Here is a 72089-nt window from a genome sequence, read left to right as displayed (position 1 = left end):
ATGAATGACCAATATTTTATAAGTACAGCCCTTTCTTTCAACACATAGAGATTGATTCATGAATGTGCAATAATCTTACAGAGTGCAGGTCTAATCTACTATTTATTAACATGTTAAGTGCTTTATTCAAAATATTGAATGTATTACTATCTTCAAGGAGGAGATGTTTACTAGACAAAGTATTATAAGTATTAGAACAAATATCTGTTGTAAGAATTATCAAGAGCATCAGGAAAATTTACTCACAGAGTTTGGCCTTATTAGCTCACCTACGGTTTGTTTGCAGTGTAGAATCTGAATGCACTGTACATTAGGTACTCAGAAAATGCTGCTCAAGTTCCATGATAAAGTGACTAATCCTCTTTGACACAGAACTATCATCTACTGTTACTAACGCAACCTAAACCTGACAAAGAAACATGGTGGGATGAAACCCACAAATGGAACACACAGCTAGAGGGATTTAAATTATTTAAGAGAAACAGACCAAACAAAACAGGAGGTGGAGTTACTCTCTATATAAGAAATAACTACATAGAACACAGTCAAACTAGAGTCTTGGACTTTAAGAGATCTAATTTCAATAAACTTAGAGCTTGGTAAGGATTCCATGGATGAGAATCCTCAAGAAGAAAACAACTCAAGAAGCTTGGGAAATTTTGAAAAGTGAGAAATAAAAGCATAGTCTAGCACAATACTAACAAAGAGGAAAAATAACAGCTCTCAAAAGAAACCAGCATGGCTGCATAGAGAAGTCTCTGATAAATTGAAAGATAAAAAGGACAAGTATAAAAAATGGAAAGAGGGGCACATAACTAAGGCAGAATATCAGCAAATAGCCCATGCCTGCAAAGATGAAGTGAGGAAAGCTAAGGCTCAAAATGAACTAAGGCTTGTCAAAAATAACCAAAAAGGTTTCTTTCAACATGTAAAAAACAAGAAAAAAGTTAGGGAAATGATTGGTCCATTAGTGGGGGAAAGTGGGAAGAAGGTGACAAGCAACAGGGAGAAAGCAGAACTATTTAACTCGTCTTTTGCATCTGTCTTTACACAAAGGGAAAAAAACAGTCCAATCTATCAAAAACAGTGCCATAAAAACAGATTAGAAACACAAGTTATGATAGGCAAGAAAATGGTAAGTGAGCACTTGTCCAACCTAGATGAGTTCAAATCACCAGGACCAGATGGATTACACCCCAAGGTTCTCAAGGAACTGGCAGATGTGATCTCAGAACCACTGAACTATATTTTTCAAAGATCCTGGAGCACTGGGGAACTACCAGAGGACTAGAAAAGAGCATCTTCAAAAAAGGGAAAAAATAGATCCAGGAAAATACAGACCTATCAGCCTGACCTCAATACCTGGGAAGATTTTGGAAAAGATAATCAAACAAGGAATCAACGAACACCTAGAGGCAAACAAAGTCATTACTAAAAGTCAACATGGGTTTGTCAAAAACAGATCATGCCAGACAAATCTTATTGCATTCTTTGACCAAGTGACAAAATTAGTGGACCAGAGGAATGCTGTGGATCTAATTTACTTGGACTTCAATAAGGCATTTGATAAAGTAGATCACAACCTACTACTTGATAAGATAGAAAAATGTGGGTTAGACAGCACCACCACCAGATGGATTCATAGGTGGCTGACAGGCTGTACTCAGTGTGTGGTCTTCACATGCATCTACATGGAGGGAAGTGTTGAAGAGTACTGTTCTGGGCCCAGTGATCTTCAACATCTTCATCAAAGAATTGGATGAGGGGATAGATGGGGAACTCATCAAATTTGCAGATGACACCAAGCTGGCAGAAATAGCCAACACTCCAGAAGATAGGCTTAAGATACAGGAGGATCTGGACATACTTGAACACTGGGCACTATCTAACAAAATAAAATTCAATGGTGAAAAAGTAAGTTGCTACATTTAGGCAAGGAAAACCAAATGTACAGGTATAATATAGGTGGTGCCTTGCTCAATAGTAGTATGTGAGACGGATCTCGGAATCCTAGTGGACAATCACATAAATATGAGGCAGTAGTGTGCTGCAGCTGCCAAAAAAGCCAACACAGTGCTAAGCTGCATTAACAGAGGAATAGAATCAAGATCACGTGAAGTATTAATACCACTTTACAATGCCTTGGTAAGGCCAAACCTGGAATACTCCATCCAGTTTCGGTCACCACGATGTAAAAAAGATGTCGAGACTCTAGAAAGAGTACAGAGAAGAGCAACAAAGATGATTAGGGGACTGGAAGCTAAAACGTATAAGGGACGGTTGCTGGAATTTGGCTATGTCTAGTTTAATGAAGAGAAGGATGAGGGGCGATATGATAGGAGTGTTCCAATATCTCAGGGGCTGCCACAAAGAAGTGAGAGTCAAGCTATTCCCCAAAGCACCTGAAGGCAGGACAAGAAGCAACAAATAGAAACTAATCAAGGAGAGAAAAAACCTAGAACTAAGGAGAAACTTACTGACAGTTAGAACAATTAACCAGTGGAACAGAAGTGGTGAATGCTCCAACACTGGATGTTTTTCAGAAGAGACTGGCCAGCCATTTTTCTGAAATGGTATAGAGTTTCCTGCCTGAGCAGGGGGTTGGACTATATGACCTCCAAGGTCCCTTCCAACTATTATTATTATTATTATTATTATTATTATTATTATTATTATTATTATTATTATTATTATTATTATTATTATTATTATTATTATATAAATTTTGCCCTCCATTAAGTTTTTTAATGATGAGGCTGTCTAATCTTTTCTCCTATTTTCTATGCTTCAGATATTTTCTCTAGCTGGAAGGTACAAATAAAGGCTTCCTGCTCCCTCCACAAGTCTAATATGGTCATTACAAAGCTCATATTACAAACAAGAAATATAAAAATATCTAGATACAAATGTAAGAAATAAGTAAATGGGGAATGAACCTTTATATTTTGAATTAGCTTTTTTAAAAAAATAATAATAAAGGATGAATGTAGAAGGGGGGAATGGTTTCAAGCTAAGGGTGCAAATCCCACATACGTTCAAAACTGCTTTGAAGATGTGAACATTCACCTCATTCGAGGAAGAATTCTGGAGAAGTAAAAAAAAAGAAAAACATGGGATCTTTGGATCAAATTTAATAACAGCACCTATGTATGACAAACTTTACCTACTTAAGTAATTGTTAAGAGCAGCAGCAACAGAAACCATTGTTCTGAAAGCCAAATTTCCTGAGCATAATTAAGACCCACATTGTAGGCAGAACTAGGAGAGTGGCTGAGACTTTTGCTTTAGGGGTTTTTCTTCTTTTCCTTATAAGCAGTTGTTTAGTGACCATTCAAAGGTACAATGGATTTCCTTGGAGCATTGATATGCCCAGATTCAAAGTTCTGGTGGCCACCTGTACACTGCAGTCTTGTGACTGCACTTTGGGTGCTCAGTAATCAGCCTGCATTTATAGCCATTTGCAGCATTTCATGGTCACATTAGTGTTTTATGATGGTTTCCCCCCAAATTAGCATTTACATTCAGTTTTCAGCAAAACTGGCCCACTGCAAACCATTGGTTTGCTAAAGGGCTGTTGCAAAAAAGGCCATAAAATTGGGTTGGTTATGTGGGTTTTTGTAACTGCCTATAATTTATTTATATTTTATCTATAAAATATAAATTGGACTATATGACGCCCTTCCAGCATTATTATTATTATTATTATTATTATTATTATTATTATTATTATTATTGTTGTTGTTGTTGTTGTTGTTGTTATTATTATTATTATTATTATTATTATTATTATTATTATTATTATTATTATTATTTCTCTGCATTTGGAAACTTTAAATTAATATACAATCTTATTCCTGTGTATCTTTTAAAATAACTACAGATCTTCGGAAAATGATCAAGGACTAGGGACTTAGTGAATAGATGACCACTTTCTCCTACAACAAAGGAAAGCTTTTAAATTAGTCCTTGCATTTTTTTTTCTATTAAAAAAGCAATGTAATTAAGTGAACTACTGAGAAGTCAACTTTCATTCTATAGCATTTGTTGGGACAACAGTGTTATGAAACATCATTCCTAGTAGCATTACTAGAGATCAAAGAAAAATGATATCCCAATAGAATATACAAGATTTGTGTATTTGAAATAAAATTAAGTACCTGCCATGGTTTTAAATTATGAAATATTAATTGCTCTCTTCCCATTAAATGTCTATATCTGGACCTGGACTTTAATAAAATATGCAAAGAATGAGCCACAATATAGACTGCATTGTAAACATTGTAACTATGGCCACTCATGTTCATATCAAATAATATATTTGGCAAACTCTCTAGCTTTTCATCCCTGGTGCACAATAAGTTGTTATCTTTATTTATATGGGAAATGTGTAATCGGCAGTCAAATGCCTGTTCCCAAAAATTCTGAATGAAATTGTCTTCTTTTACCCTGAATGGCCTTACAGTCTGAAGAAATTCTTGGAATCCAGGTGGTTCTTTTGAGCGAACTGCGAATGAACGAGCACCATGGAAACTCTGCATATCCCAAAGTCTCTGAATTGACAGTGATTCATAATTCCAATGAGATGTAACAATCCACACTTTGCTCAAAGTAGGTAGTGAAGTCCAAGATGCTAGAGTGATGATCATTCTCAGATTTTGCATGGATGGAGGGACTCCATAGACCAAACACACTTTGACTTTATCATCAGTAAAGAGGTGGGCATATCTTAACTCCACTAAAATTAGGTGCATATATTCTTCCAGATATGCCTTCTTTGGTGTTCTAAATATGAAAGCATAACAAATGTTGTTTTGGGAAAGCAATGGTCCAATTTTCTGCAAAAACATGTCACCATAGTCATTATCCACAGCCAAGATCCCAATCCAATTCCATCCAAAATGTTGAAGTAATTGAATAATACCAATGTACTGATACGTTTCATTTGGGACCATCTGGTACAAGAATGGAAATATTTTTTTGTTTCCATGTATTGGGGTAAATGTTCCATAGGCAAGCTGAAAGGCAATACATAGGACATAATCATAACCATTATGTAAAAATTTAAAATGGGTTCATCTTCATTATAACAAAGGCAGAAAGTTGGCACTCAAGGTTTGTTGAAAATGATGCAGCCAGTTCATATACCTGCAATCTTACATCACCTAAAAGGGTTGCTTATGTGTTTCTGAGCCCATTTTAACGCGGTGGCTCAGTGGGTTAGGACGCTGAGCTTGTCAATCAGAAGGTCGGCAGTTTGGCGGGTCGAATCCCGAGTGCTGCGTAACAGAGTGAGCGCCTGTTACTCGTCCCAGCTTCTGCCAACCTAGCAGTTCGAAAGCACGTAAAAATACAAGTAGAAAAATAGGGACCACTACGGTGGGAAGGTAACAGCGTTCCGTGCGCCTTTGGCGTCTAGTCATGCCGGCCACATGACCACGGAGACGTCCTCGGACAAGCGCTGGCTCTTCGGCTTTGAAACGGAGATGAGCACCGGCCCCTAGAGTCGGAAACGACTAGCACGCATGTGCGGGGGAACCTTTACCTTTACCTTTAAAAGGGTTGCTTATGTGTTTCTGAGCCCATTTTAACTGAATGTGAAAACAATTTTAAAAAATAGCACAAGAGCAAAATTCAGGCATTTATGATCTGCAAACGTCTTCTAGTTTGATCACCTGAAGGGAAGCAAGCAGCATATTGCAAAGTACACAGAGTATTTTTTGTGGTGGCCCAACCACTTTGAAACTCAATTCCAATCAAGCAGCAGGTAGAAGAGATTCTTTTCTGTAGTGGCACAGAAGGGCCTACCTGAGCAATCTTATAGTTGGCAAGAACATTGGCCATAATCGATGAGGTCTCTGTCAAACGTCCTCCAATGGTAGCAATAAATGTTTCCATTAAATCACAGGTAAAGTTAGGAACAAACTTCTGTTGTGTAGAAAGTAAGTTCAGGATTGCCTTATAGGTTATCCTCTCAACAAAGTAGTTGTTCAGAATGTGGAGACCCAAAGTGATGTTCAGTAAGAGCTCAGGATTTCTGTTGATCTCTTTGATAGCAAATACCAAAGCAAGGATGTACTGATATGACTTAGGCGCAGAACTGCAAACAAACAAACAAACAAACAAAACAAAAACAAAAAAACTCTATCTACTTAATTAAATAACATAAAAAGCGTCTACCAACCTTCTTCTATTTTTACATACTAAAAGCTATAAAGTATTAGGCCATGAAGTTAAAAAATATAGAATAAGCTTTACTATTCACTAAGAAGAGGCCACCTCAAGCTGTAGATACTGAAAACCAGCAAGAAGAGTTGGAGGAGACCCTGAACCAGTTCACATCATTAAACACCCTAACTTCTTCAAAAGGGTTGCTATGTTTTGTCCCAATGCTAGTGTCCAAAAAAAAAGCTCAATGACTTTTCAGATGGATGTCAAAAGGAACTGGGAAAAAGAAAAACTTGTCCCTGTCTTGAGACAAGGAAATATTTTGGACCATTGAAAAAAAAAAGGAAGGTTTGTTTTTTTCACTACCTGAAATTTTCTTTTGAAATAAACAGGTCTTGGCTTATTGGGAGAGAGTGTGGTTTGAATTTGCATTTTCAAATGTTACTCTTTTTTCAAATATGTGGACTTATTGCATCTCCTTTCACCGAGTCAGACAATATTAAGTATTTGACATTAACTTACTTCACTCATTGTTGGGAATACAAACAACTTCACACATTTTTGTGAATAAAAATCATAATTTTGATTTGTTCAGTTATCTATAATTGACAGATTGACAACTTATCCTAAACTATCGCAAATGGTTTATGGACCACAAAGTCTGCATTCAGAAAATATCAAAGTCAAAATCAGAATACAGGGTACAGAATAAAAGTGTCGGAAGGGACCTTGAAGGTCTTCTAGTCTAACCCCTTGCTCAAGTAAGAAATCCTATAACATTCTATTGAAAAGGGTACAAGACAGGGGTGTCCGTTGTCACCTTTGTTGTTTGTTTTAACATTGGAAATATTATTGATTAAGATACGAGACTCAAATAAAATTAAGGGAATTAAAATAAGAGATCAAGATTATAGATTGAGAGCGTTTGTGGATGACTTGGTTATTACATTAAGTCAACCGACTTAATCAGTTGTAGATTTGATGGAGATAATAATGTCATATTTTAATATTAATATTAATTGTATTATTTTTATTGTTATTGGGCTGCATTATTTAATTCCTTTTTAACTTTTGTATACTGTATTTTTATTTTATTTGCCCTGTACACCGCCCTGAGTCCTTCGGGAGAAGGGCGGTATAGAAATTAAATTATTATTATTATTATTATTATTATTATTATTATTATTATTATTATTATTATTATTATTATTATTATTATTATTATTTGGAAAAGTTCCTGGATTTAAGATAAATACGCAAAAAACTAAAATATTGTCTAAAAATATGACCATAGAACAAAAGGTTGTTTTAGAAGAGCTAACGGGATTTGAAATAGTAAAAAAGATTAAATATTTGGGGGTATATCTTTCAGCTTCAAATGTAAAATTATATAAAAATAATTATGAATTGTTATGGTTAAAAATACAAAAAGACTTAGATAGTTGGAAAAAACTACAATTATCCTTATTGGGAAGAATCGCAGCAGTAAAAATGAATGTTTTGCCAAAATTTTTATTCTTGTTTCAAATGATACCTCTACTTAAAATAGATTCAAATTTGGAGGAATGGCAGAAAGGTATTAATAAATTTGTTTGGGCAGGGAAAAGACCAAGAGTAAAATTTAAGATAATGCAAGATGTACGTGAAAGAGGTGGTCTTAAAATGCCCAATTTTAAATTATATTATGAGGCTGCTGCTTTATCATCAATTAGTGATTGGTTTAATTTAACACAAGGGAGATTATTGAATATTGAGGGTTATGATTTGTTATTTGGTTGGCATGCATATTTATTGTATGACAAGAAGGTGGATAATGTTTTTAAGACACATATATTAAGGTATGCTCTGTTGCGAGTTTGGAAAAAATATCGACATAAGTTAAATTATAAAATACCAATTTGGGCAATACCTAAACATGCAATAGAAAATATAAATGTGGGGTTTAAACATGATGTGCTTACATATAAAGAAATTCTTAGGATAGAAAGGAATGTATGGCAATTAAAGCCATATAATATTTTAAAAGAAGGGAAGATAGTACAAACTTGGTTCCAGTATGGGCAGTTACAAGCAAGATGGAAAGAAGATCAGAAAGTTGGTATTTCGATAACTGATGGAAATTTGGTAAAACAAATTAGAGATCAAGGTCAAGCACATATAAGAAGGATATATAATGCACTGATAGAAATTGACTCAGAAATGGAACTTGTTAAAGATTGTATGATAACGTGGGCCCAGAATTTTCAGGAGGTTATAACAATGGATACTTGGGAAAAGATATGGGTGCAGAAATGTAAAATTTACACAGGCTCAAAATTTAAGAGAGAATTTTTATAAAATGTTTTACAGATGGCATTTAGATCCTAAAAAATTAGCAAGTATGTATCCGAATTGCCAGCCCAAATGTTGGAGGTGTGGTTGTGAGGATGCAACGTATTATCATATATGGTGGACTTGTAAAAAAGTTAAAGCTTTTTGGTTTAAAGTTTGGTGGAACATGCAAAAGATATTTAAGAAAAAGATAAGGTTTTCTCCATGGTTATTTCTGTTGGGTATAATTACAGACAGTACTGTCATAGATACTAAATTGATGTTGAATTTAATTACGGCAGCAAGACTTTTAGTAGCACAATATTGGAAGAAGGAGGAACTGCCTACTATAGAAAAGTAGACTTTGAAAGTTTCAAACCTGGCGGAAATGGCAAAGATTTCAGCATATTTGAAAGAACAATCGCAACAGAGATATATTGTGGAATGGAGAAGATGGATCGAATATATTCAGAATAAATATGGGACTAAAAAGTTTTATTTAGCATTTGAATAAGTATTAGTTTTATATGATGTATTATTAGTTATTCATTATTAGTTAGTAATTTAGTTATGTTTAAGGGGAGTTAAAGCGCGATAGAATTTAATATTTTTTTTAGTTAGTTAGCATATTTTAGCTTAATCTTGTAAAGTTAATACCCTGTATTCAGCTCTGGGAAGTCGGGGGGGGGAGGGTAAGGGAGGGTAAGGGGGAGGGGAGGGGGAGGGAGGGAGTTTATGTTATTAAAAATGTATTTTAAAACTTTTCAATAAAAAAAAAGAAATCCTATAACATTCTGTACAAATAACTGTCCAAACCCTTTTTGAAAACCTTCAGTAATGGAACATCTACAACATCTGGGGTCAAGCCATTCCACAGATTTTTTTTGTTCTTACCATCAGGTATTTTATGCTTAGTTCTAGATGGTTACCACTTGATAATTTTCCATCTATTATTTCTTGTACTTCCCTCAGGTGCTTTGAAAAATAGTTTGACCTCATCTTCTGTGTTACAACCCCTCAAAAATTGGAAGACTGTTTTCATGTCATCCCTAGTTCTTAGACATAACCAGTTGCTGCAATTGTTCATCATATATTTTAGCCCTCAGCCCTCTAATCATTTTTGCTGCTCTGTTCTGCACTCAATTCAGAATAATTCAGAAGAATTATATACTGCTCAAAAAAATAAAGGGAACACAAGATAAGACATCCTACTATTAAATACAGTACATTGTGTTGTTTAAGTGTCCCCTTTATTTTTTTGAGCAGTATATATTGATTTGGTGCAATGTGTGAGGCCACAGGACTTTTCTACTTCATACATTTCAAAGGGAGAGAAAACTAATTAACAGAAAATTCCTAATGACATTATAGTTATGAAAATTTTTAAAGGCATATCACTTTATAGTCCTGTTGCTTAGCTCTCCCCCGCCCCAATCATTTCCTCCAATTGCCCATGCGCTGAAGAGAAAAAAAAATAGAATTCTTACATCACTTCATTGATCAACATCTGAGAGGGCTCTTCTGTGAAGAATAGGCTATTGTGAAAGAAGAAAGCTTGAGAGAGAATTGCCCCAATAATAACATTTCCTGGCTGAGCAAAGTGATGGTCTATAAGAAGTGGGTCATCAGCTATGTTGCAATTCATAGCATATAATTTACATGTAATACAGAACAAGAACAGAAGCATCATTGTGGTCATCCCCATCCTATTATTGAGAATTTCTTTTCTGAGAAATAAGAAATTCTGTTCTTATACAGAAAAATATCCTATCTCTACACTATTAAACTCCAAGACATCATTTTTCCTTATTCTTATATAGATGGCCTCTAAAATGGTTGTGGGAATATTTGTGTCAAACAGATTCCCTTTATTTAATCATGAGTTTTCAGTTTGTTCTTTGTCTTTGCCTCCAGCTGCTTTCAAGCTACTTTGTGATCTTCATTTCCTTTTTGGGGAGAAAACTAATTGGTATGATTTTCTTCATTGTCATTAAATTAAATTAATAAAATTCTGAATGGACAACTGTGTCCTTCAAGCCATAGAGCTCCCGTTTTTTCATTTCTCTTCCATAATCTCTCCACCTTTGAAGATAAATTCTGTTATCTAAAAGAGATCAAGCAAGAGGCCATCTATGTCAAAATTGAACAGCCCTCTCTCAACAGAAGGAGGAGGGATACGACATCATCTATCTCTAGTCTACAAACAGTCCTTTCAACAGTTCCAAGAAGGCTCCACACCCATTTGCACTACTCAGGTGACCCTGATGACACAGATAAACCTCCAGGCTGCATCAATGACTCTCTAAAAGAATGTAAATGACCAGCTGCCTGCAAGGAGTATAGATTCTTTCATTCCCCGCCATCCAGTCAGAGCTGAAGAAGCTTCTTGGATGAGAAGCAAAAAATATCTTCAAAGAAAAAACAAGAAGGTCCAGTTGTGTCATGAAAAAGCATCTTTGGGGCAGTACGAGGGAACAGAATTTCTCATTAAGTGAAGCTCACCTTTTCAAAGTACACCCTCTCGTTTGTGAGGATTAGAATGAAAAAAAATATGAAGGGGAGGGAGAGAAAAAACAGAAGTATAGAAACTATTGGAGAATGGACCAGAAATAAAATAGCTTAGATTATCATATGAGGATCAAAATAAAACAGCTTGAAAAAGTAGCTCTGTTACACAGTACAACAAATGATATTTTGAATATAGGTAAAAGCACTCTTATTATTAGGCTCCCTTTCTGAAAACTGAATTTAATATCATCAGTAATGCTAAAGAAGAAATTGGATGTGAGGGCGATCTGGCTGCGACATCTGTCACCCCATTGATCGCCAGGGTTGATTCGGCTGATCTGGCTGCTAGGCGGGTGTCCCCTTCCTCCCTCACCGCTCCATGTGCGTCCCTCCCGAAGCTGTGCGCTCGGTGGAAGAGGACGACCATCCCAGATAGAAGGAGTGTACCGATCTTCGGTCAAGGGTATACGATAGCTGCGCTCCCCTGCTAAAGAAGAAATCTATAATTTTAACAACAATCTGGAAAATAATACAGTTGTCTCCAGCTTTCAGTATTATGCACATCTCTCTTGAGAAATGGGCTAGAGCTGCGTATTTAATTTACTTTGGCTATAATTTACTTTAATCACTGATGACATGAAAAAGTGTCATCATCCTTTGTTACATCACATTTCCTGAGAAATATACAAGTCTGCGTTCAGACACAATAAAGAGATAACATACAATTAGTATCTGTCATTTTATTTTTACAAATTTTATTGATTTTCTAATATTACATTCACATATTTGAAAAGCAACATGGTGGCTGAGTAGTAGTAATTCAATTATATACAGATATCATTAGTACAGATTTCAGATTGCTACCATAAACATTTCCTCTCTTTTTCCCTTCGTATATACTGTCTATTTGTAAATTTAAAGACAAGTTTTATCCTATCAATCACATAGAAAATAATTTTCTTACATATATCCGTAGTTTTTAGTTTACACATATTCTACTTGTTTTAACATACAATCTTTTAGACAATCAATGACCTAACAGATTTTTCAGTTTTAATTTCCACTAACATTTAGACTTAACGTTTGATATTTATCATTCCCAAGATTTTTTAATATACTCCCAATTCTTCTATCACCATTCCTCACAAAATCTAATATTCAAAATACACATCCCGTCTACTTAACTTCTCACCCTCTATGTCAACAAATTAAGGATGCAATATGATACCCTTCCTTTTTGCTAGTTTTCAGTTTTTTTAAGTAGTAATCAAAATTTCTTTTTATTTCACTATTTAATACTTCCTCTCTCTTCTTCTTTGTATCTGCTATCTCTTGCTTAAACTAATAATTTTTGTTTTTAATGTTCCATATAGCCCTATTTATTACTTTCAACAATAGATTTTTAGCTTATCTACATTATTCACCTTTAAGGTAAAGGTAAAGTTTCCCCCGCACATGCGTGCTAGTCGTTTCCAACTCTAGGGGCCGGTGCTCATCTCTGTTTTAAAGCTGAAGAGCCAGCGCTTGTCCAAGGACGTCTCTGTGGTCATGTGGCCGGCATGACTAGATGCCAAAGGCGAACGGAACGCTGTTACCTTCCCACCGTAGTGGTCCCTATTTTTCTTTTTTTTTAATTGAAAAGTTTTACAATACATTTTATCTTTAACAATCCCTCCCCCTCCCCCCACCCAACCCTTCCTAACCCTCCATAACCCTCCCCCCCTTCCCCCCTCCCCCCGACTTCCCAGAGCTAAATACAAGGTATAAAAGTAGAAACAATCATAAACAACCATATGTTAACAACAATAAACTATTAAATCTATCGCACTCTAGCTCATATGAAATGACTACAAGCAATACTAATATCACATAAAAAAAAACTTATACAAATGCTAAATGAAACTTTTTGGTCCCATATTTGTTCTAGATATAATCAATCCACTTTTTCCACTCCATAATATAACATTGTTGCGAATGGTCTTTCAAATAAGCCGAAATCTTTGCCATTTCCGCCAGGTCAGAAACTTTTAGAGTCCATTCTTCTATAGTCGGCAGTTCCTCCTTCTTCCAATATTGACCTACTAAAAGTCTTGCTGCCGTAATTAAGTTCAGCATCAACTTGGTGTCCACAACAGTAGTATCTGTAATTATGCCCAATAAGAACAATTGCGGACAAAACTTTATCCTTTGCTTAAATATCTTCTGCATATTCCACCAGATTTTAATCCAAAAAGTTTTAACCTTTTTACAGGTCCACCATATATGAAAATACGTTGCGTCTTCGCCACCACATCTCCAACATTTAGGTTGGTAGTTCGGATACATACTTGCAAGCTTTTTAGGATCTAAATGCCATCTATAAAACATTTTGTAAAAGTTCTCTCTTAAATTTTGAGCTTGTGTAAATTTTACGTTCCTCACCCAAATCTTTTCCCAAGTGTCCATTGTGATAACTTCTTGAATATTCTGAGCCCACTTTATCATACAATCTTTAACAAGTTCTGTTTCTGAGTCAATTTCTATCAATGCAAGATATATCCGTTTGATATGTGCTGGACCCTGATTTCTAATTTGCTTTACCAAATTTTCATCAGTCATTGAGAAACCAATTTTCTGGTCTTCTTTCCACCTGGCCCATAATTGACCATATTGAAACCAAGTTTGAACAATCTTCTCATCTCGTAAAAAATTATACGGCTTCAAACACCATACGTTCCTCTCCAAACTTAAGATCTCCTTGTATGTAGTCACATCATGTTTGAAGCCAATATTTATGTTTTCTATTGCATGTTTCGGAATTGCCCATAAAGGTATCTTGTAGTTTAGCTTATGTCTATACTTTTTCCAAACTCTCAGCAATGCCTGTCTTAAAATATGCACTTTAAACACATTATCTACCTTCTTATCATACAATAAATATGCATGCCAGCCAAATAACAAGTCGTGGCCCTCAAGATTTAATAATCTCCCTTGTGTTAAATTAATCCAATCACTTATCGCTGACAACGCAGCAGCTTCATAATATAATTTAAAGTTGGGCATTTTAAGACCACCTCTTTCACGCGTATCCTGCATAATCTTAAATTTAACTCGTGGCCTTTTCCCTGCCCATACAAATTTATTGATACCCTTTTGCCATTCCTCCAAATTTGAATCTTTTTTAAGAATAGGTATCATTTGAAATAAAAATAGAAATTTAGGTAAAACATTCATTTTCACTGCTGCAATTCTTCCCAGTAGAGACAACTGCAATTTTTCCCAGCTCTCCAATTCTTTTTGAATTTTTCCCCATAACTTTTCATAATTATTTTTATATAACTTTGCATTTGAGGGTGACAAATACACCCCCAAATATTTAACCCTTTTAACAATCTCAAATCCAGTTAACCCTTCTAGAAGGGCTTTTTGCGATACTGTCATATTTTTGGCTAATATTTTAGTTTTTTGTATATTGACCTTAAATCCAGAAACCTTCCCATATTGCATTATTATCTCCATCAGGTCCACAACAGAATTTTTTGGCTGGGTCACCGTAACAACCAGATCGTCTGCAAACGCCCTCAGTCTATAATCCTGATCTCTAATTTGAATTCCCTTAATTTTTTCCGAATTTTGTATTTTAATCAATAATATCTCCAATGTTAAGATAAATAATAAAGGTGACAACGGACACCCTTGTCTTGTGCCCTTTCCAATATTACATACTTCAGTCAAACTATTATTTACTATTATTCGGGCTGTTTGTTTTTGATATAATGCCCTAATTGGTTGTAAGAATTTATCCCCAAAATTCATTTTATCTAAAACTTTCATCAAAAATTGCCAATCCAATTGATCAAAGGCTTTTTCGGCATCTAAAAAGATCAGCGCCGCAGGGATCTGGTTGTTCCTTTCCAAAAATTCCAACAAGTCTACTATATGCCTCACATTGTTTTTCATTTGTCTACCACTGATAAACCCAGTTTGGTCCCCATGAATTATCTGTTGCAGAACCCTCATCAATCTGTTAGCTAAAACCTTAGCAAATATCTTGTAGTCCGTATTCAAAAGTGATATTGGTCTATAATTTCTTACTTGAGTGACGTCCTGATCTTCCTTCGGAATCAAATAAATAAAGGCAGTTCTCCAAGACGGAGGCACCCTTCCTCCCCTTTGAATTGTCTGAAACAATTCCCTTAGTGGCTTTATCATCTCCAATTGTAGGTTTTTGTAGTACACCACAGTCAGTCCATCCGTGCCTGGCGCTTTATCTATCTTCAATTGTTTAATTGCTAAAAGGATTTCTTCTTCTGTTATCAGTTGATTAATCTCTTCATTTTGTTCTTGTGTAAGAACCGGGATGTTAGCATTCCTGAAATATACATCAATATCTGCTTCATTAATCTTATCTTTGGCATATAATTTAGAATAAAAGTCCAGAAAGGCTTCCTTGCTAAGATCCTGTTGATACACAACCTTACCCTTATGTTCTATTTTATCTATGTTAGAAGCTCTTTGCTTCTTCCTTAACCTATAAGCTAACCATCTGCCTGGTTTATTGGCATTGCAAAAAGTATTGTGCCTAGCAAACCGTAAATTAGTTGCCACCTGATCAGCCATCAACTTATCAAATTGTCCTCTTAACAGATTAATAACCTCTTTGATCTTCACATCCGATGGATTCCGAATTAGGGCCTTTTCTTTTTCTCTAATTTCATTCTCCAATTGCTTCCTCCTAAATTCCAAGTTACGTCTGTATTAGTTATTCATATATATTAACACCCCTCTCATATAAGCTTTGCTAGCATCCCAGACCATGTCCATAGAAGTGCCCTTATTCATGTTAGTTTCAAAAAAGTCCTTCATCTGTTTTTTACATTCTTCCACATTTCTCTGATTCCTAAACAAGTTCTCATTTAAGCACCAAGAGCGCCTATCTCTGTTATCCTTGTCAATCTCTAACCAAACTGGACTATGATCAGACATAGTTCTTGGACAAATCTTTATCTTTTTAATCCTGGAAAAAAATCATTAGTCAATAATATAAAATCAATCCTGGAAAAAGATTGATGTCTATCAGAAAAAAAAGTATAATCCTTTTCTTGTAGATGTATTTCTCTCCAAATGTCTCGCAACTCCAAATCATCCTTCATTTCAAAAAAAGATTTAGGCAATCTAGCGTGGCTCGGAATATGACTAAAAGAGCCACCCTTGTCCAGTTGTACGTCCAAGACTCCGTTCCAATCTCCCATAAAAATAAAAGATTTATAATCCAACTGAGTAATCTTACTGTGTAATAAACTATAAAAGTCAGCTTGTTGTTGATTAGGAGCGTACAGTCCAACCAAAAGCATTTTTTTGCCTTCTAACAGCAAATCTATTATAACAAATCTTCCTTGTTTATCTGCTTCTATTAGCTCCGCTGTCACAGTATTCTTGACATAAATAACCACTCCATTTTTCTTATTCATTGCTGAAGCACTAAATTGTGTACCCAATCTAGAGTTCAATAGGTACTTTTGGTCCATAACCCTAATATGTGTTTCTTGCAAGCAAATAACATCAATCTTAAATTGTTTTAAGTATTGAAAAACTTTCTTTCTCTTCTGTGGTGAGTTTAAGCCATTGACATTCCAAGTTAGAAACTTAGTCACCATCCTTAGCGGCCTGAAGCTTCTGGAGCACGTCTGTCAAGAGTCCCTTAATTTCCTTAGGCCGCGCCCCTCCCACAGCTTCGCTATAGGTACGCTTTGGCGGTTCCATAACTTTCTGCTGGTCTTGCTCTTGCTCTTGTCTCGCTCGTCTCAAGGCAGCACGCGTCATCCTCTGCTCTCTGGCATCTTCCGATGAAGCTGTAATTTGATCCCCTCCAGTAGCTTTCTCATCTGTCTGTGTTCCTTCAGCATCTTGAGGCTTTCCCTCGCCATTTTTCTTTGCAGATTCCAAAGGTGGTAAAGAGGTTGCTTTTAAAACATTGCTATAAAAATCACGTGCCTGGATCACTGTGACCAAACGGTGTCTTATGCCTTCATGCATCACCACCATGCCCACTGGTATCTCCCATCTAAACTTGATGTCGCGTTTCTTAAGTTCCTGTGCCAGAAAAGCAAAATCTTTCCTTTTCCTTAAAATTCTTGGAGGAATCTCTTTTAAAACCAAAACTTCTTGCTCAGCAACCACAAGCTTAGTATCATAAGAAACTTGGATAACTTCATTCCTGATTGCTCTCTTTGTGAAATAAACCACCACATCTCTAGGTAGCTTCCTCTGTCTTGCAATCCATGAATTCACACGAAAGATTTTGTCTATATTTCCCTCAATTTCAGCTGCTGGCTGTCCCAGTACCACTTCCAAAGCCTCAGAGACTATCGGCTTTAAATCTTCTTTAGGATTCTCTTTTAAACCTCTGATTCTGATAGCAAACTCCATCTGGTGGTACTGGACCAGAGTCAAATCACCGTCCATTTTATCCATCACACTTTCATTCTCTAACACTTTTGCTTCTAATCTGGAATTCTTCTGGCTAAGATCTTCCATTTTTTCGTCCAAGCATTGAATACATGAAGCCACACCTTGAAGTGCAGGCAAAATGTCTGCCCTCATTGCTGTAAACCTCTCTTCCAGCTTTTCCATCTTCTCCTCCAGCTTTTCCATCTTTTCATCTATAATATCTGCTATTTGTTGTGAGTGCTTTTCCAAAGCATCCTGTAAATCTTTAACCGTCAGTGCCGGAGCAGGTGCAGGAGGCAATAAGGCTTGCAGCGAGGACTGTTGCACCGGGGAAGCCCCCGCACTCTGGAGAACTTTAGAAGTTTTAGCCGCCATCTTCCCCCACGGAGCAAACCCAGGCTTCGGGGGGGCTCGATCCTTCAGCCGCCTGAACTAAAAGCTCAGGCGGCCCCGGAGAGCTCAACCCCTACCTGGGGCCTCACCCCTCCTCTTCTCCCGAGGAGGGGGCTTCCGAACCGCTGAAACAGCTGATCGGCGCTGTTTTCAGCACTTCTACGAAGCCGCAGAGCTGTCTTCAGCGTCGCGTCGCCACCGGAAGCCAGTGGTCTCTATTTTTCTACTTGCATTTTTACATGCTTTAGAACTGCTAGGTTGGCAGAAGCTGGGATGAGTACCTTTACATGACCTTTATGCACAAATCAATATTCAAATTAGCTATTAGTATTTATACTGCTAAATTTTAATGACCAGAAAGACTGCAGCCAGGAAGCTTGGAGCTGATGGGATTAGAAAGGACATAGCCATCAGCCACAGCCCCAGGTTAGCAGGACATGACCTTTAGGACATAATAGGATTAACCCACCACTAAGAGAATAACAAAAGGGCACACTGAACCTCAGGTCAAAGTTCATGCCACAGGAACAACTCCAAACACAAAAGCCCAAGAAAGTATTAAAACCAACCACTCTCAGCAACATGTGGTCAGCTTCTCCAGAGTTACATGTCTTGTGGTTCTGCTCTTCAATAAACTAGAACCTTCTTTCTAAAGAAGTCTCCATTTTGTTTATTCCCGGCTTGGACTGGACCCTGATGAAGATTTTTCAAAATTAGAAAGAACTCCAGCTGGGGGGCACCTCTATTACTTTTATAGAACAGATTATATGCTGAGAAATGGGGGAATGGCAATTATTGTACCAATCTATAAAGAGGACAGTAAAAATGACCCATGTAATTATAAGACCATCAATCTATTGCGTGTTATCAGCAAGTTATATGCTAAACATGTGGATTTCAAACTTGAACACTGAATATCAGAGGGCATAATTAAAGATGAAGACACTGCATTCAGGGAAGGGATATCAACAATTGATCGTATCTTGGTGCTTTATCACCTTGTACAAAGATATATGCATAAAAAGAAATCTCTCTTTGTGGCCTTCTTCTACTTTAAACAAGCATTTGATTCAATACCCAGAACTGCCCTGTGGGAAAAATACAACTATTGATAGATACCTCCTCCAACACATACAGAAATTATATTCCAATTAAAACTTCAAATGCCATCAGAATTTGAAATCACAACTACAGAAAATTATTTCATACTGGATTATTCCACTTTGAAAAATGTATAAGAGGATTTAGGATGTCATAGGTCATATATGTGGTTGTATGTGTGTGTTACTTGTGCACTTGAAGACCATTGATTCCTGGCAACTGGACAAATCCCTGCAGTTTTCTTGGCAATATTTCAGAAGTGTTTTGGAATTGCCTCCTTTCTAGGGCTGAGAGTGAACAATTGGTCTCTGATCACTAGATTTGTGTCTTAACCACTATACCAAACTAGCTCTCTTCACTGATGATCTAGATTTTAAAATCAAAGCCCCTCTCTCTTGAAGCATACACATTGGATTCATAAAGAAGCAATATCCTTATACATTTATAATATATAAGTATATTACTTATATATGAGTGCAGGTTTAATCTACTACTTGTTTTAACATGTTAAGTCCTTTTTTCAAAACACTGAATGTAGTTATTATATCCAAGAAAGACATACAAGACATACAAGACAAATTATTCTAAGTGTTATAACAAATATTTGTTGTAAGAATTTTCAGGAGCATCTGAAAAATTAACTCACAAAGTTTGGCCTAATAACTAAATTATATTGTTTTCTGTGTAGAATCTGAATATAACATACAATGGACACTCACAAGGTGCTGGTCACATTTCATGACAAAGTGACCAATTTCATTGAAACAGAAGTATCATCTACTGTTTTTAATCCAGCCTGAAATTTAGAAGATATGTTTACATTCTCTGCATTCTGAATCTCCAAATGAACACCCAGTTCTAAGAAATCTCTTTATATATTTCTAGATAACTATAAGGGACACGGTGGCTCAGTGGGTTAGGACGCTGAGCTTGTCAATCAGAAGGTCGGCAGTTTGGCGGGTCGAATCCCAAGTGCCGCGTAGCAGAGTGAGTGCCTGTTACTCGTCCCAGCTTCTGCCCACCTAGCAGTTCGAAAGCACGTAAAAATGCAAGTAGAAAAATAGGGACCACTACAGTGGGAAGGTAACAGTGTTCCGTGCGCCTTTGGTGTCTAGTCATGCCGGCCACATGACCACGGAGACGTCCTTGGACAAGCGCTGGCTCTTCAGCTTTGAAACAGAGATGAGCACCGGCCCCTAGAGTTGGAAATGACTAGCACGCATGTGTGGGGGAACCTTTACCTTTACCTTATAACTCTTTGGAAAACCAACAATGGCCATACTGGATAATGACTGCGGACCCAATGCATTCTGTAAAATAGAAGGTCAATTCCTCCTACAACAAAACAATAGCATTTCAATTAATGCTTGCATTGTTTTCCCTATTAGGGATCACCATTTTCAGAATGTGTAGAAGATAACCATAATGAAGTGCCCAGAAACTGTAGCATTCCCATGCTTACCATGATACAATGACAACATTCTGGAATTGCCTGATCCTACCATGAAAAGAGGCAATCTATTTCAGTCCTCTGAAAGGCCATGGTAAGTGAAAGGAGGGTGTTTGGTCTGATGAGATGAGAATCAGACCTAATACCTGAGGAGATTGGAAAAAACTGTGGGAACCCAAGGGGCAGGAAGTGTTGCATGGGGCATTTCAGGGGGTGGGGAGGCTTGGGCGGGACAGGACAGACAAGCCTGGGCATATGTAAGGTCTCCAAGGGCCTTCCTGTTCTCTGCAGTATGCCATGCTCTGCTATACCATACTGGCAGAATGGTTAGAATCAGTGCTTTTTTTGTAAAAGAAAAAGGTGCCGGAACTGACTCATGTCATACAACCCGCCTTGCCTACCCTACAAGGTTCCATCCAAAAAAGGTGCCGGAACTCTGTTCTGAGCATTCTATGACAAAAAAAGCTCTGGTTAGAATGCAGTATTGCAGGCTAATTCTGCCAATCACCAGCAGTTCAGTTTCGACCAGCTTGAGGTTGAAATTTCAGGGTGATTTCATTATTGAATGATGATTATAAGTTGTTCAAAATTGAGTCCAGTTGATAGACTGGAAATAATTTTGCAATTATTTATTCATGAGGATAATGAAGATTACTGGCTAAAAGACAATTTAAGGACAGTGCTAAAATTATACTGGATATTTTGCAATACAGGAGCAACATAATGAAAAACAGGCTGTTTTGGTTTTATTAGATGCACAGAAGGTCTTTGACAAGGCCTTTAAGATTACAAGATGTTCACAGTGGTTGTAGTTGATAGACTGAACATGATTTTGCTAGAATTTATTTCTGAGGATCAATGTGAATTTTTACCTAAGAGATATTTAAAGGACAACGCTATAATACTGCAGCAAAATAATGAAGAAAATAGGCTTCATTAATATTCTCAGAGGCCTTTGACAATTTATTTTTCAATATTTTTTTTCACAAAAAGCACAAAACATTGTTAATGTTGGAGATCTAAGAAAACCCTGTACGTTACAAAAAGGAGCAAGACAGGGATGCCCACCATCTCCTCTCTTTTTTATTTTGTTTCTTGAAATACTGACAGAAGAATAAATTAAGATGAGAGGGTTATGGGAGTAAAGCTTAAAATAGAATTAAACACCTTTGCAGACTTGGTTCTGGTTCTGAAAGATCCTTTAAAGGCAGTTAGAACATTAATGGCCAAATAGAAAGATTTCAACATTAATTTAAAAAAATATAAGGTTGTTAATAAAAGATATGGCAATAGAAAATCAAATAAAATTGATAAATAAAAGAGATATTAAGAGTAGGAAGAAGGTAAAATATCTAGTACTATAATAAATATTAATTGTATATTATCTTTTTATTGTGCCTGAAAGCAGACTTGTATATTTCTCAGGAAATGTGATGTGACAAAAGGTTATGCACTTTTATGGCATCAAAAACCAAAGGAAATTATAGTACTTAAATACCCAGGTTTAATCCATTCCTCAGGAGAAATGTGCATAATACTGAAAGTTGGAAACAACTTATTTTCTGAATTGTTGTGAAAATTACATGTTTCTTCTTTAACATTACTAATGATATTATACTCAATTTTCAGAAAGCCAGCCTAATAATAGGAGTGCTTTTTCCTATCTTCAAAATATCATTTGTTGTACTATGTATAGAGAGCTATCTATTCAAGCCTTTCTATTTTGATCCCCATATGGTATTCCAAGCAATCTTGTTTCTGAAGCTCCAATAGTTCTATACTTTTGTTTTTTTCCCCTCCACTTTCATATTTCTTATTCTAATCATAAATGGGAGGATGTACTTTGTAAGGATTACCACTCTGAAAAATTCTGTTCTTTGTACTGATTCCTTAGATCTACTTAGGAAAAAAACTCCTTTATATATGGAGAGATCATGGAACAGAAATGAAGTAATGGAAGCTCTATTGCCTATGAGATGTGGTTGTCCATCCAGAATTTTATTAAAATGAAGAAAATCATCTGAATTTCTTTTCTTCCAAAAAAAGAGAAAGAAATTAAGATCTGAAAGTAGCTTCTCAAATATAAAACTCTTTTTTTAAAAAAAGGACTTTAGTTCATGATGCATTAAATAATTGAAAAGTGCAGGAAGCAAAGATAATGTTTAAAATAAAGGGAATCTGTTTGACTATTCTTGTTTTGTGGCAACCATTTTAGAGGTCTTCTATATAAGAATAATGAAAAATGATATCATGGGGTGTAATGGTGCCAAGACGAGGTATTTTTTCTGTATAGGAACATGTATGTTTCTAAGGATGGAAAATGTCAATAATAGGATAGGCATGACAATAATGGTGCTCCTTTTGTTCCTGTTCTTTATTACATGCAAATTGTATGCTTTGAATTGTACTGTCCCTGATGACCCACTTCCTATACCCCATCACTTTGCTCAGGCAGGAGATGTTATCATTGGTGCAATTCTATCTCAAGCTTTCTTCTTCCACAACAGCCCTTCCTTCAGAGAAGAACCGTCCCAGATGTTGATCAATGAAGTGATGTAAATAATTCTATTCTTTTTTCTTCCAACTTGGAGTAATTGAGGGAAATGATTGGGGGAAAAGAGTTAAGCAATAGGATTATAAAGTGATAGGCTTTTAAAAATGTTTGTAACTATAATGTCATTAGGAATTTTCTGTTAATTAGTTTTCTCTCTCTTTGATATGTAAGAAATTGTCTGCTAAATAGAAAAGTCCATGTGGCTTCAAATATTGCACCAAATGAATTACAATTCTTCTGAATTGAGTACAGAACAGAGGATCAAAAATGATTAGGGGGCTGGAGGCTGAAGCATATGATGAATGATTGTAAAAACTGAGTATACCTAAAGACTAGGGATAACATGAAAACAGTCTTCCAATATTTGAGGAGTGCCACATACAGTAGAATAGGGATTCAAACTATTCTCCAAAGCACCTGAGGGAAGTACAAGAAGTAACAGATGGAAAGTTTTCAAGGGGAGAACTAAGGATAAATTACCTGACAGTGAGAAATATTATTCAGTGGAATGGCTTCATTCCAGATATTGTGGATGCCTCATAAGTGGAAGTTTTTAAGAAGAGATTGGACAGCCATTTGTCCAACTCCATTATTCTCTATTCCATGTTCTGATTTTCACTCTGATAGTTTCTGAATGCAGCCTTTGTGATCCATAAACCATGTTTAGTAGTTTAGGATAATTTGGTGATTTGTCAATTATTTCTGGCTGAGTAAATCATAGTTACGATTTGTATTCACAATGAGTAAACTAAGTTACTGTCAAATACTTAATATTGTCTGAGCCAGGGAATGGAGACTCAATAATTAGTTCACATATTATATAAAAGAGTAGCTTTTGGAAATAGATTCAAACCACACTCTTATTGAGATATAACCTGTTTGGTTTTTTTTAAGGTGATAAAAATATTTCCTTCTCTTTGCATTGGACCAAATTATTTTGTTGTCTCAAGGGAGTGACAAGTTTTTCTTTCTCCCAGTCCCTTCCAACATATATCTGAACAGACATTGAGCTTTTCTTGGAAACTAGCAATGGGTCAAGCATAGCAATCCTTTTGAAGAAGGATGGAGAACATTGCATGTTTCAAGGTCTCCTTTACCTCTTCCTGCTGGTTTTTAGCAACTGCAGCCTGAGATGGCTTCCTCTTAGTAAATAGTAGAATTGGTGTGTGATCTTCCTTGAATTTCATGGCCTACAACTTTATAGCTTTTAGTACATGAAAACAGAAGTAGATTGGTGGACATTTTTTATGTTATTTCATTAAGTAGATATATTTTCTGTTTTCTTCTTTCTCCTTTTTATATTTTTCAGTTATGCACCTAAATCATATCAGCATATCCTTGCTTTGGTGTTTGCTGTCAAGGAGATCAATAGGAACCCTGAGCTCTTACCAAACATCACTTTGGGTTTCCACATTGTGAACAACTACTTTATTGAGAGGATAACCTATAAGGCAATTCTGAGCTTAGTTTCTCCAAAGCAGAAGTTTCTTCCAAACTTTTCTTGTGATTTAAGAAAAACATTTATTGTTGCCTTTGGTGGACGTTTGACTGTGACCTCCTCCATTATGGCCACTGTTCTTGTCAACTACAAGATTCCACAGGTTGGCCCTTAACATGGCTCCCTAGAAATTCCCTGAATTCTTAAAGTGTGTTTAGAATAATTTTACATTCAATTATGATTAATATGAATAAGCTGGAAGGATGACTAAACATTTATAAATGTAATTTCCTCCAAAATTGTAGATTGGCAAACACCTATTGACACCAAATTCCATCTGGTGATGCCACTACAGAAAAGAATCTCTTCTAATTGCTGCTTGAGTGGTATTGAGTTTCAAAGTAGTTGGGCCACTACAGAAAATATTCTGTCTCTGCTGCATGCTGCTTGCCTCCCTTCAGGTGATCAAACTTGACAATACCCTAAGACCAAAAGCCTGGTTTTTGATCTTGCGTTATGTTTTAGGTATTTTCACATTCAGTTAAAATGGGTTCAGAAACAGATAAGCAACCCTTTTAGCCGATGAAATGTTGCAGAAATATGGACTGAATAATTTCCAGCAATTTCCTTAGAGCCAACTTTCTGCCTTAAATATAATGAAGATTAACCCATTTCATATTTTTATGTAATGGTTATCATTGATTTTCAGCTTGCCTATGGAACATTTTCTCCAGTACATGGTGACAAAGATATATTTTCATTCTTGTACCAGATGGTCCCAAATGAAATCCATCAGTACACTGGTATTATTCAATTACTTCAGCATTTTGGATGGCTTTGGATTGGGATCATAGCTGTGGATGATGACTATGGAGACATGTTTTTGCAGAGAATTGGACCATTGCTTTTCCAAAATAACATTTGTTATGCTTTCATGATTAGAACACCAAAGAAAGCATATGTGGATGAATATACACAGTTGATTTCAGTGGAGTTAAGATATGATCAACTCTTTATGGATGGTAAAGTCAAAGTGTGCTTAATCTATGGAGCACCACCATCCATGCAAAATATGAGAATGATCATTCTTCTAGCATCTTTTTTTTCATGGCCGCCTTTAGGTAAAGTGTGGATTGTTACATCCCATTGGAATTTTGGATCACTGTCCGTTCAGAGACTTTGGGATATGCAGAGTTTCCATGGTGCCCTTTCATTTGCAGTTCACTCAAAAGAGCCACCTGGATTCCAAGAATTTCTTCAGACTGTAAGGCCATCCTGGGCAAAAGAAGATAATTTCATTCAGAATTTTTGGGAACAGGCATTTGGCTGCCCATTACACATTTCCAGTATAAATGAAGATAGCAAGTTATTGTGCACTGGGGATGAAAAGTTAGAGAGCTTGCCAACTACATTATTTGATATGAACATGAGTGGTCACAGTTACAACATTTACAATGCAGTCTATATTGTGGCTCATTCTTTGCATATTTTATTAAAGTCCAGGTCCAGATATAGACACTTAATGGGAAGAGAGCAATTAATATTTCATAATTTAAAACCATGGCAGGTACTCCATTTTATTTTAAATACACAAATGTTGTGTGTAATTGGGCCATCATGTTTCCTTGATCCCTAGTAATGCTACTGGGAATGAGTGTCATTATTTCAGAACACTGTTGTCCCAATGAATGCTGTAGAATGGAACATGACTTCCTGTTCCATGAAAGAAAAAGTTTTCAGCTAGTATTTTGATGAAGAACAATAGTGGGGGGGAAAAATGCAAGCATTGATTTAAAAGCTTCCCTTTATAGCAGGAGAAAGTGGTCATCTATTCCACAGAATTCATTGCGATCACAGTCCTTTTTGTTTTGTCAAAGATCTCTGTTTATTTTGAAAGATAGGGAGGAATTTGTTAAAATTGTGATTTATGTTTGGTGTAGGGCCCATTTGGTAATAGCTGTCAAGGCTCAAAGCCAGCCAATTATTCTCTCTCAGCCCTAAAAAGGAGGCAGTTAGAAATCTCTGAAATCTTGCTAAGAAAATTGCAGTAACCACAGGACATTTCCATGCAGTCATCAGGAATCAACACTGACTCAAATGTGCACACCTACAATATGAAAAAACATGCACACACAAAAATACAAATATCACCTATGAACCCTTAAATCTCCATTTGCATTTTTTAAAGCAAGATAGTCCACTTTGAAAAGTAGTTACGATTTCAAATTCTTGCTCTACCTTTCTTTTTCACATAATACAGTTACACTCTGTCTTGAAAAGCATTGTATTCAATAATACAATGGGAGACACTATCAGTTTTGATGAAAACAGAGAATTGATTACAGGCTTTTATGTTGTCAACTGGATTATTTTGCCCAATAATTCCTTTTCTCGAGTCAAGGTTGGAACATTGGCACCTCGGGCTCTACCAGGCAGAGAATTAACTCTTAATGACAATCAAATTGTATGGCACAGAAGCTTTAACCAGGTGAGAAGAAGCTGCAGATTCTCAGCTAATAAGAAAAGTAAAACACTGTTTGGAGCAATTGTCAAATACACAGCACTAATTGAAGAAAACGATGTCTTTGTGTTTTGGGGCTTTTCAAGCTGATGAGGTATAACATTTTCTATATATGCAATTGAACACTGCTGTGTCTGTGGCAGGTTTATGGCAAATGCTTCCATTTGTGCCTGGGAAACAAAGATTGTCAAGTTAGGTACAGGTAGTTATTGACTTATGGATAGTCATTTTATTTTATTTTATTGAAGATAAAACAGACTGAAAAAAGTTACTTGTGATCCATCCTCAAAGTTACAACTGCTGGCTCTGCTGCAGTCATGTGATCAGTCGTTTGGCAAACCAGTTTATTTTTACAATCAGTTGCATGACCATGATTTTTTTTACTAATTACACATTTGGCACAATTTATTTGCTTATTGACCATGTGAGTCAATTATGAACCATGTCATTTGTTTCAAAACTACGGTGTCTCATGTTACAACCAGTGTATAACCAGTTGTAAAATGAAATCTGGTCACATAGCGTATGACCTATGACGTCAGTGACTGGTCATAAGTCAACAACAACCTGTGGTACCCAATTCATGCAACCTATTGGAATATTCTGACCCAAACAGAATTTTGACATTTATGACATTTTCTCATATTTAGAAATAGCATTAGGAGCAATAAAAAAAGTTCAAATCCTGTGAAAACAAAACTTTTTGCCAACTCCTCCCCATTAACTGAAGTATTCCATTTTATATTTTCTTTTTCTTCATCATCATAGGTGTGGGTTTCTTGTTTGGGAAAGCTGTATTGATGCAGGTATTGAATCATTTTATTCCTCATATACAGTATATTTCTCTTAAGGTGCTGCCTGTCTCTCTTTGTAATGACCACTGTGATCCAGGCTCCAGCAAAAAGAAGAAGGAAGGAGAGAAATTTTGCTGCTATGATTGTGCACCTTGTCCAGAAGGGCAGATCTCTGACAAAATAGGTGGGACAAAAAGAGGTTAGGACTTTGGCTGACTGACTAGTGAATATCCAGCTTGTGGCCCGTATTTATTTATTTTATTTATTTATTTATTAATGGGATTTATATCCCGCCCTATCTCCCGAGGGACTCAGGGCGGCTAACAACATCAAAACTTAAAGGTCTCTGTACAGTAAATTAAAAAATAAAATTTGAAATAAATTAAAATAAATTAAAGAATAAAGTTAGAATTGTAAATATAATTAAAATCCCTGTCAGTCTAGGTCAGCCAGGTGGAAAAGGAGTGTTTTGAGGCCGCGGCGAAAGGACTGGAGATCTTGGGCCATCCGAAGCTCAGGGGGGAGCTGGTTCCACAGGGCTGGCGCTCCCACAGAGAAGGCTCTTCCCCTGGGGGTCGCAAGCCGACATTGTCTAGCCGACGGTACCCTGAGGAGGCCTTCTCTGTGTGAGCGTACTGGGCAATGGGAATTCGTTCCCGGCAGCAGATGGTCCTGCAAGTATCCCGGGCCTAAGCCATGTAGGGCTTTAAAGGTAAGAACCAGCACCTTAAATCTCACCCGGAGGGCAACCGGTAGCCAATGCAGCTCACGCAGGAGGGGTGTAATATGGGAGTATCGGGGTGCTCCCATCACTACCCATACAGCAAAAAACAAAACAAAACAACCCCACATGATAATTGCTTCTCTCATGCTTTATGTATAACTTTTATTGTTTTATCAATGTATAAAATACAAAAAATAAAAAAAGGACATTAAGGGAAGAAAAAGAAAAGGAGAAAGAAAATATGAGGTATAAGGGAAGAAAGAAAACTTCTGACTTATTTTTAGCACAGTACAAGATAACATTACAACTTTTTACTTTTACACATTAGTATATAGCTAGTATATAGCTAAAGGGACGCGGTGGCTCAGTGGGTTAGGACGCTGAGCTTGTCGATCAGAAGGTCGGCAGTTTGGCGGGTTGAATCCCGAGTGCCACGTAGCAGAGTGAGCGCCTGTTACTCGTCCCAGCTTCTGCCAACCTAGCAGTTCGAAAGCACGTAAAAATGCAAGTAGAAAAATAGGGACCACTCCGGTGGGAAGGTAACAGCGTTCCGTGCGCCTTTGGCGTTTAGTCATGCCGGCCACATGACCACGGAGACGTCCTCGGACAAGCGCTGGCTCTTCGGCTTTGAAACGGAGATGAGCACCGGCCCCTAGAGTCGGAAACGACTAGCACACATGTGCGGGGGAACATTTACCTTTACCTAGTATATAGCTAGGCATTTTAATATCAACAAATCTATCCAATCTGGAAAACCAAAGTCAAAGTTTTATTTTTTTCATCACAAGGACAAAATCCAGATGTAATATCCAAATTAAAAACATCAATATGTTTTCCTCTTTGAATAGAACAATCAAATTCATCATTACTGCTTTATCTTCCTTGCTGTTGAAATAATATGTATTTCTAATTGCACTTAATAATCTTTATAAACCATTTATATTAACAAAATTCACTGTATTCTTTCAGATTCTTTAACCTTAAAAGGAATTTTTTTCATCCATTTTAAAACACTAAGCTTTTCTTTAAAGATATTTCTAAAATTAAGGCATTCTAATACATTTTTTAAACGCCCTCTTAGCATACATACTTTAAAGTTCATTTGCAGACCAATAACATTCCAACTAACTCCAATTAGCTCATTAAATTTAGATCACTCTCTCCAAGTTACCATACTTTTTTCTTCTTGTATACATCCTTTTTAAAGGTCTAAATTTTTTAAAGCTAATATATCTTTTTTTTAACTTTCTCTTAACATATTTTCAAATAGACTTTCAATAATATTTTATAAATTTAGGAATTACGTAAGCCTTATTTATGAAGGAAAAATACATTTTCAAACTTTAGATTGGGACTTTCTTAATTACAAATATGACACCAATGAAAATCATCTTAATTCCAATTGACTCATTAAGTTTAAGTCACTCCTCTCAGCTTGTCTTCATGGAATAAAATCTTTTTCTTCTCTGAAATCTTTGCCGAGTGGGTTATAAGCTTTTCTTTTTCTCAAGGAATTTCCAACCTTGTTAATATCCATGAGGAAAAAAATCCCAAACTTATCCTTTTAAAAGTTACAAATTTTCTTGGAGTTTTTCTTTCAATTGTGTTGGGAAGCTTCTATTTAAACCATCATAATAAAAATTTGTGTCAGGTTTATATTCCAAAATTACAGTTGACTCCTCTCCATTATCAACTACTTGTAAAATTGCCTCAGTTGTTTGGTAACTTTTTACCCATACTTGCATCTCTGAAGTAGTTTGAATAGTCATTTTAACATCCTTAAAGCAGAGTCATTCTACAAACTGATGGATTTTAAAGATTTTTCAAATACATGTCTAATAATTTGCTCCTTCATCTTCTTAACTCCCTCTTTAGTCAAAGAGTAGCTTTTCTGTAAGACACTTAAGAATTGCTGACCAATCAGAAATCATAAAATAGGAAAGTTTTACTTTTAGCCACCTACAACAAGGAAGATCAAGCTACAAATTACTAAAAATAATAAACTAAAAGCACAAGTTTTTGCCCCTATATTATTCTATCATTTTTTTTAGCTTGCCTTAGCAGCCTTCTTCCCAGTGGTGAGATCCAAATACCTGAACAACCGGTTCTCTTATTGGATGCAGGTCTGGGCCTCCAGGCCTGAATGGACTTCTGGAAGTAGCATCCGCACAGTTCCAATCAGCTGTTCTAGGCCTGGGAAGCCTCCTCCAGGCCTCCGGGACCTACAACAGGCTTCCAGAAGCAGTGTGTATTCAGCCATTTCTCCAAACTTATCAAAATTTAGCTATCGGTTCTGCTGAACTGGTGCGAACTGGCTGAATCCCACCACTGCTTCTTCCTTGTTGTTTAACAAGAAGAAACCTACAAAATGATGCAGACCTTCAAAAAGGAATAATAGGCTGTAGCTAAAGAGAGCCTCTTTTAGTTTAATAAAGACCAATAGTCCTTGAAACTAATTAAAAAATCAAAGGCACAACTTACTGTTTGAAAAATAAACTCCAAAACAGCTGCTTCTTCAACCACGAAATGATTTCAGCCCCACCCCTCCCCAGCTTTTGGCACACAAACTGCTTTCAAGCTTAGCTCCTGAAGATACTTGCAGACCTGTAGCTGTATTGGAGGATTTTGAGGGATAATTCTAGGACATTCCTTAATCCAGGAGAGTCATATAAACTAAAGGAATGCCGGTTCCTTCTGCTGATAGTTGAAGAAGCTACATTCCAGGGGGAAACCCCTCAGGGATCCTTCCCTGGGTCTGTAGTCAGTTCACCATCTTTTCACTGGAAGTCTGTATAATTAAAATTAAGGTTTTAAATGAATTCAATAAACTGGGTCATATATGTATTTTTCTAATGTTGAAAGACTAGTCTCTAAGCAAAGCATATAGAATGGGGAATTTATTTCCACTGTTCAGCTATTACTTTCCATGTATTGATTATGTAGTTCCAAAAGATATCTGCAACTAAAATATGAAATTCTATGTCAAGCTCATGCTAATATGCAGTTTATGACAAAAAATAACTTTCAGTGAAGCATTACTATTGTTACATCTCCAAAAAGTTGATAATGTAGTGTGTCTTTTTTCAATAAAAATACAATTCTATCCAACAAAAAACTCTTATCTATTATATATGTTAACATCGTTATTAAACCATTAGTGCCAATTATTATAAAATTTATTTCTGCAAACTTTGATGCCTCTGAACTTGCAAATGTTGTTAGTCCAAACTGGAATAGTAGTAACATCTATAAAGAGTCTATTAATAACCTCCTCATTTTACAGAATACACTTATCTTCAATTCTTATCTCAGTTAACCCTTACCCCTCCCTATGTATAATGAGAAATCTCATCTTTAAACTATGAGATTCTTGTATGTTTTTATACTCAAATGAAAATTCCAATCCTAACTTGACAAAATAGGTGACAGGTATGAATATCAAGATCAATAATGCCCTACATAAGTTATATATTCTATATTAATAACAGTTTTGGTATATTTTAAATATTTCTTTTTCCTTTTTCCAGATACAGATGCTTGCATGAAATGTCCAGAAAATCAATATTCCAACAATATGCAAAATCAATGTATTCCCAAAGTGCTTACCTATCTCTCTTATAATGAACCTTTGGGAATCCTCTTTATTACACTGGCTATTGTTTTCTCTTTGTTTACAGTCCTTGTTCTTGGAGTCTTTTGGATGCATCGAGAAACTCCAATTGTTAGAGCTAATAACCAAAGCCTGACTTGTATCCTCCTCTTTTCCCTTCTTCTCTGCTTCCTCTGCTCCTTCTTCTTCATGGGAAAACCTGAAAAGATGACTTGCCTTTTACGGCAAACAACTTTTGGCATTATCTTCTCAGTGGCCCTTTCGTCTGTATTGGCAAAAACCATGACTGTGATTCTGGCATTTATGGCAATCAAACCAGGCTCTGGAATGAGGAAATGGGTAGGGAAAGGACTGGCCAATTTTATTGTCCTTTTGGGTTCTTTCATCCAAGTGGGGATTTGCACTCTTTGGCTAAGTACTTTTCCCCCTTTCCCAGATACAGACCTGCACTCACTGAAGGGAGAAATCATAATGGAATGCAATGAAGGTTCTGTGATAATGTTTTACTGTGTCCTGGGTTACATGGGCTTCCTGGCTAGTGTGAGCTTTACCATTGCTTTCCAAGCCAGGAAGCTGCCCAGCAATTTCAATGAGGCCAAATTCATCACTTTCAGCATGCTGGTCTTTTGCAGTGTTTGGCTTTCATTTGTTCCAACCTACCTGAGCACCAAAGGAAAATACATAGTAGCTGTGGAGATCTTTTCTATCTTATCCTCCAGTGCTGGTTTAATGGGATGTATATTTTTCCCCAAATGCTATATCATTCTGTTGAGACCTGAGATGAACAAGAAGGAACATTTAGTAAGGAAAGAAAAGTAACTATTTCTGTGTTTCATTGTAATGCATAATTATTTAGAATCTTTAGCTCATGCCATTTCATAAAGTGTTTTACAGCTGCTCTTGAATTAAAATATTTTATTACGTATATTTTAGTCTTTTTTCAAGTAAGATAGATTTTTGAGAAAATATATGCAGTATGATTCACGTTTTCTTCATAAAACATACTTTGTAGAATAACATATAGTCATTTTAAAGTGGACATTCTAAACATCGAAGGATGAAATAAGTCATTCAAAATAACTCAAATCATTATATAAATCCTTATGAATGTGGATTACTTATATCCATATAATTCTCTTAGATTTCACATGGATTTACTGTACTGTATATTAGAATTACCCAGTATCTATAAATTTGTTAAATAAGTAAGCAAGCAAGCAATACATTAATCTCAATGTAGTGAATTCTATGATCTTCTTTAAGCAATCCAAAAGAGCTATGTGACTTTTATAGATGCATTTGTAATCTTTAACTTTTTTGGCCTACTGTTAATTCCCAGAGGAATAGTTCTTACAAATGGCAATAGCATTTAGGGTTTATATGCCACTTCACCATGCTTTACAGCCCTCTCTAAGCAGTTTACAGAGTCAACATATTGCCCCCAACAATCTGGGTCCTCATTTTACTGACCTTGGAAGGATGGAAGGCTGAGTCAACCCTGAGCCAGTGAGAATTGAACTGCCAAATTGCAGTGCCACCACCAGATAGCAAGCAAAGCCATGATATTGCAGTTAATTTGAAATTGGTAAACTATCATTATTTTTAAAATTTACACAGCTACCCACATTACTGGATTCTGGATTGCTTACCCATGTATAAGCTGACCCTTTGAAAATGTGACACCAGTGACTCTTGATATTGTTTCTATGTTTAATTTTAACAATTGGCTTATCTGTAGGTAATCATTGAATAGTGATGGTTAATGGTATTCTAGCTGAAAATCCAATTGTCAGCTTATCCACAGATAGGTTTATTTGTGAATACATATGAAATACATGGATGTTTTTTAAAACGATGAAGGAAAATAAATACAATATATACATGTGAATAGGTCAAACCCATTTTTGTGTATTTTCAGCTTATTTGTAAATATATGTAGTTTAAAACAATTTAAAACTATAAACAAGACAGCTCAAATTAAAAACAATTAAAACCAAGCACGTCCATTCCTTCCCTAACACATTAACCACAGGGATGAAATCAAAACCAGGTTTTAAGAGCTCTTTGGAACCCAGGAAGAGAATATCATCTGTATCTCTGGGTGGATACTGTTGCAGAGAGTGGGGTCTGTGCAGAAAAGATACATTTCCTGGGCGTTTCCTGTAAGTTAACAATATACATTTGAAGCACACCAAGTTGAACATACTTGGTGGATGGAAACAGAGAGAAAGACAGTAACCAGGTCCTATGTCATGAAGGACATCAAAGGTAAGAGCCACCCTAAATTGTGCCTGGAAGCCAAGGAGAAGCTTATGCAGCTCATGTAGCTGCATCAATATGTATCAATAATAATTTCAGACAAATATCCCAGTTTTGGGTACAGAACTGCCAAAATACATTCTCTTTTATTTCAGGCCATAAGACCTACAAGTAGATTTGAATATAGACTGTAGTACAAGCTTCACTTATGAAGGTGAAGAATACACTGTGCATAGGGTTTGTAGTTTAATGTTGACTAAACCCAGCCATTTGTGCACTAGAGAGGTAGAGCAAGAGAAGCCATGCAGATAATCTTGCTGACAGTTAAGATTCTGGACGATTGCCCATAATTTGCATCCTAAATGCTCTTCTTTCTTGGACTATATAGGACATACCCTTCTTCCTTAAAAAAGATTAAGGAATCTTAATTTTAATCTTTACATACCATACATATTAGAATTCCCTCTACCCAATTTCACTGATATGGTCAAGCCAAAAGGCAAGCCTTTTCTTCTAGGGAGCTGTTATGTGGCCAAGATATACCACTAGGATCAGGCCAGCTACAAACTCATAAATTTCCATGCATTCTCACTCTGTTGTTTTCTCTTATGAAGCACAAAACAAAAAAAAATGGATTTTTTTTTCACAGTAATATGTGGATCTGTGGACAAGGATATAAGCTTTATTCTTGACATTTCAAGTAGCCTGAATATGGGAAGACAAGATGACATTTCTTCCCTTTCAGAATCCTATTTACAGTATTGAAAGTGATTCATATTAACTTTATCCACAATAATTATCTCCTTCCAAAATTTAAGTTTATTAAAATTTATTTTTATTGCTTTTAAAATAACAGAAAAACAGAACAAAGGACAAAAATAATGATAAAATTACATATTCAAAGAAAAAAGCACAAGTGCTTTAAAAAGTGTCAAAAATGCAATAGAAAAATTAAAAGGAAAGTATAACAGTAAACTGTTTCAATTCTATATATACCTTCTGCAAATATTATGCAAACCTGTGTGTTTGTGTGTATAACTAGCATGTTTTTCCTCATGCATTTTGCATAATAAATTAGTTCCATATTTTATTGTACTTGTCCATATAAAGTCTTCATACAGTATATACACGATCCACTCATAAGTGGCATATGTATAGGTCTTTGATCCATTGAGTGAATGGGGTCATATATTTATTATTATAATATAAACAGCAACATGAAACCACAGCTTCCAGTAGTTTACTTGGTATTGGTCTTTATTCACATTGAGTTTTTCCCAGGATCTAGGATGCCTTCATTGTTGTAGTATATATATATATGAGGATCCAAGAAGTATGACTTTATGTAATTGACAGCTATTTTTTATTTTATTTTGTAATTGACAGTCAATTATGATTATTTTAGAAAGTTTTTTTGAATAGTAAACTTTTAATAAAATTTAAGTAATTTAAAAGTTAATTGTCCAACAAAAAAATAATAAAGCAAAGATTTGATTCAACCCAAATGTTTAAAGCTATGTCAGAAGTCTTTTCAATTAATTAATTCAATGAATAGAAATGAACACATGATAAATGTAACCAGCATAATTGAAAGGAAACATGAATAATATCTTTCTATAGAATTTTGAATGAAATTGTGTTGTTAAATAATAAAAAAGTAAATGTGAACTAATACATGAAGACTATTTCCTTCTAATGAGCAAATCCTTGCTGTTTAATATAGGCTGAAACAGAATTATATAGCACTTAGGGAAAAAGATACAGCCCAATAATCCAGCACTAGAAGCCAGGATGGAAAAGACCTCTACAGCCACCATGTATTTTCCCTTGGTGCTCAAGTAAGAGGGAATAAAAGAAAACCACACACTGCAAAATACCAACATGCTGAAGGTGATAAATTTGGCTTCATTGAAAATGTCAGGCAGTTTCTTAGCAAAATATGCCGCAGTGAAGCTAACAATGGCTAGAAAACTCAAATAACCCAGAACAGAATAAAACATGATATCTGATCCTTCCTTGTACTCCACCACAATTTCTTCAGCCAAAGCATGAAAGTCAAAATTTAGGAAAGGAGGAAATATCCATAACCATACAAAACAAATCCCAGCTTGAATCAGGGAACAGCCAAGAAGAATAAAGTTTGCCAGTCTTTTTCCTACCCATTTTTTCAATTTGGAACCTGGCTTGGTGGCCATGAAAGCAAGAACCACAATGGCAGTTTTGGCCAATATACAAGAAATAGCTACTGAAAAAAAATGATAGAAAAAGTGGTTTGTCGCAAACAGCAGATCAGAGTCTGTGGTTTGCCAATGAACAAGAATAAGGAGTGAAAACACAGCAGGAGGGATATAAGGAGATAATAGGTTAGATCCCGATTGTTGGCTTTGACAATGGGAGTGTTCCGATGTATTGTGAATATCCAAAACACCCAAACTGTGATGACGGATTACATCAGAGCCAAAAAGATTAATGTGATCCCCAAGGGTTCCGTGAAAGAGAGGAAGTTAATTCTTTTAGGAAGACATTGATCCTTGTTTGGATAGTGATCTTCTGGGCATTGGAAACAATCATCTGTATCTGAAAGATAGGATATGTGATATGTCAATATCTAGAGGAAGAAACATTTTGCCCTACTATTGCCATGAAATATGTGCTTAAGTAGGCAACTTTAACCAAATTTGATTTTTAAAAATTATCCTAAAACTTCCACACCTGGAATACTGCATCCAGTTTTGGTCACCACGATGTAAAAAAGATGTTGAGACTCTAGAAAGAGTACAGAGAAGAGCAGCAAAGATGATTAGGGGGCTGGAGGCTAAAACATATAGGGAACGGTTGCTGGAATTGGGTATGTGTAGTTTAATGAAGAGAAGGGTGAGGGGTGACATGTTAGCAGTGTTCCAATATCTCAGGGGCTGCCACAAAGAAGAGGGAGTCAAGCTATTCTCCAAAGCACCTGAAAGCAGGACAAGAAGCAATGGATGGAAACTAGTCAAGGAGAGAAACAACCTAGAACTAAGGAGAAATTTCCTGACAGTTAGAACAACTAACCAGTGGAACAACCTGCCTCCAGAAGTGGAAGTTTTTAAGAAGAGACTGGGCAGCCATTTGTCTGAAATGGTATAGGTTTTCCTGCCTGAGCAGGGGGTTGGACTACATGACCTCCAAGGTCCCTTCCAACTACTACTACTTCTTCTTCTTCTTCTTCTTCTTCTTCTTCTTCTTCTTCTTCTTCTTCTTCTTCTTCTTCTTCTTCTTCTTCTTCTTCTTCTTCTTCTTCTTCTTCTTCTTATTCTTATTATTATTATTATTATTATTATTATTATTATTATTATTATTATTATTATTATTATTATTATTTTACGTAAAATGTAGCGTGTGGGCATCTTTGAATTGGATGTGAGCCCAGATTTCTCACAAGATATTAGAAAACGAAAATGTGAAACTAATTTCTGACTGAGTATTAACAAGACTGAATGGCTGCAAGTGTGTGGCCCACCCACATCTGGATTATATTCTAACTTTGACCTTAGGTGGCATGGGAATCTTTCTGGATGAGCAGATGTGAGCGGTGGCCAGGAAAGGCTTTGGACAAATTCATCTGGTATGTCAATTGGCCTTTTTCCTAGACAGGTTGCCCTTAAGATGCTCACTTATGGCCTAGTGACCTTGTGCATGGAGTCTGCAAGGTGATGTAGGACTTTGAAGACCATCTGGAAACTTCAATTGGTCCAAAATGAGGTGGTGCAAATGAGGTGGTAATGGAGATGCCAATATAACACTTCTGCTTCATGGGCTGCAGTAGCTATGGTACAATTCAAAGTGCTGTTTTTTTTATAAAGTCCTACATAGCATATGGGGTTGGTTATTTGAGGGGCACCTTCTCACAATACATCTTCCCAGCCAATTCAGTCTTGCGGCATTGGCATACTCTGGGTTTCTTCAATTAAAAAATTCCAGGTTCTATCAGGACTCTGGAAGCAATATCTACCCCCTAAAATGTAATTCCCCCTGAGATTCAATGGGCCCCACTCTGCTATTGTTTAGAAGAGTCATGAAGTCCTGGAACTTCACCCAGGCCTTAAGTGAAGGTAAGTACAGCCCACCACTTTATCACATTTGATGTTTTATTCTTTATGTTTTATTAATTTGATTGTAATTTGTTTTGAGCCACTTGGAGTCACTGAGATTTCTCTAAATGATAAATATACTGTTACTAACAAAAAGAATAGTAAGCTATTCTTAAGTACATATAATCTATGTTGTATTAATTTAACTGAGTGAGCTTCTGTGTGATTTAATTTATAATTCATCTTTAACAGAAAGAAAAGTAGCAAGGGAGGGAGGGTCCTTTTAGTATAAACTCTTTCTCACATGCAAGCAGAAATTTTTCCTTTTTCAAATTCCACAAAATAAACTTATTTTAAAATATTTTAATAAACAATTTTCTAAATGATTTGAAGGATTTTTGAACAATTACTTTTGCACACTACAAAGCATAATAAGTTCCTCTTTTTCTCCAATCTACATATGAAATTAAACACAAAAATACTCATACCTTAAATACCTTCAAAATCAAATTGTATCATGTCTCGCATCTGATTTTTTTTCTTTTTTTGAACTAGTGCTTAACCCAGACTATAATGATTTAACTATCCACACCCACTTTCACATAATAAAACACATGCTATATACTGTCTAAAAGCTATTTGAATTATATCTAATCCTACCCATCTGATCTGAAATCTTTCCATCTTCACATGGAACACAATCATAGCAGCAAAATGGCTTCCCCTCTTTTTTCCTTCTGCTGTAACCCTGATGGCAATTCTCATTGCAGAGAGAAAGCGGTTGCACCTGCCCACAAAAGAAAGAATTTAGATGACAACTCCTATTGGATAAGCACTATGTCATTAACTCTGCAATATTTTCTAATGTCATCTGAGGTCATGTCTGAATAACAGATAGGTGTACTTTCCTGAAATGCAGCATAATTAAAATAATTATAATAAATATTATACAAATAAAATAAATAAAAACAAGTGATATTGCTTCCAACTTCCACAAGAGCCAGAACAACTGGCTCTACTAGTTGGCTTGAAGCCTGATGGGGAATTTCATATGGAGGTAGCTAATTGACTAATAGCAGTTCCCACCCCCCACCCCCATATTTTCTTCTTGCTTGTCCCAATTTTTAGTTATAATTGGCATTTTATAGTAATTTTTATATACTTAATTCATATGTTTATGATTTTCATTTTAATGTTGTAAGCTGTACAGAGTCACCTTGAGGTGAGATGGGTGGTAAACAAAGAAATAAGGAAGCATTTTAAAAGGAACAAAATGGACTTGAACAAATGAAAATATATGGACAAATAAAAAGGGAATTTAAGATTTGGAGTCTTTTCAAAACAGACTTTTCAAACTATCATCTGGGAATAAAATTATTTTCAAGTGATGTGTTTTAGTGTTGGTGAAATAAGCAGATTGAGAAGCTTAGTGTCAGTGATAGTAAATCATTTTGAGGTGCTACTGACTGAAATTATTGAAAGACGACAAGGCAAGACTGTCAAAGGCCATTGTAAGAGAATTCCTCAGCTAACTTGACATTTCTGAAGTCAAACTGCATCATACCTGATTAAATGAACTATGCCATGTGATGGTATCTGTTTTAATGATGAGTTCTTTATCCCGGGGATCCATCTTTCCTACTCTCACTCTTGCAAAGGATTGATTTGGGAAAATAACCCAGTTTAGAATATCATAGCCAGCTGTTAATTCACCATTTTCATTGAAAGATACAATATCCCCAGCACTATTATTAAAAGTGATGCTCCTCAAGAAGGGGTGAATCTATAGAGATGAAGACATATTTCTAAAATCACTGTTTCCCCTACATTATACTTGTTTTTTTATCTCTGCTTAGGGATTCATTCATACAAGCTTAACAACTATAGTTTTGCAGATTTATAATGTACTGAAATCCTTGCCTGGGAAGGCAGAGGTAGCTGAACACATGGTCAATACTGTCATCTCCACCATTAGTCAAGAAACGGAATATTAATTTTATATTGGCATCTGCTATTGTAGTCTGACAATAGTAGGCTCCTAAAAACATATGGGCTAAGCCTAACATAAAACATATTTCTTACCAAAATTCTTTCATAGTGCCTTCTGAATATAAGTTACTTGGAGAATCTGTATCTAACAGTAGGGATAGTCCTGTTCAAAGGGATTAGATCTAGAACCCATTTATTTAAAGGAAAAGAAATAGTCTATATTATGTTTTTTCTTCATTTTACAAAGTTAAATTAAAGGATGGAGTCAGGAGAGATCTATTAAAAAAACTATTCAAGATTAATAGAGGAAATAGTGATTGCAAAAGGAGATTGATATATCTTGGTATGGAAATATATTAGCATTTGCCTTTGGCAATGAATATACTAAAATATGTTATGCAAGTTTGTAATAAATACTGGAGATGAAAAAAAATACATTACCTGCCAAGGTTTCAGATTCAGAAATACAGCTCTTGTTTCTGGCTTGGGTTTGTAGATCTCATGCAAAGCATATGCTAAGACATAAACAGCATTGTAAATTCTGTAGCTCTGGGAACTCATGCTCATTTCAAAAAGAACCCCTGGCAAATGGCCCAGTTTCTCTTTCCCAGTGCATTCTTTTCCATTGTTACCAGAAAGTGAACAGCCAAATGCCTGTTGCCAGAATATCGGGATAAATTTATCATTATTATCTGAATGAGGATCTAGTCCCTGCAGAAAATGAGTGAATCCCAGCAGTTCCGTGGAGTGAATTGCAAAAGATAAGGCACCATGGAAGAACATCATATCAAAACTTTTCTGCAATATGTCTGACGAGAAATCCCAATGGGCTGTCATAATCCAGATTTTATTTACTGATTTAGTTTCATTGTCTTCCAATAAGTCATACATATACATCAACCATTTAATACATGTTATAGTTCTATGGTTTGCATGTAGAACAAATACATTAACTTCAGATGAGGTTAATAACATGGATTCAGGTGAGGTGTGCATCAATAAGTCATAGTAGTTTAAATAATGAGATAATGTTGGTATATTTGCAATAATGGCTGAGCAGATGCCATGCTGAGCGAACAGTGGAGTTAAGGTCTGCACAAACCTTTCTCCATCATCATCATCAGTTGCAATGATCCCAACCCACGTCCACTGGAAGTGCAAAAGAAGCTGTACAATTCCTGAATATTGAACTGTATCACTCGGCATAATTCGATACAAGAAAGGGAAACATTTGCTAGCATTCATCACTGGAGCAAATACAGAATAGGCAATCTTCAAAAAAAAAAGACAAACATAAATTTTCTCAAATATTATCCATGATTTTATTTCTTTTTTTGGTGATTATTGTAACATGATTAGCCACTCCACTGAATAAACCATTTAGAATAAACTCTGAAAATCTTTCATCTTCTTTGAGTGGAGATATACAAGATATTTCAAAGGATGTTCATTTCTGAAAGACTTTTTTTAGTATTCTCATGAGTTACCCAGTCTTTGCTCTCTGGCAAAAATATATCATATGGTAAAATAATCAAATATCTTCAATCCATTTACATTTAATGACATTGCATAGAAGACATCTTTTTTTCATACAGACATACATTTCTCCCATGAAAGTATTGAGGCAGTAACATTTGGGAGAACAATAGAAAAATGACAACTAGAGGATGCAAGGCTGCATGTGGTCCTCAAGACCAGCTAAGAAAATGTCATGTTTATTATGTCAGAATGGAAAATTCTTTAAATATATAAGGACATCATCACAATAATTGTATTTAACATATTTGATTTAAATGTAAACTATATACATGCGAATTTTAGTTTTATTTTGGCTTTTTTTAAGAGTGCATATTCTGTCAAATCACCCAAAGTTCAAATGAAGCAAATGATCTGAAAATTGTCTTGTAAAAATAAAAAGATAGAATGTGGAAATGCTTTATAAAGCAGTCACTGTGTCTACCTGAGGAATTTTATGGAGTTCCGTGAGGGTAGCCATGTAGAAGGAGGTGGAAGAGTCTAATCCCCCAACTCCGTAAAATATAGCATGTGGGCATCTCTGAATTGGATGTGAGCCCAGATTTCTCACAAGATTTTAGAAAAAAAGTGTGAAACTAATTTCTGATTGAGTCTTAACAAGACTGAATGGCTGCAAGTGTGTGGGCCACCCACATCTGGGGTTGTTCTATCTTTGACCTTAGGTGGCATGGTACTTTCCTGTTCAAGGTTGATAAATAATCTGGGAATCTTTCTGGATGAGCAGATGTCAGCTGTGGCCAGGAAGGCCTTTGCTATGCCAATTGGCCTCTTTCATGGACTGGGTGCCCTTAAGAGGCTCACTTATGCCCTAGTGACCTTATGGATGGAGTCTGCAAGGAGATGTACAGTCCACCTGGAAGCTTCAATTGGTCCAAAATGAGGTGGTACAAGCAGTAATAGACATGCCCATATAATACGTCTGCTTCAGCACTTCAAATTGTACAACAGCTTATACTTCATGGGTTGCAGTACCTATGGTGCAATTCAAAGTGCTGTTTTTTTTAATAAAGCCCTACGTAGCATATGGAGTTGACTATTTGAGGTGCACCTTTTCACATTTCATCTGCCCTACCAATTTAGTCTTGCACGATTGGCATACTCTGGGTTTCTTCAATTAAAAAAGTCCAGGTTCTATTAGGATTCTGGAAGCAGCATCTATCCCCTGAATTGTAATTCCTCCTGAGATTCAATGGGCTACTCTGCTGTTCTTTAGAAGAGTCATGAAGTTCTGGCACTTCACCCAGGCCTTAAGGTAAGCACAGCCCCTCATTTTATCACATTTGACATTTTTATCCTTTATGTTTTATTGTTTTGATTATAATTTGTTAGTTTTGAGTCATTTGGAGTCATTGAGCCTTCTCTAAATGATTAAAAAATTATACTGTTACTAACAAAAAGAATAGTAAACTATTGTTAAGTACATATAACCTATGTTGTATTATTTAACTGAGTGAGCTTCTCTTTTTTTAAAATACAAGTTTTATTGATTTTTTAGTTTTACATCCAGGTATTTATGAAGCAATATGGTGGTTGGGTAGTTAAAAGTAAGTGATAGTAAATAACAAAGTCATTAGTAGATAGTTCAAGTTATATCAACAAGAATTCCCTCTCCGTTTCCCTTAATTATGATAACATAATCAAATTAATACATTTCTAATTATAACATAATCAGTTAGAACAATTTTCAATATATTTTCACATATACATATCCATGTCCTGTTTTTGAGTTTTACCCAATTGGAATAGGATATTCCAAACTAGCCTATAATATATAAAGGAAAACTTAATTTTCGGGTAGCCCACATTTCCCCCGTTTCATTATATAGTAGTTAGCCTGTCTAAAATACATATATTGTTCATTTCAGTGCATTCTTATGTTATACAAATTTATTCTATTGAACATCTTAATAGTTCTTTTGTTGTCTCCTTCCAAATTCTGTAATATAAGTCGATTCTAATAGCTAGCTTTCCTTTCCTTTAAAGGTCTAAAAGTTAAGTATAAAGTCAATATGTATTTTTAAAGATTCCCCTTAGCCCATTAAGAAATTTTTTTAGCTCTATCATTACAACAAATATATTCTCTTTATCATCTTAATAGTTCATCAATTTTTAAAATAGTATCTTTTATTATATCATTGCAAATTCTATAATATAATTCAAAGTTATGTTCTGACAGCTAATCTATTTCATTATATAGTAATTATCATGTCTGAAATACATACATATTCTATTTGTCATCCTTTCAATTCATCTATGGTTAACAAAGTATGTTTTAATGTTTGTAGCTAATTTTCATTCCCTTAAAAATCTAGATCCAAAATATAGACTCAGTTGATATCTTTTAACAGTTCTCCTTGGCCCATTGAGAGAAAAATGTAAGCTTTATTATTGCAAGTCCCAACACTTACAACAGAAAAAGAAGAAAAGTTCATTTTCCCCCTTAAATCTAATTCTAGCTTTCTTCTTGTGCCAGGCAGGATTCAATATCATTGCCTTTAGCTTCTCAAATGTGCCTCCCTTTGTAGTCATTAAATTTTCATTCCAGTAAATCCAATCTCCATGTTTGGTGTAGTGCAGTTGTCATTAATTCAATCTGGTCTTCTTCTTCTTTCAAGTCCATCTGGCTTAGGTAAGAGGTCATGTCTGGTGTTGTAGTTATTGCTTGGTTGGCTGAAGTCTTGGTGTACTGTATTTGAAGGCCTTTGGCATCCTCCATCTTAGTATTGCTTTCTTCAGCTTCTGTTGCTTGTTGGATTGTAGATTTTATAGTTGAAATCAAAGTTTGGGCATCAAGGCTCTCAGTAGATTGTACTTGTACCTATTTTGTTGTTGATTTACTCATCCTCTGTTCGTTTTTGGGTTGTCAGTTTGTCAATTGAAGTAAGAGTCTCATTAGGTAAGTTTGTGCTGTCAGATTTGTCTTTAAGTCTGGCTTTTATTTCTGCAGTCATTGCCAAAATTGTATCAAGTATGAGTTTATAGTCAAGTGGTGGAATATATTCTTCCATTTCTTTAGTATTTTACAGATAGGCCTTTAGTGGAGGCTATTTTAATAAAAGTCAATAAATGTCCACCTCCACTATTCCTAAAGGTTGTTTTCAGTGCCAGATGTTCCCAATTTCTATCTTTTAAGATAATGTCAAGGACAAATCTGTTAGAGCCAGGAGGGGCACGGGTCCAATAAACACGTGGTGGAGCTCAGCCTCCCCATAATCCTGTCCACCTCTTCCGGAGTCACAGGGTCGAACTCCTCCCAGATGACATCAACAAGACCACCCATGTTCTCACCGTCAGACTCTGCCCAGTCGGAGGCCAAACCGGTCCGGATCCAAGCGATTTTGTCCGACAGATGCTGGCTAAACTCCTCGGCACGACCCTGCAAGGGGTCCTCCCTCACCTCCTGATTCAGGAGGGAGCGGGTCACCCTAAACAGGGCGGCCGGGTGATTATCTGTGGACGCGATGAGGGCAGCAAAGTAGTTTGACCTCGCTGTCCTCATTGCTGCGAGATAAGACCTAGTGAAGGACCTTAGTCGCAATCGGTCGGATTCAGACTGGCTGGACCTCCAACAGCTCTCTAGGCCCCGTCTCCGACGCTTCATCTTCCGGAGCTCCGCGGAAAACCATGGGTACAACTTGGGGCCGCATGGGTACAACTTGGTCGAGTGCCTCAGTGGCTGCCTTTTCCCAGGCTTCCACTAGGGCCTCGGCCGAGCTGTGAACTAAGGCGGCAGGTGGGGACCCAAGGGCCGCCTGGAACCGCTCAGGGTCCATTAGGCGCCTGGGGCGGAACCATCTAGTTGGTTCAACAGCCCCACGACGGGGATTGGCAAAATGGAAGACCAGCTGCAGGAGATGATGATCGGTCCATGACAGGAGCGTAACAATTGGAGAGCCCCCACGCAGATCATCCAACCACCGGCCAGATAGAAAAATCAAATCGAGCGTGTGACCCCCCCATGAGTCGAGCCCTGGATTACTTGCGTCAGGTCCATGGCTGTCATGGAAGCCATGAACTCCCGAGCTAACTCAGATGATCCCCCCAGGGATGGCAGATTGAAGTCACCCAGAATTATAAATCTGGGAAACTCAATCACCAACCCCGAGAGGATATCGAGAAGCTCAGGCAGGGCTGCTGCTATGCGACTAGGCGAAAGGTACACAAGCAGCAAGCCCAACTGAGCCTAGGGCCACATCTCATGAGGAGAGACTCACACCCGTCTATTTGGACAACGGTGGCCTCCCGCGGACATAAGGTCTCCCTCACGACTACCGCCACACCCCCGCCCCTACCCTGAGCCCCAGGCCGGTGCAGCACCCGGAAACCCGGTGGGCAAATATCAACCAGGGGGACACCTCCCTCTGGGCCCAACCAGGTCTCCGTGATGCAAGCCAGGTCCGCACGCTCCTCCTCAACCAAATCACGGATGAGCGGGGCCTTATTAACTACGGACCTGGCATTGATATACACAAGCCTGAGCTCAGGTGGCTGCTCATCCCTGTTCCCGGGACCACGGGACGAAACCAGAGGGTCAGAGCGCATCACCGCTTGAAGACAGCGGGGACGCACTCCCAGGTATTGATACGGCCCTCTGTTTGAGCATCTGCTGCCATTCCCTAACGACGTGGGAATAGGTACTCCCACACCCCGCTACGGGGCCCCAGAGGCAACCCTCCCAAGCCCCGTCCGACCGTGATCTATTCCAGGCCTGGCCTGAACAGCGAATGGTGGACACCCTCCAAAATCCAACCAAGAACGCAAACCCTCCCCCCTCCCTAACCCTATAAAATATTTAGATAAGAAACAAATCAGGAGCCTCTTCTTAAATTTATACAAGGGGTTCCTGTCCCTACCCAACCATCTCTCAGGGTCCCAATAATTGGGCCCGTCATCAAGAGGAGAAATAGAAAAACAGGCGGGTCGCACCCAGGAAGGGGGGGTACCCCTGAGAGCGAGTAAATCTGTGCTGGAGTAATGTAAACAAGCCATAATTGTCCATGAGGGTCCAGCAGAGGCAAACCCATAATTAAAAGGAGGCTCTTAAATCAGAGGATAAATAAATGTCCAGACCAACTAACCAACTCCACTGCCACTCGAGTTGGATAACCTCTGAACAGGTCGGCCACCATCCTCTCACGATGGTCGCAGGCCTGCACCAGGAAGCGGAATGGAAAATACATCCAGGGTAAGGCCTGCCCCCATAGAGCTCTCACCTCTAGGGGGCATAGCAGATGGTACCTCCGAGCCACTCTCTCACAGTGGCTCAGCACCTGGGTCCTTCTGAGTCTTACAGGGGACGGAAGTCAGAGGAAATTAGACAGTTACTCGTCAAAATGTAAAAGCCTGCTGGATGGCAAAGTCAGTAGATGTCCTGGCTACGAAGGTTCTAGGCCATATCGAGGGAAATTGGACGATAGGCGGGCGAAACACTGGCTAACGGAGTACCAGGAGTTGTAAGCCCTCCCCGCCAGTCACAATCTCACCATTCCGCCATTCTGCAGGATGCTCTACGAGCCAGATTTACACACACCGTACCAAGCCGCAGCTCCACCGGCTCCGAAAATCAGCTGGTCAAAGCCATTACACACCCAAAACCAGCTGGTTGCGGCCGATTACAGGCCGCAGCTCTTCCGGGATCTTCCGGGTCCAACCAGGCCCCTCCGAAGGTCGCCGGAGCTCACGGAAGCAACTGTAGGCCCCTCCGCCACTCTGGTGTTCCAGCCACTCCAACACACCATTCTTCCATGTGCCGCTCCGAGCCACTGCTCCACCGACTCCAAAAAACCGCTGGTCGGAGCCATTACAGGCCCAAAACCAGCTATCCGGAGCCGTTAAAGCCGCGGCTCTTCTGGGATATTCCGGGCCCAACCAAGGCCCCCTCCAAAAACCACTGGAACTTACAGGGATGAACCTCAGGAACCTCTGCTGCTCCTCAACTTTAAACGCTCCAAAAACGCCCCTTCTCGCGCCGTTCCTCCAGAGCATCCTCCTCACGCTGATCTAAGCTGCGGCTCCCCGGCTCCGAAAATCAGCTGGCCGTTGCAAGCCGAAAACCAGCTGGTTGGAGCCGACCCAAGCCGCGGCTCTTCCGGGGTCCTCTGGGCCAGACCGACAATCTCGCAGTGCCAGTTTTAAGTCTAAAAAGTCAGCTGTCCAATTGTATCTCTCCGGCCACAGTACAGAGGGCAAAACCCCTCTGCTAACTCCCAGGGTCGCCGAAGAAGCTGGAGCCCATCGTGGAGCTCAATCCAGCACGTCCGCCATCTTGGGCATGCGCAGTTATTATTTATGGGCAGATAACTCATGCCTCCTGACAAAATAGCTCTGAAACTCTGAGCCTGGACTTTTATCCAACCAGCCTGTGTATACCCATGTCAACACTCTACTATTTTATCTGTGGCAGTTTCAGCAGTAATGTCCCCTGCATGGAGGGAAAACTCAGGTATGTCCTGTATGGACAATATTCTAGCAGCTGGAGCCGGATCTGGATCCATTAGTGGCAGTGGTAGTCTGCTGAGGCCATCAGCATGGCCCATTTCCTTGCCTGGTTTGTGAATTAATTTAAAATTGTATGCAGATAGGAAAATAGACCATCTCAGCATTTTTGTAGATAGTATGTGGGGGGTTTGTCTGTCTGTTGTGAAAAGTACCAACAGAGGTTTGTGGTCAGTGTATACCGTGAAATCCCTGCCATATAAATAGTCATGGAATTGTTTTATTCTAGCAATGATGGCCAAAGGCCTCTTTGTTAATGTGAGCATAGTTATTTTATTTTTATTTTTATTCCATTTATATCCCGCCCTTCTCTGAAGACTCAGGGCGGCTTTACAAACTTAGCAGTTGTGCTCAGCAGAGGACAAAGTCCTTGAGTAAAATGCTATAGGAACCTGTTTTCCATTTTTTTCTATATGATTTAAAACTGCCCCCACCCCATAAGGAGATGCATCACATGCAAGACATACAGGTTTAGACTCTTTGTAGTGAGTTACAGTGGACTTTTCTGACAATAGTGCTTTTAAGTCCTGGAAACTTTTTTCATGCAAGTTAGTCCATTAACATGGAGCTTTCCTATCTAGAAGCCTGTAGAGGGGCTCTGCTATTGTTGCCTTATGAGGTAGAAATGTGTGATAGAAGTTTAGGAGACCCAAGAATGCTTGTAGCTCTCCTTTTGATTTGGGTCTAGGAGCCATTTTAATGGCCTTCACTTTAGAATAAGCATGGTGAATGCTGTTAGCATCAATTCAGAAACCCAGGAATTCTGTTAAAGAAACCCCAATACTACACTTGTTCTTTTTTAATTGGAGGCCTGCTTCGCGACCTCTCTGCAAAACAGCCCTGAGCCTACTGGCCAACACTTCTGGGGATTCCCCTGCAATAAGAACATCATCAAAACAAGGGCAGATGCCCTGAATACCCTTGAGTGTACGTTCCATGATTCCCTGAAAAATACTCGGTGCAACACTGACTCCAAATTGTAAGCGTTTAACTTTGAAAGCCCCCCTGTGAGTCATGATCATTTGAGCTGCAGCTGTGGCCTCATCAACCGGCAATTGCTGATAGGCCTGTGCTAAATCTAATTTAGCAAAAATAGTACCCCCTTGCAAAGAGGCTAAAATATGGTTAACCACTGGAACCGCGTAAGCATGTTGCTTGAGGGCTTTATTGAGAGTGCATTTATAGTCAGCACAAATGCGAATTTCCCTGTTGGCTTTAAGTCGAGTGACTATAGGAGTTTCTCACTCCCCACCATCAACAGGCTGTAACACACCCTGTTCTACAAGCTTATCAATTTTGGAATCAATTTTATGTTTTAAGGCAAAGGGGAGCCTACGAGGCTTAACCCTGATTGGAACTACATTGGGATCTAACTTAAATGAGATAGGCAGGCCTGTGTACTTTCCAAGTGTTGAATCAAAAACATCCGCATATTCCTTGCACACTGACGCGAGGTGTGCAGTTTGTGTCCGGTTTATGCTAGTAATATGAATACCTAAGGCATTAAACCAATTGAGTCCAATGAGACTCATTCTCTGGCCCCCTACTACTATTACATCCAGGTGCTCCAAAAACCCTTTAAACTTTACCAACAAAGTGGCTTCTCCCTTAGCTTTAACGTGAGCATTTTGAAAATCCATTAGGATTATATCTGAGAGTCTTAGTTTGGCCCAATTGTTACTGCGCCTACACATGAGGTTAAATGTGTCCTGAGAAATGATTGAGACTACAGAGCCAGAGTACAATTACAATTCTATGTAAGATGGAATTGGACTCTGGCTCTGTAGTCTCAATCATTTCTCAGGACACATTTAACTTCAATTCCATCTTACATGGAACTCCTTGTAGCTCTACCATGAGCTTATGTTTGGGTCTGAGGGGGCGTCGAGCCCCGGTGCGGCATATGCTTCTACGGCTTCTGAAAAATCTGGCCACTGTTTGAGTGGCCAGTTTCTCTGGCAGGCTCTGCAAACAACCGTGATGTGGCCTGTCCGTCCGCAAACTCTACATGTGGCTGCTCGAAATCTGCAGTTGGCGTGAAGATGATTGCCACCGCACCCCTTACATCTTGGTAAGAGAACTGCCTTGTAACTGTCCTCTCGTGGCTGGCTGTTGTGGTGTTACATGTTGGGTTGCTTTTGGAGTCAGTTGATTTCAGGTTCTTTTTCCTTGGAAGATTCTCCGGTGTGTTTGGCATCCTCAAGGTGGACCGTTTCTTCGAACTTTGTCGATTTGGCAGGCTGTACTGTTTGAATGGCGCCCCTGGCAGCTTTGTCGGCCATCACCTCATCTTGTGCTTCAGAAAATGTTAAATTTGGCCTAGCAAATAGTCTCTGCTGAAGCGTTCTGTCCCGTAGGCCGCAGATGAGCCGGTCTCGTAGTCGGTCTTCTAAATTTGAAAATTTGCATAGGCGTGTGGCCTGCCTTAGGCCCGCTATGAGCTCCGAAGCTGACTCCCTGGGAAGCTGCACTCTTTGGTCGAACTTGAACCGCCAAGCCATTTCAGACATCTTGGGCTGGAAGTGCCTGGTTAGCTTCTTTTTGAGATCTGCGTAGGAGACTGCTTTTATTGGTGTCAGCGCGAAAATGTTCTTGGCTAAATCAAAGGTTGCTGGGCTGCACACGCAGAGTAGCGTTGCAGCCTTCAGTCCTTCTTCCGCAATCTGATTGGCTCAGAGGTAGTTTTCTACTTGCGATAAATATGATGGCCATTCCTTCACATCAAATTCTCGCAGTTTGCCAACCTTCAGCATTCTTTCTAGCTGGTTCCTCTGTTCTTCTGGATCCTGCTTCAGGCTCAGGGAATGAGTCCACTGAGCACGAGGTCGCTAGCATAGCTTGCTAGCCAACCTTGTGAGGGGGGGGAAATGCCTCTTCCCTCCGATGTGTGCTGCCTTTCCCTCGTAGACTTCAGCTTTTTAATCGGTGAAGCAGGATCCCATCCTCGTCGCCACTGTTAAATAGCGGGTTCTTTGGCGCAGGAATGAAGACGTGGAATGGAGTACCCATTGTTTATTTCATGCAGAAACTGTACTGAGGAAATGGCTGCAACTAGCCACAATATATATAGTTAAGCCCCTAGGCGGCAGCCAATAGGTTTGAATCAACCATTGCCGCCTGGAGCTAGCCAATTGCAGCACAGGAGAGTTGTAGTCTGGGTTGCTAGAGAGCCGTTAGCTGCTCCAGCAACCCACGTGGTATTCCCACAAAAAGCCCAGTACATAACAGTACCCCCTATACTATACCTGTGCATTTGGTTTTTCTTGCCTAAATGTGGAACCTTACTTTTTTCACCATTGAATTTCATTTTGTTAGATAGCTCCCAGTGTTCAAGTCTGTCCAGATCCTTCTGTATCTTAACCCTATCCTCTGGAGGTTTGGCTATTCCTGGCAGCTTGGTGTCAAAATTATCAAGTTTTCTTTTGTTGTTTCCCCTAAAGTTGCCCACAGTAAAATGTAAACATTATACCATTCCCTATGGACAAGTCTTTGAACATTGTAATTAAGTTAGATTATTACAGTTTATCCTTCCTCTACCAAATCCAAATGCATTTTCTCCAGCCAGTGAGCTCCTTCACTAATAACATATGAAAGTTTATATAAAATATTGAGATGCATTTGAAACTAAAAAATAAGCTCCAAAGATAAGCAGGGTCCAATCAGTCTGATGTTTCATTTTATCAGGAGAATCCAGGACTGTTACATCTGATGATAAGGTTCTTCAGAATTTGTTTGGATCAAAAAAATTGTAATGAACTAATTTAAGTTGTCTTTCTCAGCCTAATATATTGAGAATAAGCTACTTATTTGGATCATACATTCTGATTTATATGCTGCAGTTCTACACTCAAAATGTATTGCAAATTTTAAAGGAATGAAGAGAAAATATGCATTTTGATGAAATGTATCTAACATGTATTTAAGAGTAACTGCATATATTCAAAAGAATCCAATTTTTTTAAATTGTGGGTTGATTGAAATATTATTTTGTTATCCTTTTTAAATTTACAGTATAATATAGAGTGGACACTGGCAAAATATGTAGAGTTGAAGAATAGACTGCACTGGATAGTGTCTCAAAGCAATGCATGCCATGGAAAGGCTATTTTTGCTGCAGCTTTTCCTTTGGCAACTGCCCCACTTGGTCCTAACTCATTTCAAGGCACAGGATAACATCTGCTCTATGAGTGATCCCTTCCAGTTCCCATATGAGTATTCCAAACCAGGGGATATAATAATAGGAGGGATTGCTGCACAATTTGATTGCCTGTTGGAAATAAGCAACTTTGAGGAACATCCTGAAACAAAGGTGGTAGAAGAACTCATGTAAGGAAATTTCATCTGGAGGTAGCAGTGACTGGAAATAGGAAGTATTCTAAATGTGATGTAGTTTAAAAAAAAGCTTGAAAAAAGTTTTTGAAATGCTTGCTATTATTAGACTTAGAGAAATAAATTTTAATTCACTGTTTCTACATTCTATTTCTACTGTATATTGTGTCAAGTTTTTCTTTTTCTGTCCCTTGATAGTTCTTATAGTTCTTATCCTACCATTTCCTCCAATGTAGTAGTTGTTATTATTTCTTTCAGATTTCATCTTCTTCCTCCCAAAGAAAAGTAGCATTTCTATGTTCATTTTTGAGCTCTTTTAAATCATTTTCCTTTTTTAAAAGGATCATAGTGTTATATATTATTGTTCAAATGTATACATATTTCAATTTATATTGAATTTTTATAATTTGTTAGGGTCAAGCAAATCTGTTGATCTGTTTAAAGGTACCTGTGACTGTATAAATGTCTGTAAAAATATCTACATTTTTACATGTTCTATTGGCATTACATAGATCAGGGCTTTTCAACTTTTTCACCCATTGTACCACTTTTAGGATATGGCAACATCTGAGTACCACCAGTCACCTAGCAAGGTGTCAAAAACTTGATAACCAAAAAAAACAAAAGGAAAAAAGTGATGAAGTACAGGTAGTCCTTGACTTACAACAGTTCACTTAGTGACTGTTCAAAGTTACAATGGCACTGAAAAAAGTGTCCCCCAAGCCACAGCCGATCCTGGCGCTTCCGCTGAGCCCTGACAGCCCTGCAGCTCCAGCCATCTCTCGCTCAGGCTTGTGCAGTGCTGCCACTGGTTCAGCTCATTTCCCTCCCCCGCTACCACTTTTCTAGGATGGTTGTGTACCACCTGCCAGGTGCCAATGTACCACAGGTGGTACCCGTACCACTGGTTGAAAAGCCCTGACATAGATCACATGCTTTCCACTGATATTCCACAGATATCAGTTACAGTGCAGAGTAATACAATACAGCCTCACTAATCCATTTTAAACTCATTCATTTTAATAAGGAAGAATCAATTAATTACTTCACCTTCGGTTTTTGGGAAGGGGGGAACAAAATTCACAAGGTACATCTTCTTTTCCCTTTGGGTTGGAAACCAGCCTATTATCTCAGAAAAAAATGAACATTGGATACATCCTACTTTTGAATATGTTTTCAGTGTGCCATAGCTGGGAGCAGACAGTGAAAAAGAGAGGAGAGAGAGATGAGGGAGAAAAAGAAGAGGAGAGGAGAGGAGAGGAGAGACATCTTATGTACATCTCTTCCATTATGCATAGAAAAACCCAACAAGGCATTACTTCTCTTGAAAGTTTTGATTACTGGAGCAATATAAATATATTTTTGCCCTTGATTTTATTTGGTTAGGTTAGGTTATTAGGTTGCTTTTGAGGTTGCAATACCCAAAGCGCTATTATTGGTTGGATTTTAAAGCTTTTCTTTGCACTTTCAAACAATCTATAATCCATACTTTTCATTGCTATTGAATAAAACATCTATATGTCAAATAAATTAAGGCTTAACTTTTGATTTTACAGTCAATATTAATGGCACCTATCCATTAACTGATACTAATGACTAAGCATTTTCAGGCTTGCTTATTATTAGGAATTGATAGGACTCCCAGATTGGATAGTTGATTACACTGTAAGTAGAGAAAAATCACTGGTGGCAATGGAAGATTATTTCCAAGAAAGCTACATTTGTGTCCTTGAAAACACTGTAAGTCAAGCTTAACTTTAGAGAGGCTTTTTTTTATTGAACATGGCATGGAAGTATATATAACTTAAAACTGAGTCACAAAAACAAAAGTTATGTTATTTGTCAAACAGTACTTAAAGTATGTTTATGAAAATTCATATCTATATAAGCCTATTTATTTGTGACTTTTCAAATGTTTAACTTTCTTTTTAGATGCAGTAATATGCATTCAAAATAATGTGGTAGTTATTTCAGATGTTGTATAAATTTTCTCTTAGGGCAATATTAAAGAATTACCAGCATGTTCTTTCATTAATATTTGCTGTGAAGCAGATCAATGAGAATCTCAAACTATTACCAAATATCAGCATAGGGTTCCACATATATGACAGCTACCATAATGCAAAGATGTCTTATCAGAACACACTGAAACTTCTGTCTGCCCAGAGGAAGACTATTCCAAATTACAACTGCAAGAAGCAAAATAATTTGATAGCTGTCATTGGAGGACTTGATGCCAAAGTCTCTCTTCATATGGCTACTGTTTTAAGCATTTATAAGTTCCCACAGGTATGTGCAGGTCAGCCATGAAGTTTACAGTGCAATGCTGCTTGTCCAGTTAATACAAACTGAAAACAAATTTCTGTGTGAACTGAATAAAGGTATTCTGGTTATGGTCAAGAAATCTCCTTTCTAGCTTCACATTTCACCAAAAAGTATTAGATGCAGATATGATCAGCCAAATTTATTTCTCACCCATTTCATTTCTAAAGTTTTTAACAACAATTTAGCTTTGAAGAATTCTTAAACCTTGAAATGCATTATGTAATCTCGAGCTGTTTTAATAGAATTGCATCCTCATATGGATTTTGGAAAAGATTCCCATTCTTTTCTTCTTTTCTACTCTTTTCTGGAAAAAGAGGGAGATGGTGGTTTTCCAAAAAGTATTAGTTCTTGCCTCAAAATCTTTTATCAGGACAGTTTTTGAGAACTAAACTTATGTCCTTTATTGAGAAAAATTATGCTTCGGAATGTTAAAATCAATCCTTTAGTTCAAAAAAGGGCAATTTTCTTCAGATATGTGTTTACCTCACAGGAAATAATTGTGATAATAATGATAAATATTAATATTTAATATTTTATTGTTATGTATATGTAGGGGTGTGGGTCTATACATATGTTGTATATAGTAAATTTTAGGTGTGTGTCATGTATGTGTTTCACTTTGAGAGCGGGCAACTAAATTTCATTTTTTACGTGTGCCGTGCCCGCAGTAAAAAATGGCAATAAAGATTACCTTGTTTTATCTTATAATTTATGGCTATTTATTATAATTCTATCTGTCTTTCTTTCTTTTAATAACTTTTTGTTTCTTTGGCTTTTGCTTAGATTGCTTGCTGTGTGTTTGCTCCAGTGCTGAATGTTAAAGCACAACTCCCTTTTTTCTACCGGATGATCCCTAGTGAAAGAAATCAATACGTGGGACTTATTCAGCTACTCCTTTTTTTCCAATGGAAATGGATTGGAATTGTTTCACCAGATGATGATAAAGGAGAAAAATTTGTGCAGACAATATTACCCATGCTTTCCCAAAATGCAATCTGTCCAGCAATCATTGAAAGAACACTAACCCTTTCTGGTGTTTTAGAGAATTTTGAGTCATTTAAACCTGTTTTTGAAATGGCTGAATCATTAGCCAAACCCAATGTTAAGGTCTATATTGTAAATGCAGATCCTCAAGCTATTTCATGCTTGAAATGGCTAGTATATATTTATGGAAGCTTAGAAAGTCCAAAACAACTAACCATAGGCAAGGTGTGGCTTATGACAGCCCAATGGGATTTCTCATCAGAGACACTTCACCGAGATTTTGATATACATTTTTTTCATGGTGCCTTGTCTTTGGCAAGTCACTCAAAAGAAGTGCTGGGATTTACAGAATTTTTGCGTTCTCTACAACCAACCTGGTCAAAACCAGATGGGTTTATCAGGATCTTTTGGGAACAAGCATTCAACTGCCTATTTCCTAATTCTAATGAAGGAGAAGAGAGCAATAATTCTTGCACTGGAAAGGAGAACTTGGAAAATCTTCCTGGAACTCTCTTTGAAATAACTATGACCAGTCAAAGCTACAGCATCTACAATGCAGTCCATGCCATAGCACATGCTTTGCATAAGATGTTCTTATCTTCCACTCATAGGTTAGATCCCACAGATCTATTACATTGGCAGGTAATGCTTTCCAAAATGCAATTGTTTATCTAATATCTATTTCTTCTGAAAGCAATAGGTATTGTTTATCAAAAAGTCTATATTTCTTTACAATATTCTGTTTTCAAACTTTGTTTCCTGTCTGTGATGAAATAGCTTTCTTTCCCAGGCATCACAGGCCACATAGAAGCAATGAAACTATATTCTAGTTTATTGGACTAATCCAATATTTCTTTTTCTCTTATTGTAATTTATCATCTATCTATCTGTCTGTCTGTCTGTCTGTCTGTCTGTCTATCCCTCATAGAACTTAGTATAAGCATGTGCAATCTTTAATATTAAATAGTATCATCATCATCAACAACAACAACAATAATAATAAAGTTGGAAGGGACCTTGAAGGTCATCTAGCCCAACCCCCTGCTCAGGCAGGAAACCCTATACCATTTCAAACAAATGACTGTCCAGTCTTTTCTTAAAAACTTCCAGTGTTGGAGCATTCACTGCTCCTGGAGGCAGTTTGTTCCACTGGTTAATTGTTCTAACTGTCACGAAGTTTCTCCTTAGTTCTAGGTTGCTTCTCTCCTTGATTAGTTTCTGTCTGTTGCTTCTTGTCCTGCCCTCAGGTGGTTTGGAAAATAGCTTGACTCCCTCTTCTTTGTGGCAGCCCCTGAGATATTGGAACACTGATATTGGTCCCCCCTCGTCCTTCTCTTCATTAAACTAGACATACCCAATTCCAGCAGCTGTTCCTCCCCTAATCATCTTTGTTGCTCTTCTCTGTACTCTTTCCAGATTCTCAACATCTTTTTTACATCATGGTGACCAAAACTGGATGCAGTATTCCAAGTGTGGCCTTTCCAAGGCATTGCAAAGTGGTATTAATACTTCATGTGATCTTGATTCTATTCCTCTGTTAATGCAGCCTAGCATTGTATTGGCTTTTTTGGCAGCTGCAGCACACTGCTGGCTCATATTTAAATGATTGTCCACTAGGATTCCGAGATCCCTCTCACAGTTACTACTATTGAGCAAGGTACTCCCTATACTATACCTGTGCATTTGGTTTTTCTTGCCTAAATGTAGAACCTTACTTTTTTCACCATTGAATTTCATTTTGTTAGATAGCGCCTAGTGTTCAAGTCTGTCCAGATCCACCTGTATCTTAAACCTGTCTTCCTGAGTGTTGGCTATTCCTGCCAGCTTGGTGTCATCTGCAAATTTAATGAGTTCCCCATCTATCCCCTCGTCCAAATCATTGATGAAGATGTTGAAGAGTACGCTGAGTTCGGCCGGTCAGCCAGCTACGAATCCATCTGGTGGTGATGCTGTCTAACCCACATTTTTCTATCTTATCAAGTAGTAGTTTGTGATCTACTTTATCAAATGTCTTACTGAAGTCCAAGTAAATTATATCTACAGCATTCCTCTGGTCCACTAATTTTGTCACTTGGTCAAAGAATATAATAAGATTTGTCTGGCATGATCTGTTTTTGACAAACCCATGGTGGCTTTTAGTAATGACTTTGTTTGCCTCTAGGTGCTCGCTGATTCCTTGTTTGATTATCTTTTCCAGAATCTTCCCAGGTATTGAGGTCAGGCTAATAGGTCTGTAATTTCCTGAATCCATTTTTTCCCTTTTTTTGAAGATGGGACTACATCAGCTCTTTTCCAGTCCTCTGGTAGTTCCCCAGTGCTGCAGGATCTTTGAAAAATATAGTTCAGTGGTTCTGAGATCGCATCTGCCAGTTCCTTGAGAACCTTGGGTTGTAATCCATCTGGTCCTGGTGATTTGAACTCGTCTAGGCTAGACAGGTGCTCACTTACCATTTTCTTACCTATCTTAACCTGTGCTTCTGATCTGTTTTTTATGGCACTATTTTTGATAGATTGGTCTGTTTTTTCCCTTTGTGTAAAGACAGATGCAAAAATCGAGTTAAATAGTTCTGCTTTCTCCCTGTTGCTTGTAACCTACTTACCACTTTCACCCACTAATGGACCAATCATTTCCTTCACTTTTTTCTTGTTTTTTACATGTTGAAAGCTTTTTTGTTATTTTTTACTTTGATCACAAGCCTTAGTTCATTTTGAGCCTTAGTCTTCCTCACTTCATCTTTGCAGGCTCAGGCTATTTGCTGATATTCTGACTTATATGTCCCTCTTTCCACTTTCTATACTTGTCCTTTCTATCTTTCAATTTATTAGAGTTCTTTATGCAGCCATGCTGGTTTTTTTTGAGAGCTGTTATTTTTCCTCTTTGTTGGTATTGTGCTAGAATGGGCTTTTATTATCTCACTTTTCAAAATTTCCCAGGCTTCTTCAGTTGTTTTCCCCTTGAGGATTCTCATCCATGGAATCCTTACCAAGCTCTCTCTGAGTTTTTTGAAATTAGCTCTCTTAAAGTCCAAGAGTCTAGTTTGACTGTATTCTATTGCTTGTGCTTCCATAATGTTGAATTCCAATAGTGCATGATCACTTCCTCCAAAGGTTCCTGTGGCTTCAACTCCTTCTATCATTTCATCTCTGTTAGTGAGAATTAAATCCAAAATGGCTAATCCCCTAGTTCTCTTCTCTACTTTTTGGGTGACAAAGTTGTCTGCTAGGTTTGTCAGGAATCTGTTTGATCTTCCACTTGGTGCAGAGTTTGTCTCCCAGTTGATGTCAGGGTAGTTAAAGTCCCCCATTACTACTGTGATGGGCTTACTACTACTACTACTACTACTACTACTAATAATAATAATAATAATAACAACAACAAGAATGAGATCAAGAACCATAAGTCAATAAAAAAGGCACTTTACTTGGAACAACCTACATGCTGTGGCGAGATATTTAATACTATCTGCCTATATCTAGGCCTTGGGAAAAACACAATACAGTAGATCAGGGTTCAGCAACCTGAAACAGTGAAAGAGCCACTCGGAACTGGTTCCCTCACAAAAGGAAAAACTGGGAGCCGCAAAAAAATGTGTGCACATGCACGTACATGCGCACATGCGCAGAACAGGGTTTCAAGAGTGGAGCCAAGGCAAGATATGCACCTACCCTGCATATTTGAATTGATTGGTTGAACTTTTTTAGTCCCACTTTTTTTGGGGGGGGACTGCACATGGCAGAGGACTGGGAGCCGCAGGAGACGGCTGAAAGAGCCGCATGCGGCTCCGGAGCCGCGGGTTGCAGACCTGTGCAGTAGATGAATAAAGATGCCAAACTCTCTCTAAACACCTGACTGACTTTGTAAACAGCCATAATAATGAACATCACATAAGCTGACTAAAAACATATAACAAAGTAGCAACAATGGTCCACTGGAATATTTCTATGTAATGCAATTTGCCTGCAAGCAAGAAATGGTGGTACTATAAAACACACTAAATAATAGGAAATCAAGAATTTAAACAGATAAGCACTAGCTTCATATCACCTGATACTTAACTGTTAATAAGAAAGGCAAAAATCCAAATAGTACATTCTGCAATATCTGGAAACAGCAAAATAGAAGAGAAAGAATTAGAGAAACCTACAAAATACAAATACTGTAAATAAAAGTATTATGACTGGCAAAAGAAAGAAAATATAGTATCAATAGTAATAGGCACAGTGGTGCAATCTCAAAACATTTTGAAACACCTCTTGAACACTTATCAACATTGATAAAATGACCCTCATTCAATTTTAAAAGGTAGCTTACATCCTGAGACAGTACCTTTGACAATATGAAAAACAACATCTGCCTTTCCCAGGTTCTTGGGAAAGACTTAAGAGAAAGACAAAATGCCTAAATTCATCTAAACATCTAGCTAACATATATGTTTTGTATGCTCTCAGAGACTTTGGACAAGGGACATTAAATCTTTGTCTCCTGATGAAAGATAAAGTATTCCTTTCCTTTGTTTTCTATTTATATGAATTGATGACAGAAGTCAACATGGGACTTACTGTAGCATATCTCTTTTTTGAGCTTCTGAAAGAAGGTTGTACAAAAACATGTTTCAAACATTTTTTTTAATCCCATTTATATCCCGCCCTTCTCTGAAGACTCAGGGCGGCTTACAATCTAAAGCACAATGTGCTTAGCAATAGCCTTCATTCTATGTATATACCTGCTTATTAGGGCTTTCGCCCCAAGTGGCATTTTTACAAAGTCATCTTATTGCCCCCAACAATCTGGGTCCTCATTTTACCTACCTCAGAAGGATGGAAGGCTGAGTCAACCTTGAGCCTGGTGGGATGCGAACCTGCACTAATTGCAGGCAGCTGGTGTTACTTAAGGAGGCATTAGCCCACTGCTCCACCAAGGCTGTTGTCACTGTGGAGTGACTGTCACTGTTTTCATGGGTCAGTTGTACCATGAGCAAATTTTGAATCCTTCCTGCTCCTACATTTAAGAAAACAAGTAAAGTTATGAGAAAAATATGCAATATCAGTGCAAAAAGCTGTAAGTCTAATTTATATTGATTTGGAAGAGAAGTTTGGCTTTACTTTTACACAGGGGTTACAGTGCATGATTTATTCCAGGGAAAACAAAAAGGGATTGGTAAAATAAATGCAACAGAAAATGGGAATAAATGAATTTCATTTCTATACATATCTTTATCTGATTTCAGTTGTTCAAACCATAGTTGTATGCTTAGCTTAATAACACATGGAAACCAGAGAACTGGTCCCAGGGATGTTCTCATATTCAGTTTTCCTATACTTCTATACGAAATGACTTGACTGCCACTTTTTTTTAGTAATGTAAAAGATCAAAATTGAAGATATTCAGTAGATTTCATTTCAAACATAACCAGGGTTCATATGGACAGAGGTAATATAATGTGTTTCAAGATTATTTGGAAAATTGATAAATATCCAATAAACCATCTCAAAATGGTAAACCTGAGTTCTCATTTGAGATTGAAATTTAATTTAATCTGTTCTTCATGCACTATTCTGGAATGAAGTGGGATTGTATTCTTTCCCTTATATTTTTCAAAGACCAAGGTCCAAAAACACTTGAAAACTAATTTAACAATAATATTAAGTGGAATATATTAGAGATAATAATTGCATTTTAACTCAAAATCTCAGATGGCTGGTGGTTATAACAAAAGTATGGATTGTTGGATTTCTAACTAGCAATTATAAAGAAATACATAAGTAGCCATACTAATGCCTTTATACTTGTATCATGCTTGATTTGTAGCCCTTGGCCTATTTTTGTGGATGCCAATGACCAATTATTGGGGATATGAAAATGAGGGTATTATTAAACTCTGAGGCTTTTCATCAACTTCCCAAATCCTTCTATGTACCTACCACATGAACTTAATCAGATTAGACTGATGTGTATTAATATAATATTTGTTGTTAGTTGCAAAGTCATGTCTGACCCATCACTACCCCATGGTCAACGTTCCTCCAGGCTTTCCTGTCCTCTACCATCTTCTGGAGTCCATTAAGGCTCACAGCTACTGCTTCAGTGACTCCATCCAGCCACCTCATTCTCTATCGTCCCCTTCTTCTCTTGCCCTCAACCTTTCCCAGCATTAGGCTCTTCTCCAGTGAGTCCTTCCTTCTCATTAGGTGGCCAAAGGATTTGAGTTTCAAAATATAATATAGCTTTTTGTATTATTAATTTTTAATCATTTTTATTTCACATATTAAGATAATAATTTAACAATAGTGAAAGCAACTATTTATTAAAATAAAGGTTTCAGGACATGTATTGCTTCTTTTTTGTAGACTATATTAATAACATAATCCAAAATAGAAGATTTAATGTTTTAAAGTTTTTTTTCTCTTTCATTTTAGCTTCACCATTTTCTGAAGACCATGTCATTTAACCATAGTGCTGAAGATATCATATCTTTTGATGAAAATGGTGAATTAGTAGCTGGATTTGATGTTATCAACTGGGTCACTTTCCCAAACAAATCTCTTCTTCGTGTGAAAGTTGGATGGCTGGATCCACAAGCTTTAAGTGATCATCAATTAACTATTCATGATGGCCATCACATGGCACAGTTCATTTAATCAGGTGAAGTACAAACAGAATTTCAAATATGCAATGCTAAATGGGAAAGTGCCTTGTCTTTGTAATTCATAAATGATTTATAACCAGTAGAGCTTAGAAGTAAATCAGTGAGTATTTTCTTATACTAACATACTACTGCTATTATTTATTTATTTAGAAAAAAACTAGCCTTTAACTCTAAGTGAACTATAAACATGCAAGGAGGAGGCAATAAGGAAAAAATATGTCATATGCCACGAAAATCAGGAGATCCAGATACAAAGATTTGGGTATAAAGTTTTATTGTAATTTAAGATCTCTACAAGAATCTGAAGTACTAGTGGCCAAGGGAAATTAGTGGGAGGTAAGAGTAGAAGTAATTCATGGTGGGCTGGATTTAGATCTCTTGTGGAAGTGAAGGGACTCATGACTGATGCTGCGTTTGACCCTTCCCTCAGGGTCAGTCTGGTCATCTACAAAATATTCACCATTATTTTTATTTGGGTTATTTTTGATCCCAACAACATAATATTGTTTTAGAATTTATAGAATGTACTCTTTTACTGTATCACTTTCTTTTACATACAATATCAAATCAGATTCATTTGGGTGTTCAACTTGTTGATACCCAAAGGCTCTTTATAAAGTGATAATATTCTAATCCAGCAGGCAAAACAAATAATTGACAATTGACAAAGATTGACAATTGAAGGAAAATTGAAGAATCAAAAGCACTAATCAAAGCAATAGCAATAGCAGTTAGTCTTATATACTGCTTCATAGTGCTTTACAGCCCTCTCTAAGTGGTTTACAGAGCCAGCTTATTGCCCTCAATAATCTGGGTCCTCATTTTACCGACCTTGGAAGGATGGAAGGCTGAATCAACCTTGAGCTGGTAAGTCTTGAACTGCCAAATTGCTGGCAGCCAGCAGTCAGCAGAAGTAGCCTGCAGTACTGCATTCTAACCACCACACCACCAAAGGCTGCACAAGATCAAGCCTTAATAACAAATGCATACAAAGCCAGAATTGAAAAGACAGTCACAGACAGCAAAAGCCATTTCTAGAAAGAAGATGAAGAAACAGTGGACCACCTAGTTATTTGCCGCAAGCTTGCACAGACTGACTACAAGCAATGACATGAAAAAGTAGCAGTAATGGTGCATTGGAAGAAGTACCATTGGCCTGCAAGTGAGAACTAGTGGGGCTATAAAATAAAGAAAGTCATAGAAAAATGAAGAAACTACATTGTTCTGGAACTTTAGAATTCAAACAGACAGGTACCTGCCACAAAACACCCCACACTTAACAATTGTTGATAAAAAAGACAAAAAGTCTAAAGAACTGGAGAAGATAAAAAAATACAAAGACCAGCAAATAGGAATAGAACAACTCTGCCAAAAGAAAGCAAAGATAGCACTAATTGTAACAGATGTTTTATGTACAATACCAAATCAACTGGAACACCACCAGCATTGACAAAATCAATGTCAATTGCAAAAGGCAGCTTTACTTCGAACAGCTTACATTCTGTGATGATACCTTTAACACATTAATCATCAATATCTGCCTATCCCAGATCATTCAGAAAGACTTGATAGGTGAATGAAAATGTTAAATCCAAACTGTACATCTGGCTGACTGTGTGAGAAACCATAATAATAACTTATAATATTTAGTGTGGGGACAAGCTTATTTATCTCTTTGCCCTGTTGATAGATCCTGCCCATTGCTCTGTGTAATGAAAAATGCCATCCGGGTTACAGACGAAAAAAGAAAGAAGGAGAAGCATTTTGCTGCTACGATTGTGTTCCCTGTTCAGAAGGAAAAATTTCAGACCAGAAAGGTAGGAAACATATTAATCAATATTATGGATTAAAAATTGAATAGACACAGTTGGGAAAAAGAAAACAATTTATTTACTGGTACTAAGATCAATAAAAAACCCTCAAATGTTAAAAAACCTCACACTAACAATATCTAAAGCATGTCTTCATTCTCTGGAATCTGCAAAAAAACAACACCCAAAATATTTATAGAGTATTTTGATATATCCCCAGAACAAGGCATCACTGTCACTTGGAGGTTTGATAGGTAGATATATTCTTTTTGGGTTAGGGTTAGGGGGACAGTGAGAAAGAGAGGATAAATGAAATAGATAGATAGATAGATAGATAGATAGATAGATAGATAGATAGATAGATAGATAGATATAGACAGACAGATAGACAGACAGATTGTTACAAAATGTAATTAGAAATCATTAATGATAGTAATGAAAATCTACAGTGGCTTTAGAACACAAAATGCTTATTAGGTGTTAGGTGTGAAGAACAATAATTCAAAGTAATATATGTGAAATTAAGTCAGTTCTATAAAACAAATACACAACGTTCTTAGAAATGTTGCTACTTGCAAAGTAGCAGATCACAGAAATTGACTCTTGACTTCAGAGACTTCAGAGTAAAATGTCCCAAATAGAATTAAGACAAAATCAGCTATATGTAATAGTCTGCGACATCACACTTAATTTCTGTTTCTTGTCAAAGGTTTCTATGTAAAACCTGGCAGAAAAGGCCAACCAGTTCATTGCATTATAAAACTGCTTATATTTATATTTTAGTTCTGCTTGAGTCCAGTCCACTATTCCAGCTGTGTATCTAATGACTAGAATTGCCCAGGTGTTGATTGACTTTGGACTTTAAGATCTTCGTCACTTTCTTGATGTATTCACCTCTAATCTTTTTGTTGACTTCAGTGTGCTTGATGTTGTCAGATTGAAGGATACCCAAGACTCTTAATGTTATTTTCGTTGGGCATATTGATTCCTTCAGCTTATATTATTATTATTATTATTATTATTATTATTATTATTATTATTATTATTATTATTATTATTATTATTATTATTATTGTTGTTGTTGTTGTTGTTGTTGTTGTTGTTGTTGTTGTTGTTGTTTGATGTCACTCCACTCTACAGGTAGAGGTAAAGGAGATATCAGTTTCCCACTAGCTCAGTTCTATACAGTTAAATGTATATACTTCTAAAGCAGTAGATCACAGAATTACCTTCTTGACTTCAGGGTAATATGAAGACAAAATGAAGAGAGAATCAGCTAGGCTTAATATTCTACCATTTCACAGTTAATGTCTGTTCTTTTCAATTTTTATTTGTATTTGAAATAAAGTTTCTATGTAAAATCAAGCAGAAAAGGCCATTCAGTTCATTACATTATATTCCACTTATATTTATTTTCAGACATGGACAACTGTTTGCAGTGCCCAGATGATCAATTTCCAAATGAGAAGAAAAATCAATGTATTACCAAGAGATTACATTTTCTCTCTTTTCTGCATCCTTTGGGGATTACTTTAGCATTTTTGACTCTCTCTTTTGTTCTGCTCACAATTCTGATACTAGGAGTTTTCATCAAGAACCAGAACACTCCCATTGTCAAAGCCAACAACAGGAACCTCACCTACTGTCTGCTCATCTCCTTACTGCTTTGTTTTCTCTGCTCCTTGTTATTTATTGGCCAGCCACAAAGAGTGACTTGCTATTTACGACAAATTACTTTTGGTATCATCTTCACAGTGGCTGTTTCTTGTATATTAGCAAAAACAATAACTGTAGTTGTAGCTTTTATGGCCACCAAGCCAGGATCTAGGATGAGGAAATGGGTTGGGAGAAGATTGACCGCTCTCATCCTATTTGGTTGCTCCTTTATTCAGACTAGCATTTGTGCTGTATGGCTGTGTACAGCTCCTCCTTTCCCAGAATTTGATATGTATTCCCTCCCTGGAGCAATTCTAGTGCAATGCAATGAAGGATCACTTGGTATGTTTTATTATGTCCTGGGCTACTTAGGATTTTTGGCTGTTGTCAGCTTCACTGTGGCTTTCCTAGCCAGGAAGTTGCCAGATAGTTTCAATGAAGCTAAGTTCATCACTTTCAGCATGCTGGTCTTCTGCAGTGTTTGGCTGTCCTTCATTCCTTCATATCAGGGCATTAATGGAGAATATATGGTCGCTGTGGAGATCTTCTCTATCTTGGCATCTGGTGCTGGATTATTAAGCTGTATCTTTTTCCCTAAGTGTTACATAATTATCCTAAAACCTGAACTGAACATCAAGGAACAGCTGATAAAGAGAAACTCTTGAGCAGAAATTTCCATTTGTAATAATCGAGAACAATATGAAATTATTACAGAAGCCACTACCTTTTTTCCAATTTTTGAGGCTTTCCTAATAGCATAATCCTTAGTTGAGATATGTAAATAATAAAATAATAATAAAATTTGCAAATAAGTAGAAATTTCAATTTATAATAATCTAGAATATTAAATTATTCAAATATTCCATTATAGAAGCCACTACTTTTTAGGTATTTCTAATAATATAATCCTTAGCTGAGTTTTGTGAAGGATAGTATAATTTGAAATTACAGTAAGAATGACTTTTGAAGTAATGGTTAAAGTTTTTTCCTGAGACAATTGTTGAAATGGATGACAACTTGGACCATAAAGAAACTTTAATTAGTCATTTGTTCTACAAAGGAATTCAAATTATGAGTTTTCCTGGATCCCTGTCGAGTTTTGATCATAGTGGTATACACCTCAGTACATAAAGCATTATATATTTTGGTTCTGGATGGACCTTTCATATCTATTTCAAACAGATTGACAGAATGTGCTAGAGGGCCACTTGTGTATGCTATTTAATAATATGGAAAAAAGATAAATCATGGTATATTCCATCTTAGAGATGGATTTTTTTTTACTAAAAAGTTGCCTTAATTTCTAGAAGCTAAGTTTGAAAAAAAATAAAAAAAATACTGGGTAAGAATTTAAGAGGCAACTTGTTTTTCTTTGAAGATGTTTCACTTTCATCCAAGAAGCTTCTTCAGCTCTGAAGTGCTAAAGAAAGTCTAGTTGCCTCTTGAAAAAACACCTTTGAGACAACCAAGACTCGGAAGACTGAGAATCTTCATAAATGCTAGATAATAAATTGGATATGATTCATGTGGTATTCAAAGAAATAAATAGTAAATTAGAAATTAAATATAGGAAGAATGGCATTTATAAATACATCTTGTGTTTTAAGTGACTCTGTTTCCTATCAAAAGGAAAAAGTAAGTACAGGAAAAGCTTTCTTATGATCATTTTTATTTAAGTTCAAAACTGAAAACCTAAAATTAAACTGTCAATTAAAACTGAAAACCTAAATATAACTATTTTGAAAGAAATCTCTAGCTGGATTTTGAGAGAAAGAAAGGAATATTTTATTTTATGAGATGTACAACAAAGAAAGACTGCATGTCATCAGATCTATCTAATTCAAAAAGGTCTTCAGTTATGTACCATGAATGTACTTGTCTGATCAATATTAAACATAAATGAAACAGAAGGGAATCCATGGCTAACCTGAGCCTGAAGATTATGGATGAAGTACTGGAGGAAACTGAGGAATAAGAAGCATAAGTTAGAAAAAATATAAGACTGAATTAGAATGCTTATTTATGTTATATATTAATTTTAATAGTTTTTTGTTCAGGGTATATGTTGACTAGAGATTTATATTAAGATTGCCCCCAATTTTTTAATTGGATTGATTGTATTGAGTAAATGACTTTGGTTGAAACATATTTTGTAATAATAATAATAATAATAATAATAATAATAATAATAATAATAATAATAATAATAATAATAATAATAATAATAATAATGAAAGTAATGTTTATTAAGATTGTGTATAAGCAGTCCTCAATTTATGACCAGTTTTTTAGCAACTGTTCAAAATTACAACCAAACCAAAAATTTACAATCTCTATTTGAAGTTCCAATGATAGGGTCCTTTCCCTTGTTACTTGAATGAACTTGGGCTCTTGGTAACATGGCCACACTTAAAGCATTCTATGTTCTTTGTCTACGTTTTATGATGTGTTTGCTGAAAATTGGCAGTAACTTCTGGGTTTTTTTTTGGCAAAACTGTACCCATAGTGGTCAATGAGTTTGCTTAATGACTCCAGCATTCATTTAACACCACACACACACACACACACACACACACACACACACTAGTTCAGAAGACTAACTAGAATGTAGCAGAGATTTATGTATTAATAATGGTTGTTTTACCTTAAGGTATAAAGTTTCTTGGGTATTTTTGATAGTGATTTAAGATTAAACTTGTAAGACTGGGGTATAATATTAATTTTGATTATTGGTAAAAAGATGGCTTTAAGGAATAAAATTTATCGTGAAATTTACTTTTAATGAGATTTATCTAAGAATGTAAAGATGGATGTATAATTGAGATTACAAATTTTTTCTAATGATGAACTGAATGAAAAATATGGAATTTTTTATAATTATATAAATTAGGTAATATAATGTACAGAGATGAAACAAATATAAAAGTTGTTAATGAAGGACTGGATTTTGAAAAATGATGAAGACACTGAAATTGAATGGGTTTATTTTTAAATATTATTTTACATTGCTTACTTGATAATGATAAGTATTTTTGAACTAATGATTGGATTAATGGATATGTTTAAAATTGTAGATATATGGTATATGCTGTTAATTGACGAAATAAATATTAGTTATGTTTTGTTTAACTTAGTGTAATAAATTACCTGACTATATGTTTGTATCTGTACTGAGGAAAGTCAGACATCATATTTGTTTGTTTTTTGTTTATTCCTTTTCCTCCCTTATTTCCCTTTTTTCCTTTTAAACTCTTTCCCCTTTTAAATTTCTTCCCCCTTTGCTGTTATTTGGTATTTGATTTTTGCATGAAATTTAATAAAGTTATTAAAAAGAAAGAAGAAATTAACTTTATATGAGGAGTGTTGCAATTTTCTCATCAAAGACTATAAAATACAGAATATTCCTTTATTTCTTTTAAGGAACAAACATGAAACTATTGAGTTTAGTTTTATTCCCCCCCCCCCCAAAAGCTGCCAATTGTAAAATATAAATCTTTGAACATTATAATTTAACAAGTCTTTGAACATTGTAATTATGTTAGATTGCTATAGTTTAGCCTTCCTCTGCCAAACTCAGGTGCATTTTCTCAAGCCAGTGAACTCGTTCAGTAACAACATGTGAAAGTTTATATAAAATATTGTAGTGCATTTGAAACTAAAAGGTAAGATCAAGAAGATAGGTAGGGCCCAATCTGATATTTCACTTTATCAGAAGAATCCAGTACTGTTATATTGGGTGTCTAATGACCTTCAGAATTTGTTTGGATCTAAAATTTTGTAATGAACTAATAATCTAAATTGTCTTTTTCAGCCTAATATATCGAGAATATTGAGAATCAGCTGCTTACTTGAATCTTGCACTCTGATTTTTATGATGCAGTTCTACACTGAAAGAGTATTGCAAATTTTAAAAGGAAAGAATGAAGAGAAATATGCATTTTGGAGAAAATGTATCTAAGACATGTATTTTGGCATAGCTGCCTATATTCAAAGAAAAATCCAAAGAAAAATCCAATTTTATTAATACTGTGGGTTGATTGAAATATGGTTTTATTATAGTTTTTAAATTTACAGTGTAATGTAGAGTGAACACTGGCAAAATATGTAGAGTTGAGGAATAGACTACACTGGACAGTGTCTCAAAGCAATGCATGCCATGGAAAAAGTATTTTTGCTGCAGTTTTTCCTTTGGCAACTGCCCCACTTGGTCCTAACTCATTTCAAGGCACAGGATAACATCTGCTCTATGAGTGATCCCTTCCAGTTCCCATATGAGTATTCCAAACCAGGGGATATAATAATCGGAGGGATTGCTGCACAATTTGATTGCCTGTTGGAAATAAGCAACTTTGAGGAACATCCTGAAACAAAGGTGGTAGAAGAACTCATGTAAGGAAATTTCATCTGGAGGTAGCAGTGACTGGAAATAGGAAGTTACTGTATGTCTACAAGTCAAACACTAGACTATTCTGAATAATCAAGTTCATTAAAGAGCCTGAAAAAGGGTTTTTGAAAATGATTGTTATTAATACTTAAAAATAATTTAAATTCACTTTCTTCTGCAACATATTTTATGATACCAAGTTTTGCTTTTTCTATTCCTTTATCACTTCTTTACCACTTTTCTTTACCACTTCTTCCCATATTATATGCTTATTACTACTACTTTCTGATTACATCTTCTTTCTGCCAAATAGCAGTAGCATTTCTATTTTCTTTGTTCTAATACTTTGAAGTTCACTTTTTCCCCCAATAAATCATAGTATCTTTTATTGTTCAAACTTATATACTTTTCAAATTTATACTGAATATTTGTAGTTTGTTAGGGTTCAGCTGATCTATTAATCTCTTTAAAGGTATCTGGATCTGAATAAATTTCTATGTCTTTTGCATGTTCTATTGGCATTACACAGATTATATGCTTTCTACTGATGTTACACTAGTAAGAATTAGAGCGCACAATAATATAATACAGTCTCAGTTAAGCCACCTGAAAATCTCTTCATTTTATTTAGAAAAAAATAATGAATTTCTTCAGCATCTTACCAGGTGTGAAAAACAAAAAACAAAATTCATGGGGTAAATCTGCTTCTCCCTCTTGGGTGGGAACGTAGCCTACAATCTCAGAAAAAATGAATAATAAATGAATAATGGAATGATTATACTTCTGAATCTGTTTACAGTGTGCCAAAGCTGAGAATACAGTGAGAAAGAAAGAAGAGAGAGTGAGAAAGAAATCTAACCCACATCTCTTCCATTCTGCCTAAAAAAAAAACACCAGCAAGGCATTACTACTCTTGGAGGTTTTGACCATTGTAGCAACAGAAATATATTATTGTCCCTTGATTTTACTCCCCCCCCCAAAAAAAAATGACCTAGATGAGACCAATGCAAGTTGCTTCTTTTATTGCAATGCTAAATTAGAACATATTGTAATTTTTTGAGGTTTAAAACTCCTTTTAGCATTTTTAACTAATCTATAATCCATACTTTTTACTGCTTTTGAATAAATCAGCTAAACATAAAATAAATTAAAATGAAACAAATTGACTTTTTTTAATATTTAGGCACCTATCCATCTTTAGCTGACCCTAATGAGGACTAGCTTATTATTAGGATAGGAATCTGGAACTACTGTTGATAAGACTGCTAAGCAAAGAAAAATTACTGAAAGCAATGGCAACTCAGTTCCACAATGCTGCCAAGATAACTTGAAAATACTATGACCTGAGACATGAGAAAATACTATGACTGAGACAGTCTTTTTCTTATTCAGCATGGCTGGGAAGAAACAGTGCAATCAGAAAGTATTCAGACCCCCTTCACTTTTGTTATGTTCCAGCCTGATTCTACAGTTGTTGAAAATCATTTTTTTCTCATTAATGTACACTCAGTATCCCATAATGACAAAATGAAAACAGAAGTTTAAAAATGTCTATAAATTTATTAAAAAGAAAAAAAATCTGAAATATCACATTAGCATAAGTATTC

At 36.7% G+C, this 72089-nt stretch overlaps 2 protein-coding genes across 2 annotated transcripts; both read left to right on the top strand.

Moving 5' to 3' along the window:
• Window positions 1-22606: 22606 nt before the first annotated feature.
• Window positions 22607-32816, top strand: LOC308676338 (vomeronasal type-2 receptor 26-like; the record flags this gene model as incomplete). Its single annotated transcript, XM_081342149.1, has 6 exons — window positions 22607-22632; window positions 24220-24511; window positions 25058-25915; window positions 26609-26836; window positions 27721-27847; window positions 31915-32816. The coding sequence occupies 6 exons, from the start codon at window positions 22607-22609 to the stop codon at window positions 32814-32816; spliced, it is 2433 nt and encodes an 810-aa protein (XP_081198275.1).
• A 19713-nt stretch (window positions 32817-52529) lies between these two features.
• LOC308676337 (vomeronasal type-2 receptor 26-like) lies at window positions 52530-66763 on the top strand (the record flags this gene model as incomplete). The annotated part of the gene is made up of 6 exons (XM_081342148.1): window positions 52530-52672; window positions 54673-54964; window positions 55784-56626; window positions 62402-62542; window positions 64322-64448; window positions 65862-66763. The coding sequence occupies 6 exons, from the start codon at window positions 52530-52532 to the stop codon at window positions 66761-66763; spliced, it is 2448 nt and encodes an 815-aa protein (XP_081198274.1).
• Window positions 66764-72089: the final 5326 nt, after the last annotated feature.

Source organism: Vipera berus (genome assembly GCF_964194415.1).
Source record: "Vipera berus genome assembly, chromosome: W".
NCBI classification, from domain to species: Eukaryota; Metazoa; Chordata; class Lepidosauria; order Squamata; family Viperidae; genus Vipera; species Vipera berus.
This window is presented reverse-complemented; position numbering and strand designations above follow the sequence as displayed.